The sequence below is a fragment of the Podarcis melisellensis genome (assembly GCF_964234715.1).
Source record: "Podarcis melisellensis genome assembly, chromosome: 12".
Taxonomy (NCBI): Eukaryota; Metazoa; Chordata; class Lepidosauria; order Squamata; family Lacertidae; genus Podarcis; species Podarcis melisellensis.
Genome location: NC_138544.1, coordinates 21,439,741 through 21,511,829, shown reverse-complemented (window position 1 = coordinate 21,511,829; position 72,089 = coordinate 21,439,741). Strand labels below are relative to the sequence as shown.

Below are 72,089 nucleotides of genomic sequence, written 5' to 3'. Positions count from 1 at the left end.
CCCATTTCAAAGGGAGTTGTCTTTGGTCTTTTGTTTCCAGGCACAGTGGGAGAAAGACGTGCAAATGAGAAAACAGCTCCAGCCTGATGAAGGCTGTAAGAAGAGAAAGAGAGAGACTTTTGATTCTAGGTCTGTTTGGAATTATATTATATTCCTAAGAAGATGCTGAAGCTTTGCTTGGGAAAGTGTATGTCTGAGAGAACTGTTTGGATGTATCATTGATTGCTTTTGTACCTGTTTTGAAGGAGTTCTGGTTAGTAAAGCTTTGAATCATATTTATGAGTCTGGACAATCTTTATTCCAAAAGGAGTCCATTATTCGGCATCCTTCCAGCTGCACAATATTATTATCTGCAATACCCACAGTGCCAGCTCACCTGCCTTTGAAATTCCGCTCACTTCTGAAGGAGGTTTAACACGCAGGAAACTGACACAGCAGTTAAAAAAACAACCCACATCCAAATACCCCTTAGGTGCATGGAACTAGTCATGTGCTTCTATAGATTCAGGATACAATGGGGCTGTTCAGGTGTTCTGCCCATGCACACACCATAAATACAGGAAAAGTGAGACCACAACCACTGACCATGCCTTGGTAGAACATGTATGATTTGTGTGTGTGTGTGTGTGTGTGTGTCCATCCCATTAACCTATACTCCCATCATATACCTTAAAAATGACCACTTCCTAAACTTCACCTCATTATAGCAACGTGGTAAATACAGTATAGACATGAAACAGACCCAAAAGTGAAACAAACTTTAAACAAGAACCAAAGGAATCTTGCAGGATAATATATTGATGTAAGTTAAAATGTTCCCATTTCAGATGTTATGCATGGAACTTGGTATAATACTAAGCAATATAGGGGTCATTTTCACCTAGTTCCCATTTAAATCATGGGTTCAGTTCCGCTCGTTTCCTTTCCACCTCAGTCAGGAGAATAAGGTTGGTTTCTGGACTGAAGTATTCTCTCAGAGAGCCAGTGTGGTGTAGTGGTTAAGAGCCGTAGTCTCGTAATCTGGGGAACCGGGTTCGCGTCTCTGCTCCTCCACATGCAGCTGCTGGGTGACCTTGGGCTACTCACACTTCTTTGAAATCTCTCAGCCCCACTCACCTCACAGAGTGTTTGTTATGGGGGAGGAAGGGAAAGGAGAATGTTAGCTGCTTTGAGACTCCTTCGGGTAGTGATAAAGCGGGACATCAAATCCAAACTCCTCCTCCTTCTCCTCCTCCTCTTCTTCTTCTCCTCAGGTCCAGCTGTTGTCATTCTGCTCCTTATTGACCTGATAGAGGTTCACCCATGAGTGGGGAATTCTTTCTGTGCAATTCTGGAGTCAATGAAATAAAATTAAAGCTAGGATTTAAAACAAGAATGTGATGGTTCATACCAGCTGAGCAGCTTTTTAATTCTAAGAGAAATGCTTCAACCACTGAAGCTCAGAAGCACTTAGATTCTGAAAACTTCAATAATACTTGCTGGAAAGCATTCTGTATTAAGACTATTATTAATAAGAATACAGGACATTTTTAAGAAGGACAGTTTGACCTGGGAATCTAATAGCTATGAGGAATTCAGAGCCTCTCTCTATAACATTCTATTCCTGCATGGAACTCAGGGTCAAACAGAGTGTTGTGTCCTTAAAAGTAAAAAGCATCCTTATTTTATAGAGAAGAGAAATGATCTGGATAAAGTTAAAATGAAATGTGCAAAAGTGATTCAAATCCCGCTTTCAGAGTTGAAGATAGTTTTTTGTGTAAATGTGTTTATTTTACATCTATGTTCCTAAAATGCATTGTTAAGCATGAACTCACTATTTTAGTTTTGTGGTATCTTTATTTTGCAGAGGGTATGATGCCAAAGAATTATGAAAAGTTTCATTTAAAATATAAAGGTACAGGTAAGGTAACGGACCCCTGGACGGTTAGGTCCAATCAAAGGCATTCATCTAGCTTCTGGCCAAGGGAGCTGGTGTTTGTCCACAGACAGCTTTCTGGGTCATGTGGCCAGCATGACTAAACCGCTTCTGCCGCAACAGAACACCATGACGGAAACCAGAGTGCATGGAAAACCATTTACCTTCCCGCCACAGTGGTTCCTATTTATCTACTTGCACTGGCATGCTTTCAAACTGCTAGGTTGGCAGGAGCTGGGACAGAGCAGTGGGAGTTCACTCTGTTGTGGGGATTTGAACTACTGACTTTCTGATCGGCAAGCCCAAGAGGCTCAGTGGTTGAGACCACAGCGCCACCCGTGTCCCTATCTGTTTAAAATATACACTTTATGCAATTAAAGTTCAATCAGATCAGAACCACTAGATTCTAAATATTCATCCATTTCAAATTGACACCTTCTCCATCCCTAGTGTATATATATATATATATATATATTGCCTTCTTCTAAATCTAGAGCCATTTCCAAATCTGTACACTCTATGGGAAAAAAAGATGGTAGGTGGAAGTGTTAAAAATGTGCTATAGACAGAGCACTTCTGTTTCCAGGAAATGAATATCACAGAAAGGTTTGAGGAAATTGAATCCCACATGGCTATCAAACAATTTTAAAGCCAGATACAAGTTTGACAGCATGGCTATCGGACAATTTTAAAACCAGATATGAACTGCATTGCTGTCTTCCATGCATGTACATTAATACTAGGACAGGAAATCTCTGAAGCCCTTTCTGTGGTAAATGTGATATTGCTCATAATCGCAACTGACCATGGCTGAATTTCCCCCACTGCTGCATTTTGGTGTATTTATAGATTCCCATGCTGAAGTTCTTATTTAAAGCCTCTGTACACAGCCAGAGAAAATTCTTAAGATTTATTGCCAGGTACTTGTTTTAATGGTTCCTTTGCCTCATTATAGGTGGCTCAAATGGGAATGTGATGAGTTGGAGACAGAGGTAATAGCCAAATATACCTTCAGCTTGATATAATTTCCTCTCATAAAAATGAGAACATCTCCATCACTTTCAGGTTTTATCACTTCTGTAATGAGTGAGATTGTTTTAGTGGCCACTATAGCACACCTTGCCCCCCACCCCCCACCAATGAAGTTGTTCATGTTCAGAAATATGCCTGGTAATAGAATTGTTCCCGGAGAGGTTTTAGCCTTGCTTTAATAAAATGGGCTTGTGATAGTCTCATAAATCACAGCAGCGACAAGAGGGAACTAAATAACTTTCTGTGTTGCTTGTTCTGCCTCAGAAGAGATGCAAGCCAAGCAGGAAGGCTGAGATACGCTCTTCTTTAGTCAGCTTGAAGGTTGAGGTAAATTCTTTCCCACTCCATGGAGCTAAATCTGGTGCCTTTCCTTGTAACCATCTCCAGAGGGTAGGATTTGGGCAATGTTCTTTTGAAGGGTGAACACTGCTTATTGTGAAGAGAGAAATCCTAAATATTCTCTGTCAAGAGGGGGAAATGTTTTCTTCTTTTTCTTTTTTAGCCTGAGGGCCACATTCTGTTCTGCTCAAGCTTTCAGGGGCCGCATGGTGGTGGTGGGTGGGTTCACCAGCAAAAGCGGGCAGAGCAATTAATATAATGTTTGCCTTTGTACAGTAGGCTGGTTTCTACAAACAGTCACATATCCCTTTTATTCTCCTTCCAGGTAAGAAGCATTATCAGAATTCAAGGACACATTCACATTCCCTCCCACATTTCTCCAATGAAAATAGAGGCACCCTATTCAATTGTAGTAGTAGTAGTAGTAGTAGTAGTAGTAGTAGTAGTATTTATACCCTGCCCATCTGACTGGGGGGGGGCTACCAAAATACATAAAACTTAATAAAACATTAAACGTTTAAAACCTTCAATATACAGGGGTGCCTTCAGATGTCTTATAAAGGCTGGATAGAAGCTTGGCTTGGGGGTCAGATAACTCCATACCCTCCAACATTTCTCCAATGAAAATAAGGACATCCTAAGTAAAAGCAAGGGACGCGAGTGCCGCTGTGGGTTAAACCACAGAGCCTAGGACTTGCCAATTGGAAGGTCGGCGGTTCGAATCCCCGCGACAGGGTGAGCTCCCATTACTCGGTCCCTGCTCCTGCCAACCTAGCAGTTTGAAAGCATGTCAAACTGCAAGTAGATAAATAGGTACCGCTCCGGCGGGAAGGTAAACGGCGTTTCCATGCACTGCTCTGGTTCGCCAGAAGTGGCTTAGTCATGCTAGCCACATGACCCGGAAGCTGTACGCCGGCTCCATTGGCCAATAAAGCAAGATGAGCGCTGCAACCCCAGAGTTGTCTGCGACTGGACCTAATGGTCAGGGGTCTCTTTACCTTTACCTTTAAGGAAAAGCAGCACATTCCGGGATCAAAACAGAAATCGGGATGGTTTCTGTAAATCCAGGACTGTCCCTGTAAAATAGGGACACTTGTTGGCAACACTTGAAGAGGGGCAGGCAGCAGGGACCCCCCAATGTCACTCCGGGCTCTTTGGGGAGAGGAGGAGGAGAGACAATCTAGTATTCAAAAACTGAAGCTGCATATCATTTTTGAGAAATACAGATTTTAAGTGTGGCTTCTCTTCTAGAACCATTTGTTCTCTGGGCATATCATTGACTCTCACTGGATTTATCACTGAACCTCTCCTCAGTTCATTCATCTAGCTAGCTTTGCTTGCATTTTGGCCTGTCATCTACAATTTCAAAGACTGACCCATTAAGCTCTGTTGAAGGCCTCAGAGTAGGGATGTAAATATGTCGGACTAAAGCACAGCAGGCTTTTCTCTCTCATTGTACCTCAACGAACTCTGTAACTGATTAAGCTAGAGAACTCTGCTTTGCTCAGGCATTTTTACAACCCTGCTTCACAGAGGCAGGGCTAAGTTGTGTTTTAAATATACTAATTTTGGTGACTTATTAAGATGAATTAAACAGCATACCCTCCAACATTTCCCCAATGTCAATAGGGATGTTCTGTTTGATGATGGTGATGGTGATGACGATGATTTAATTTTTTATACCCAGCCCAGGGTTTTTTTGAGCCGGAACTCGCCAGAACTCAGTTTCGGCTAAGGTGGGCACCATTTCCATTATAAGAGAACAAGGGAGGGGTGCGTAGTAAGTTCTGGCACCTCTTTTTCTAGACAAATAGAACGGGGTGTGACTTATATGTTACAGCAGCCTTCTTATGGTACAGTTAGGATTGCTCAGGAAATCTCTCTACCTTTTTTTTAAAAAGTGAATATTGTTATTGTTACTTTCCAGGTGCTTGTTAGACCTACCTAGCCATAATGGAATTGGTGGTTTTTGATTTAGTTTGACCTCATGAGCTGAGACAGAATTCATCGCACACAGACATTCCTTAAAAAAATTAGCTCGTGCAAGTAGAAGAAAAGGACAACCCATTATTGTCTAGACTGTAGTTGACTGATGACTGTAGTTGGCTGGTCTTCTAAGCCCTGATGACCAGATGGTACCTTCAAGATCAGAGGCAACTGCCCTTACATCTATCGGCAGGCATCCCATTGCCATCTGGTTGGCCTCTGTAGGAAGAGGACATGGGACTTAATTTGCCTTTGGGTCTCACCCAGCAGGGCTCTGATGGCTCCTTATGTATCCTTTTATCTAGCATATGCTTCATGAAGCCAAATGAGGGTGATGCCAGGTTTGGGGATTCCTTGCCCCCAGGAGATTCATCTAGCTTTGTCCTTGAAGTATTTCTGTCATATTCTGTGAGGCAGTGGCGTAGCGTGGGGGGTGCAGGGGGGCCGGCCGCACCGGGCGCAACATTTGGGGGTTAGGGTTAGGGGGCGCAAATCCACGGGTTAGGGGGCACAAATCCACAGGTTAGGGGGCACAAATGACTTGCCTTGCCCTGGGTGCTGACAACCCACGCTACGCCACTGCTGTGAGGCATTTTTATCCCAGCAGGTAAATATCCCTGATTTATGTTCATGAAGAAGAAGAAGAAGAGTTTGGATTTGATATCCCACCTTTTACTCCCTTTAAGGAGTCTCAAAGCGGCTAACATTCTCCTTTCCCTTCCTCCCCCACAACAAACACTCTGTGAGGTGAGTGGGGCTGAGAGACTTCAGAGAAGTGTGACTGGCCCAAGGTCACCCAGCAGCTGCATGTGGAGGAGCGGGGAAGCGAACCCGGTTCACCAGATTACGAGACTACCACTCTTAACCACTACACCACATTGGCTCTCCACCCTGCCTGTTTTCAATATTACGTAAGTTGTTGTTTTTTAAGTTGCTTTACAGTGGTACCTTGGGTTACAGACGCTTCAGGTTACAGACTCTACTAACCCAGAAATAGTACTCTGGGTTAAGAACTTTGCTTCAGGATGAGAACAGAAATCATGCTCTGGCGGCGTGGCAGCAGCGGGAGGCCCCATTAGCTAAAGTGGTACTAAGAGCCACCCTCTTCCCATTTTTAATATGAGATAATAATGATTGTCTGTGTGTGCACATACAAATAAATATAAATAAATACAATGGTACCTCAGGTTAAGTACTTAATTTGTTCTGCAGGTCTGTTCTTAACCTGAAGCACCACTTTAGCTAATGGGGCCTCCCGCTGCTGCTGGGCTGCTGGAGCACGATTTCTGTTCTCATCCTGAAGCAAAGTTCTTAACCTGAAGCACTATTTCTGGGTTAGCGGAGTCTGTAACCTGAAGTGTACGTAACCTGAAGCGTATGTAACCTGAGGTAAATAAACCCAGCCAGATGGGTGGGGTAGAAATAATATATGATTACTATCATATTTTGCCATTTCTTTGGCTGCCGTATAATTGAGGCCTCCACGGAATGGATTTCTCTGTTGGCTTCCGTGGGAAAGCCCAGCAAAAACGTGAACCCAGCAGCCCTTTCTTAGGTTGCCATCTTATATGCTTACTGACCTGGGAGTTCAGCCCTGCTGAACTCAAGGCGACTTACTCCCGAGTAGGAAAAACAGACTGCTGGTGCTGCAGGCTTTGGATGGCGTGCACGAGCCCTCCTCTCCTCCTCACCGTCCCCCACCCCTGGCACGGAAGCTACAGCCCTGCTAGGGCGATGGCATAGGTGGCATAGGCATGACATAGGTTCGCCACCACTGTGCTATGCTATTAGGAGTCATTTTGGATGTTTGAGAGAGAAACTATCCAGAAAAGAACCCATCGATGCACTCAAAAAAACACAGGAGTGGTACCTTCGTGCTTATTAGTTTCATGCATGATTACAGATGGAGCCGAGAGAAAGCACAAGCAAGGCTGATAATGCTAACTTGGTTTCGAATGCACTGAAAGGGAAAAAGCCTGGAGCAGAAAATTATGTAACCTTGCGCACAAAAGTTTTGCAGTGATTTGGAAACTCTTTTCAAAGCTAATGTTGATTTTTGTCCTCACGGCTCCGTCATGACAACTCTGCAAAGTACATGACTATTCTCATTGTATAATTTGACGGGGAGCTTGCCCTCCCCCCAAGGCCACCCAGCGAGCTTACATCTTATCCGTAGCCAAGCTAATGTTCGTAGTTTTACATTCCAGATCGTCTCCCTTTCCTGCTGGACATGGGTTCTGGTTTTACCACTGGGTATGGTCATGGTGGGTATAGTTTTGATGTGATTATATCTTTTTTAAAAAAATGTTGTTAGCTCCCCAGAGCTTCTTCTGGAGAAAGGGTGAGAATTTTTTTAAATAATAAATAGATATTTGAGTATGCAGCTTACAGTACATGCCTATACATGTCTACTCTGGTAGGCAGACTCCTAGGTAAAGTGGGTATTAGGAGGACAACTTTAGTATATGTAATATAATGTTGAAACTTGGCAGAATGTGTCAAGTCTTGTATGCAAAGTTGCTCCCAGATTTGCTTACTTTGTATAATTTATTTAGGTCACATGATTCAGTTCTATTGGCATGCACAATTTCTTGGTTCACAGGAAATAATTGTATACTTTTGTGCCCACTCTCAATTCCCTCCCCTCCTAGATTTCCATATCAGATTATTCTCTGCAAGCTTTCCTTGAGAGGCAGGGAGGTTCTTATTTATCTCACTGTGACAGAGTACGAAAATAACTGTACAGGGTTTCTTCTTCTCCTCCTCCTCTTTTTTTAACATTGCATTCGAATCCGAAATGGTTGAAGAAAACGCTGCCCTACTTACTCTGACAACTTCTGGATTGTGAAAACCATCTAATGAGGGAAGAGCTGTCAAAAGTATGGCCACTTTTATCGAGATCAGAGGTGAACATGTAAAGATACATGTCTTGTCAATAGAAAGGGTCACGGTGGCTTTGATCATCTTTGAAAATCTGAGATGAGTGTTTGTGAATGTGTGTTTTTTACCACAGTGCAGGCTATGTCAAAAACAAGAAAAGAAGAGTAAAGTGAGGCTATTTTATTTACAGTTGATTAATGCTTTTTCCTAACAACATCAATGCAAATCTGGAAAAGCACCTCATTTGAGACCCAAAAAGTTAACCAGGAAAGCAAGTATTGTGTCTGTGTTAATCTAGTTCTTTACAGTATGCATTTGTCAATGTATACTTTACCCTTCCCAAACCATCTTGTTTTAAATCTTATTCCACATTGGAATATTGTATAATGAGCATGTCTTCTTGATTGGCTGTGCCAGCATGTGCTACCATTGGCTGATACACATTATACAAGCTGTAAAGAGGAACCAATTGTGCAGTGTGATTGCTAATTGGCTTCCTGCTGTAACGGACTTTGGTTACATGCCCTCCCAGCCTTAATCATTCATTTGTTCCCTCGAGATTTCTCATCCAATATTCTGTGTCTGTCCTTTGCCTTCAGCCCAGCCCTTCTATATATATTTCTGTCATTTTATTTAGCAAGAATCATCCCTGCCTTCTTTCAGGTGCCATCTAAAAACTCTTATTCAGACGGGACTTTGCGATGTCCATTTCTTTTTACCAACCAGTATTCATTCATTGATTGGTTTCTTTACTGATGCTTTCACTCATCTTATTGTAATTTTGTAGGCTGTGGACTGCCTTACTGTATTTTTATACAAGCGCAAGCTATAAATGTTTCAGTAAATAAATAAACATTTGGAGAACATCTGTAGTTCTTCAGCTCTGAGTATAATTTTGCTCACAACACTGCTGTATGTTGCAGATCAGACAAGCTTACCTGTGACCATTAGATCGGCGTAATTTTGGTAATATGGTTTTTAAAATTCTCACTGTGATCACTTTAGATGAGGCCATCTCATTTCAAGCAAACACTCCAATAAGGCTAATGTGCTTAAAATAACATTCAAAGAAATTACTGCAGATCTGGCAGAACTTTCCATTACAGCAATAAACATCAAGTTCTCTCAAAATGTAACTTCTGTCCATTAGACAAATATAATATTTTCTACACAGACACCCCACCCCTGCTACTGAATGTGAACTATAATCCAAAATGCAGCAAAGGGAATGTCCACGTCTCCTAATTTTTGTGTGTAAATTGGTCCAGAAGTATTCCAGGTGAGGGATTGGTAACAATATTGGTACCTGAAGGAGCATCTCCACTGCCATCACTTAGTCTGGACACTGAGGTCCTCCTCCAAGGGTCTTCTGCTGGTTTCCTCAGCTGCAAGAAGCGAAGTTACAGGGAACCAGACAGAGGGTCATCTCGGTAGTGGCTCCCTCCCTGTGGAACACCCTCCTTTCAGATGTCAAGGAAAGAAAGAACTACACAACTGAAGACCATTAGAAGACATCTAAACGCAGCCGTGTATTGGGAAGTTTTTAATGTTTCATGCTTTTTTATGTTTTATATATTTTGTAAGCCACCCAGAGTGCCTGGGGAAACCCAGCCAGATGGGCGTGGTATTATTATTATTTACAATACAATACAATATGGTGTATATCAAGTACTCTAAACACTTCTCAGTGTTTCCCAAACTTGGGTCTCCAGCTGTTGTTGGACTACAATTCCCATCATCCCTGACCACTGGTCCTGCTAGCTAAGAATGATGGGAGTTGTAGTCCAAAAACAGCTGGAGACCCACGTTTGGGAAACACTGTATTGTGTCCAGTAGCTTTTGTGAGCAGTATTCTTAGTCCAGAGCCTATATTGCGGAGAGGGAGCATGAAGACCAAAACCATGGTTTATTCTTAAGATCACCTAGTGAGACCAATACCTGAAGTAAGATTTGAAGGAGATTTTAGTTTATAGCTCACAATCTCAATTACTAGGATGGGCACCAGCACGGGGCATCCTTGGGCAGCTGGGCAGCACCCCAGATCTCTTGCAGGTCCCATTGCTGATGCCTCCTTAGCCCACCCCCACTTCTCTGTCTCAGAAGCTGAGCTCTCTCAAACACTACAGGCATTCCATGGCACTCAAAGGAATCCTCAGATTTGAGAAGATAAAGCAAGGTTGGGAAAGACACGTGTCTGAGCACAGGATTTTGTTCCTGCTGTTTGCTTCAACAAAGTGAACCTAATTTCAGCAGTCAGCGTCAGACATTTTTAGAACATATGCTATAGACTTGGGTTTTTTTAAGGACATCCTGATTGTTTCAGTTGACATTCAAATCACAGAAGATGGAAGTTTCATCAATTGTGCTGTGGGATATTGGCTCTAAACTTGCTGAGTTTTGAAGGGAACATTTGGAAGAAATTCCTTTTTACAATTGCAAAGATGAAAAATGTCCCATTGAAGTTCTCCTGATCTGTTTTAATCCATTTTCAATAGTTCTTTTTCCTCTGTCAAAGTGCTGTGGGCAAGTGCTGAAGGTTTGCAGCTCTGCACTGGTAGATCGTGACAGTACAGCGCTGTGAAAACCTTCAGATTTAAAAATAAATGCCTTCGACGTGATGCTTTCACTTAAAATGAAAAGAGGGAGAATGCCATCTGGAATCCTGGAGGAAGGGATGCATAAAGTCATACTAATGAGCATAAACAAACAAACAAAAGACCAAGTGCTAAGAGTCCATAGAAATGACACACAATCCTTATTAAGAAATATAAGCAACTGAATAAAACAATAATCTTAAAAAGGACTAAAAGGACCACAACTTATGACTCAGGAGCTGGAGTCAAGTGTAGGTCAGCGATAGAAATACCGTGTCAGTGTAGTTAATATTTTATTCAAAGCAACCATAACAGCGCAGTCCTAGTCATCCCAACAACTCTTCCCAGTAGGTCTTGTACCAACGAGACAATTGAGAGGAGTGAAGATCCTTCCCACAGCTGCCTAAGTTCCCTCCTCTTCAGGGGCAGATCAACACTTGTGGTTTATCACGTTAAAAAGATGTTATTAAAATGTGACAACAGAGAGCATTGCAGAGCAGCGACCCACTGGCAAAGAGAAAATGCATGTTAAACGCTATAGAGTGCTATATCTAATATCGTTCTAATAACGTTTAAAATATCAGTGTAGGTCCAGCCCAGGGTTTTTCCCAAGCAGTCGTAGACTATGTCTGTACTCAAGCAATCTCTGCTCCGCTTTTTTCATTTCTCTACATGTTCTGGGAGACCAGTGGGGAGGGGAGCTGGTCTCAGCAGGAGGGGGAGACCCTGGATTTTTCAGCAGCCCGACTCAACTCTTCCTCTTGGCCCCTCTCCTCTCCAATCTCTTCTTCCCCCAAGCCCGTACTGCGCTCTGCCCCTGTCTCTTCTTGCTCACTAAACCCTGCTGCCCCTCCAGCTTCCAACACCTCCTCCTCCCAGTCTTCTCCCTCTGACCACTCACTGTTGTCCCACCACCAATCCCGTGTTTCTGAGCTTTCTTCCCTGGGGGTTCCCTTGGGGGGTTCCCTAGCTGGTGCCTCCCACCACTCTTCTGCACCACTCCAAGTCCATGACATCTAGATTGTCCCCCTGAGCTAGACCTCAAGGATCTGACTCTGATCTCCTCTGATCCTGGTGTGGGAAAGCTCTGGCCCTCTAGATGCTGATGAACTGCAACTCACCTTGGCCATTGGAGCTGATGGGAGCTGTAGTTTGGCAAAATCATATTTTGCTGAACTACAACCCCCATCAGCCCAAACAAGCACGGGCAGGTAGGTAGATATATGATTGTAGCCTCAGGCCACAATCCTGTGCACAGTTTCCTGGAAATAAGTCCTGCTGAACTCAATGAGGCATACTTCTGACTAGACTTGTATAACGTTGCACTGTTAATCTTTGGATCAGAACTGCTCTCCTTTCCCTCCTTCCTTCCCAGTCCCAGTGCCCTCCTCATTTTCCTTTGGGCATCTGCATTTTCAAGATTATAAGGCTCCAGGCAGGATTCTTATTCTTAATTACAGTGGTACTGTGCCTCTAATTTAGGGGGCTTTCTAAATCAGATGACAGACATCTGCTATTCAGTGTGCATTTCAAAACATTCATTAAACTCCTCCACACTGTGTACATGCTCTCTCTTTTTAAAACATTGTGTGAGCAGCAGTGGCAAGCCAATATAAAAAACATCATGAAAACATTTGAAAGAGAGTAATGAGTCTGAAAACATGAAACCTCTTTCCACTGCTGTCATTCCCAATATGTCGGTCATAAAAATCGTGACTGTTTTGTCCCCTCCCCTTAAAGATCTGGTTGCACGGCCAACATGTATCTGCTAATGAAACAATCTGAAAATCATATAGAGCCCTCAGGGTTGTAACCCAGTGGGGTGTACAGAAATCATCGTATGCAATGATTATGATGGCTTTGATACAGTACTTCCTGAAATTGTATCATAGCTCAGGGTTCCTAACAAGTGGCGATCATTTTCTTAAAATATTCTCAATCAGAGCAAGCAGAAAATGTTCCTTGAAAAAAAGAAATGAAATGAAATGATGAGTCTTATGGGGCCTTTAGTTGTTAATTCTCTTATTTTTAAAAATCTGAACAGGACCCATAACTGATGTCTATTTTGCATATATTCATAAAAAACGTATGCAAAAAGGGCAAAACATTGCCTTTTCTATTATCATTATGACCAGATTCTTATTTTATATCAAAAATAGTGAGAAATAATCTCTTGGATTTGTATAAATTACAGGCAACCCCCCCCCCCCATTTACGCACATTCAATATGCACATGACCTTACATATGTACCTGGAAGTGACTCAAAAACATTACAAAAAGACGTGGAATGGGGCAGAATGGGGTATTTTCAATGGCGTTCCAAATAGATGTGATTTCGCTGGCGTGCGAGGTGCCTCTGAACTTAACTCCCATGTAAATGGGAGTTGCCTGTATAGCATTTTTACTTAAGTCAGGGAAAGAGAATTAAACTAACTTCAAAATTGTTGCAACGAATTTTTCTCTTTTGTACTTATATGGCGTGTTAATTTAGCCTAATTTAAATTTTGCTGGGTCACTTCCTCCATTCTTTCAGTTGATTACTATTGTTGTAAAATTTGACTGGGGTGACAGTCCTTGCTCCCATCTAACACACACACACACATTTGCGCATAGCCAGGGTTTTTGTGGGGTGGGGGCAGGCCTTTTGTTGGTGTGTGTGTGTGCAGAACCTCAGTTAGCTATTGTCATTGATTGTTATTGATTGGGGGGGCAGCTGCCCCTCCTTGCCCCCCTTGGCTACACCCACGCACATACAGAGACTCTTACTTGAAAGTAAAGGAGAGATCTTTATTCAGGCAAGTAATCCCATATATATGGGGTGTAATGGGGTGTTAAGGAAAGGGTAGTACCTCTGGTGGGGGAACACATCATGCTCCTTCTGGGGTAGTTTGTCCACCTTTGCTCCCCACCCTCCACTCAGCTCTCACCTGTGGCTCCTAGCTGTCAGCATGCAACAGCAGCCACACCCTGAGAAACTGTTTCAACTGGCCAGCTAAACTAGGTGAGGGGAGCCAATGGGTCACAAGCCCTCAGTGTGAAGACAGACTCTGGCAGATTGAGACCAATAGTGAGTCCAACGGTCAAGAAGGCGGTTTCTGCATGCGCTGATGATGGAAATGAGGGGCAGATGGGGCTCACCAACCTGGGTAGGTAGCTCACCTAGGAGAGTGGAAACTCTGATCCTTGCGGGATATCTATGGGAGAAGAAAAAGGCTAAGGAGTAAACCCTACACACAAATCCCTAAGACGGTTGGGTGGCACCTTCCAGCAACTCCTGCAGCCAAGCTGGTGCCAAACGTATTGCTCTGCTTTCCTTTGGACCGCATTAGCGAGGTTGTTGTCTGGGCATCCCAGGGCCTCCATGCCCAGTGCCCAGGCTTGCACCCCAGCAAGGTCACTTTGGTGCTACAAATGCAGCAGTTTGACTTCATCCCGGGGGGGCACACTCCATTGTCTTTTGAGATGAACGGGTGGCGTGTGTGTGTGTGTGTGTGTGTGTAGGTCTTGGAAATGCCACACTTTCCCTAGGCAGCATTTTTTGGCAACCTTTCTTAGGAAAACATTTCTTCTGCTATTCTTGGTGCATTTCTTCTGCTTTAATTTAAGCATATGCTCTATCCTTCAGTAGTGGGGTTGAGCAATTCTTCTTTCTGTCTCCCGCACCAATATAGCAGACTTTATGGCAGAGGCCCACATTAAGAGCTCTGAGACAAATTTATTTCTATAACCTGTCCTGAAAATGTGAATTGATTTGAAGCACTACCAGCCTTATTAAATAATGTGAAGCACTATTAGCCTTAGAAAGCACAGCGTGTCCATTGCAAACTAATCAGTGTGTGTGTGTGTGTGTGTGTGTGTGTACAGAAATCAAGGCTTTTTCATTATATTAAAGAATTAGGAGTATTATTGCCCAGGTAGCTTCGACTGACATTGGGTTATGTTGATCCAGATGCTGGAGCTTTATAATAAAACTTGATTATTCTCAGAAGGCTCATGCAGCTACAAGGCCACAAACACTCAAGTCCCAGTAATGAGAAACACAAGGTATGCTTCCATTAATCAATATATGGAGTTGGCCTATGTAGATTCCCTTCGAAACCCACAGAACAGGAAATTAAAGTAATTAAAAGAAAGCTTGATGGTGAGTAATGAAATACCCTAAAGGAAGGCTCGGTCTATAGTGCCTCCGGAGCTTTTCCTTAATCAGACATTAAATCCTATACTCAGCAGTATACATCTATGGCTAGACAACACCTGGAGCTTAATAATTGGCCAGTTCATTTATTGATGCTTCCGCTTTCACCAAGTTCCTTCTTGGTCTTCTCTGCCCTGTTTGGGTTGCCATGAGGCAATGCTGCAGCGACAGTAGAATCCATATTGAGATTAGTAATATCGAGCATGTGGGAGACACTGGATGAACTAAAAGTGACACTTCTGTTGAAATAAAAAATTCTCCTGTCCAAAACTATGGTTCAAAAGCTGTACTTGCAGAATTTAAATTCAAAACAACTCAAAACAATAAAAAATTACATTCACTTGAACAACCCTTGCACTGGTCCCAACAAAAAGGCGTAATAACTTAGATTTCAAATATCTTGCATTCTGAGCTAAAATCAAAGCTCCATCTCTTATCCATTACAGCCTCTTTTAGCCTCGGGCTGTTTTGCTGGAGACAGATATTCACGCATCCATTCTCTTCAGTGGCTTAGAACAAAGGCACCACACCCAACATAGATGCATACCAGATTAGCATGTGCAGAGACCTGAAATACCATCAGTTCCATGTGACTCTTAGCAGATCACCCTATGACTGAACCACAGAGATACAGCCCCATGATACACCTGGTCAGCTCTTCTCTAACTTCATACAATTTCCAGCCATGCTTCACAATATATAATAAAGAGATACTATAGATCTCCCATTTCAATGTACATGAAACAATTCTACTTAACAATCCACGACTGACAGAAATTCCCTTCCGTGCAACTCAAACACTCTGGCAGCCAGTACGCCTGGGTTCCTGATCACATGAAGAGGTCCCTCTTCACTTAAGATCTTTACAATGCCCCTCACTCTTGTGTTAATTTAGGGAAGGGTTGCAGCTCTCTGGTAGAGCATCCGCTTTGCATGCAGAAGGTCTCAGGTCCAACTAAGTTAGATGGACCAATGGTTTGACTCAGTACTAGGCAACTTCCTTTGTTGTAAGTACATTAAATTTCTCCATAGGCCCATCGGTTCCTGTTTCAGTCCCCTTATGTGCTCAAAGTTCCTTGCAGCACACCCACCATCTACTCAGGGCTCTGATGTCTTAGTCCTATGTGTACACAGACAGAATGTAACTGAAATCAATTATTTATTGATTCATAAAGCTCAACGGAAATGCAACATGGAAATGGCATAAAATATAGAATTGTGAATGGTATAGAAATGTATAAAGAAAACAGAAAATTGAATAAATATAGGAATTAATATAAAATACAGTGGTACCTCAGGTTAAGTACTTAATTCGTTCCAGAGGTCTGTTCTTAACCTGAAACGGTTCTTAACCTGAAGCACCACTTTAGCTAATGGGGCCTCTTGCTGCTGCCGTGCCACCAGAGCCTGATTTCTGTTCTTATCCTGAAGCAAAGTTCTTAACCTGAAGCACTATTTCTGGGTTAGCGGAGTGTGTAACCTGAAGCGTATGTAACCAGAAGCGTATGTAACCCGAGGTACCACTGTAAGGTAAAACGTGATTAAATGATTTGCAGTTGGATATGATTTGCATATGGGTTTATAAGTAGCAAACATTGACAAAGCAATCAAGGTGCATCACATAACTCCTATCTCCCTGCAGCCCATCTAGTTGTGACATAATTCTAAGTTCCTAGCATATTACAATCATAGAATTTGTACAGTTGGAAGGCGCCATCAGGGTAATCAAGTTCAACTCCCTGCAATGCAGGAATATTTTGCCTAACATGGGGCCCAAACCCAGGACCCTGAGATTAAGAGTCTGATGCTCTACTGTCAGGGAACTGACATCTAAAGCGCCGCAGGTGCAAAGGCTCCCTGAGGTTGAGAGAGCAGTAGCAGCGGAAGAGGGAACCAGTAGAGGGCGAGCAAGAACTCCAAGGGAAAGTGAGTCGGAGGGATGGCTCAGAGACGCTTCAAGCGAAACCAGTGGGGAGGTCTCAGGACCTCCTATAGGGACACCCACACCTCGACGGAAACTGTCACGCCGAGAGGCCAGACGACGTGTTTCCGTTAAGGAGCTTTTATGTTGGAAACGTTTCCGAAAGCAGCCACTTTCGGATTCTACTAGTGATTGACGCAGCCATGCTGGAGGGGCTCCGTCACAGGCAGAGGTTTGAAAACCTGATCAAACTCTGAGGGACTTGCATTTTACGCACAAGCAGCTCATCGTCCCATCACAGCAATCCGAAAGTCACCGAAAGCCAGCTTGTGCAGAGAGAAGCATCATGAGCAACCCAGCCGGAACCGGGGGTGCAGGAGCAGCTGGAGGGGGTCCAAGCCTGGAAGAAAGGTACAGAGCGTTGGAGATCCAGTTGGCGCTGCAAACGGCGAGGCTTGAGGAGAGGAGGGCTCAGGATGCAGAAAAGGGAAAGGAGAAAACCACCCCGCTCGCCAGAAAGGTACCAGGATTGGTGCAGAAATTCGGGGGGGATCCCAGGAACTATCATGCCTTTAGAACAGAGATGCAATACGCTCTAAACTTGCAGTTTGATGACTTCCCCGACGAGGAATCGCGAGTGGCGTATGTGATTGGCCATCTCGAATCCGGGGCGAAAGATTGGGTTAGACCCCTGATGGCAGCGAATAATGAGATCTTAAAGGACACGAGGAAGTTTTTTCGTGCCATGGACCTGATGTTTTCCAGCGATATTGAGCAGGGGGTGGTGCGAAGGCAGTTAATGGCTTGCCAGCAAGGAAGCAGATCTGTCCGTGAGTACTGGACTGAATTTACTATGCTGATTCATAAATTGGGGTGGGACCTATCGGCGGAGCCCATCCAAATGCTTTTCGAAGAGGGGCTTTCTTCAACCGTCAAAGATGAGCTTTCCCGGGGGCCCAGGGCGGAGTCTATGGACCAATTAACCAAATCTGCGCTGGCCATAGGAGCGCGCCAGGAGGCGAGGGCTTTGGAAAGGCGGGAAGGGAAAGGAGACCGTTGGAGGGAGTTCCGCATTCCAGACATTCCAGAGCCATCTTTCCCGCCGGCAGAGCCGATGGAAGTTGGAACAGCGCGGGCGCGCGCAGTTTCAAATCCCAGTGAAGGGCGGAAGAAGGAGGGAAAGAGCGCCAAGAGATGTTATCTTTGCCAACAGCCAGGGCACTTTGCCAGAGCCTGCCCACAAAGAAAGGAATGGCAAGGGATGGCAGGAGCTGTTGGGGGAAAGGAAGAGGAAAGCAAGGAGCAAGTAAAAGCCAACGCCTGGCTGCCACCGTCGGGGCACAGCAGCCAGGCCAAAGAGCAATGAAAGTGCCCATGCCAGAACCTCCCAGACCTGCTTTAGTGATAGAGGTGTTACTAGAACTGCCAAACGGACACCCACTAAAGGTCAAGGCGCTTTTGGATTCAGGCAGCTCCTGTAATTTCATGAGTAAGGAGTTTGCAGCTGAGCACCAGATACAGACCATCCCTTTAAGTAACCCCTTGCAGGTGACTACGATTGACGGCAGAGAGCTGTTGGGGGGAGAAGTTAGCCAACAGACTGTCCCGATGGTAATGAGAGTGGCAAGGCACACCGAACAGATAGCGTTTAATGTGGCCATCCTGGGAGGAGCGCCCATCATTTTGGGGATGAGCTGGCTGGCGCTACACGATCCGCTAGTGGGCTGGCATCAGAGGGTGGTCTCCTTTGGGTCAGCGCATTGCCTAGAACACTGCAAGGAGGGGAAGGTCTCGGGAGGAGACAGAGTCACCCTAGCGGGGATGGAAGTGATGGGCAAAGGGAAGGTGCCCCCGCAATACGCAGATCTGAGCAACGTATTCAGCGAAAGGGAAGCAGACAAACTGCCACCGCATAGACCCTTTGACTGTCAAATCAACCTACTCCCAGGGGCCCAACTCCCAGTAGGCAAGCTGTACGCCATGTCAGACAGGGAGATGCAGGAGCTGAGGGAGTTCATTGACAAAAACTTGAAGCGAGGTTTCATCAGAGAGTCCCGAGCGGTGGGGGGCAGCCCAGTGTTTTTTGTGGACAAAAAGAACACAGACAAACCGAGACTGGTGTGTGACTTCAGGGGCCTCAATGCAGTGTCGGAGCCCCTGGCTTTCCCTATGCCCCGAATTGACGACATTTTGACCAGAGTAAGGAAGGGAAAGATTTTTACAAAACTGGACCTGCGGGGGGCGTACAATCTGATACGCATAAGGAAGGGAGATGAATGGAAGACCACCATGTTTACCCCTTTGGGAGCCTTTGAATACCTCGTTATGCCCTTCGGTCTACAAGGGGGCTCCGCCTGTTTTCAAGCTTTTATAAACCACGTTCTGGGACCTTTGCTCTACAAGAACTGTGTGGCCTTTTTAGACGACGTGTTGGTGTATTCGGAAGATGAGGAACAGCATGTGAGGGACGTTCGAGAAGTGTTGGGCAGGCTGCAAGCCAACCAGCTGTGGGTGAAACTGGAGAAGTGCCAGTTTCATACCAAGGAGGTGGAATTCCTGGGGTACCGCTTGTCAGACAAGGGATTGGCCATGGATCCAGGCAAGGTTCAAGCGGTACTGGAATGGAAGACACCGAAGACCAAGAAGGACGTGCAAAGATTCTTGGGGTTTGGGAACTTTTATCGGAAGTTCATCAAGAACTTTGCCCACTTGACGGCGCCCATCACCGACTGCCTCAGCAGCAAGAAGAAATTTGTTTGGACGGTGGAGGCGGATCGAGCCTTTGAAGAACTGAAAAGGGCTTTCGCCTCGGAAGAACAACTTCTGCATGTGGATTTACAAAAACCCATGAGAGTGGAAACAGATGCATCCGACCGGGCTATAGGGGCGGTCCTTCTTCAACCGGGGAGGAGTGCGTCGGAGTGGAGACCGTGTGCATTCTTCTCGCGGAAACTGAATAAGTCCGAGAGGAATTACACGGTGTATGACAGGGAACTACTTGCCATTCACGAAGCATTCCGGAGGTGGAGACATTTATTAATTGGGGCACAACACAAGGTGCAAGTGTGCACCGACCACAAAAATTTAGAGTATTGGAGAACAGCTCGAGTGCTCAACCAACGACAAGTGAGATGGGCACAGGAATTCTCCAAATTTAACTTTGAGATTTGTTATGTGCCAGGCCCAGAAAACGTCAGGGCGGATGCGCTCTCACGCAAACCAGAATATTGGGAAGGGGAGGAGGTGATCGAAGAGAGACATGTCATCCCGGAGGACCGCTGGGTGTGTGGGGCGGCGCTGGTGGGGCAACGGGAACTGGTGGAGGAAACGGAAAATGATGAATATGCCCAGGATAAGCTCAGAGGTCTCAGGGGGGAGGGCGAGAGCCCCGGAGGTTTTGAGGAAAGAAATGGGGCATTGTATTACAAAGGGGCACTGTATATACCCGAAGGTGACTTGAGGGGGAGAGTACTCAAGCAGTTGCATGATAGCCCCACGGCGGGACATTTTGGGCAACACAAAACCATGTGGTTGGTTACCAGGGAATTTTGGTGGCCTAAGGTGAAGGAAGATGTAAGGGAGTATGTAAGAGGGTGTGACCAATGTCAGCGAGCCAAAGGGGAAAGAAGGGCGCCGGCAGGGTTATTAGAACCTTTACCCACACCAGAACGGCCTTGGGAAGCGATATCAATAGATTTTATGACGGATCTGCCAAGGTCCAAGGGGAAAACAGCCATCATGGTAGTAGTAGACCTGTTAACTAAGATGTGCCATTTTGTAGCATGCTCACATGCAGTCACAGCGGAAGAAACGGCGAAGTTGTTTGTGGAACATATCTTTAGGTTGCACGGGGCTCCCTCGAGGGTGATCTCAGATCGAGGCAAACAATTTACTTCCAGGTTCTGGAGGAAGCTCATGAGCTTGCTACACGTGGAAGTTAATTTTTCAACTGCCCGGCACCCTGAAACCAACGGGCAGGCGGAAAGGGCAAATGGCATTCTTCAACAATATCTTAGGTGTTATGTCAATGACAGAGAGAACGATTGGGTCGAAAAGTTGGCGTTGGCAGAATTTGCCTACAATAATGCGGAGAATGTGTCCACAGGGATGAGTCCCTTTTTGGCTAATTACGGGTGTCACCCCAGGGCATTTCCAGGGGAAGGAGGGGAGAGATGGAGCGTTCCAGCGGCTGAACATTTTGTAGAAGAGATGGAAGCCATCCATCAGCAGCTCCAGCTCAACTTAGAAAGGGCCAAGGCACAATATAAGAAGCAGGCAGACAAGAACAGAAGGGAAGGTGAAACCATAAGGGTGGGGGATCAAGTGTGGTTGTCAACCCAAGGGTTGCCGTTCAAAGGGGGTTGTAAGAAACTGAGGCCCAGAAGATTGGGACCCTTTGAGGTGATTCAGCAGGTCAACCCGGTAGCTTTCAAACTCCGATTACCCAACCACATGAAATTGCACCCAGTGTTCCACAGGTCGTTACTGTCACCATACAGGGGGGGACGTGAAGGGGAGCACGTCAGGGGACCAGCCTTGGAAGAGAGGGAACGCCGCAACCATGTAGCGGAAATCCTCGATTCCAGGTGGAAGGGTAATCAGGTGGAGTATTTGGTGGCGTGGGAAGGGGAACCGGAGTCAGAAAACACCTGGGTAAGTGCAGAGGAAGTCAATGACGAGGTTTTAACAGAAACGTTCCACCAAAGGTTCCCGAGGAAACCTCAGCCTATAGCAAGGTTTAGGAGGGAGTATTTCGGCACCACCGATGAGGAAGAGGAAATGGAAGGGTTCGCGGAGTCGGAGTTGGAAGATGGAGTGGACTCTGATGACGAAGAGTACCTAGAGAGTAGGAACAGCAACAAGTGGAAGGAAATGTTCGCGACGTCGGAAGATGAGGGAGGTTCTTTCAGGGGTTTTACCTCCTCACCGCCAGTAGGAGAGGAGACGGGAGGGGGTGAAGGGGGCCCTGGAGGGGAGGTGGATGTCAGGGAACTGACATCTAAAGCGCCGCAGGTGCAAAGGCTCCCTGAGGTTGAGAGAGCAGTAGCAGCGGAAGAGGGAACCAGTAGAGGGCGAGCAAGAACTCCAAGGGAAAGTGAGTCGGAGGGATGGCTCAGAGACGCTTCAAGCGAAACCAGTGGGGAGGTCTCAGGACCTCCTATAGGGACACCCACACCTCGACGGAAACTGTCACGCCGAGAGGCCAGACGACGTGTTTCCGTTAAGGAGCTTTTATGTTGGAAACGTTTCCGAAAGCAGCCACTTTCGGATTCTACTAGTGATTGACGCAGCCATGCTGGAGGGGCTCCGTCACAGGCAGAGGTTTGAAAACCTGATCAAACTCTGAGGGACTTGCATTTTACGCACAAGCAGCTCATCGTCCCATCACATCTACCCACTGAGCTATATTAGAGCAAGAAAAATTCATAGTTAACAAATTTAGGGCTGCAGACCAGGTCCTTGGTGTAAGCAAAGCACACTGAGAGGCACAAAGCAGCAGGAAAGGAAAAATGCAGCCATACTGCAACACCCCCCTCCCCGAATAAAGAATGTAGAACAACCTTGGCGGGGGACGAGGATGACCGAGTATGCCTCTGATGTTGACAGGACCTCTCAATTTAAAAAATCCTTCAATCTTATTGTTCATTTATGTGGACTATGAATTACCATACTCCTTCTCAGAGAGGAGGGGAAATAAGCAACTGGGACCCTATTGTTCCTCACACAAGGACCTTTGAGACATTTCCAGCATTGGTTTGCGAAAACATTTTATTCTCCCACTTGGTTTTGTGCTTTTCTGCCACTCTGTTTTTCTGATTTTCTGCCAAGAATGCCAAGTTCTCCATGAACCTTTACTGAAAGCAGCAAAAATGCACACTCAGGTCCAAGCAGCTTCCACAGAAAGGACCCAGACATAGAATATCCATTCATCATGGCTGCTCTGTTGCGTGCATAAAGCATACCGTAGCTGCTGTGATGTTGATGATGATGAAGAAGAAGAAGAGGAGGAGGAGTTTGGATTTGATATCCCACCTTTCATTCCCCTTAAGGAGTCTCAAAGTGGCTAACAATCTCCTTTCCCTTCCTTCCCCACAACAAACACTCTGTGAGGTGAAACAAAATTTTAAAAATCCTTCCAGTGCAACTCCTGGCAGAACAATCACCATCATTCCAGTCGATGGAACACATCCTTATAAAACAGCCCAGAGAAACAAATAAAATTATGGGCTAAGTGCATTATCTATTTTAAAAAAAACCAACCACAACAACAACTTTTGAGCCCTGGTGTTTCCCTTTTGGCTACCAAGTGCAAGGACTGTCTGATCTAGCATCCCCTTAAAGGACATAAATAAAGATGCTTGTTTTCAGCTGTGTCTCGGTTCCCTGCTGATTATATTTGGAATCAAAGCCTTTCCCTCTCAGTATGCTTCCTCTGTGTCTGCCGTCCCCAGCTGTCTTGCCAGGATGTCCATCAAGCTGGTTCTTCTATATGGCAGCTGGGAGCTACTTTCCATCCAAGCTCCAGCTGAGTTGTGCTCTACCTTCACCCAGCCTTCTGCTTGCCGTGTTTGGTTGGCCAGTCAACACACCAGCAACTGATCATGTTTCCAAACCACCATGGGTCTTAAAGAGGCAAGCCCACAAGGACAGACAGTTCATTGGTGTGTGCCAATACGAAGGCTGTAAGTTTACTCGCTGGCATGATATGGTCCAAAATCTACAGTTCTTGATGATTCGAGAGCCTTACTTAGAAACAGTTAATGTTGTGGGAGCAGGGAAGGATGAAATGCAACTTGGCAGTGGCCAGGCAGCAGTCTGTCAGAGCCTCCATCAATCCAGCCATGCCCAAATCCTGCTCCTTGAGCCAATCAGCTGCACTTTTTGATCTCCTAAACATGGGCTTAGGATCAGACCAGAGGGAGAACCTCTTGCCTCTGATCTGGCCCTCCACTAATCAGATATACGAGGCCAGAAATGGTTTACTTCCTAGCATGATTGCCTGTTCAATTGTGTTTCTTCTCAAATGGCGTTAAATCAGATGAACGCTGCCGGTATTTCTTCATTTTGCATGACAGATTCCTTATATTTATGATACCTGCTCATGCTTTAGACAATCCAGCTTTTCATAGCAGCTCTACAGCATGAAGAACCGATGGTGCAGTATCATAATCAGGCTTGCATGTCACCTATACTTCATCTCAAAAACTGTCTAACAAACATGTGTTTCCCAAAATGCATAGCACTGTGCAGAAGTCGAAAAATGAGAGATGAGTTAATACCTTGGAAATTAATTGCTGGCAAGCCTCAATATCTCTCTGTGCAATCAGAGCCAGAAACATCAATATCTAGCATCACAGGGATACATACATTCTGAGCGGAGAACATAAATGCAAATCATACAGATTTGGGGAGGATGGATAGATAATCTATCCACATCTGCATAACTACTTTAATATGCATTTGGGGAAAATGTTTATGTTTTGCAATGAGCTGGGAGAGGATGAATAGTTAGCAAGAAGTAAGTGCATAAAGGGGAAACACTGCATGCCACAGTTTCTTTGTTTTTCCTGGTTTCTAGGCAGTGGTGTAGCATGAGTTGCCAGTGCCCAGGGCCACGTGATGGACAGGGTACGCATGCATATTCAACCGCCTAACAGCGTCCGCATCATCGAGGAGATCACAACCACCAGGATACGAAGAGTTGTTCCCTTGTCTGGAAAGGCCACTTCCTGGTTCCCATGGAGAAGTTGTTTTCAAGCCAAGCAACGGAAGTGTGCAGCTGTATTGAGGCAGCACCAGGTGTTGAAATTTTGAGCCCTTAACAAATTTGCACCCGGGGCTACTGTCACTGTGGGTCCTCCCCTCCCGCTACGCCACTGCTTCTAGGTACTGAACAGTCTTAAAAGTACACTGTTGATTTTTATATTTACCTTTCGTTGCCTATTGATACAAACATCAGTTAAGAAGAGGATAGGGAGAGGTTGCAGAAGTCCAAACATACTTGCTTAATTTTCTGCATAGCTGGAAATGGCAAAAAAAAACCTCACACAGAGTTCTTAAATTTCCTCTGGGCCTCCGACAATCTATTGATAAGAAAAAGTGAACAGTGCATTACAATCCAAGATATCTACTTAGTATTCCTGATCTGTAGCATTTTAATTACAACTCGACTCAAGTGCTTCCGAGGTTCCCCAAGCTGTTTTGTATTTACAAGTATTTCCACCATAAAACTTTTATCCATGTTACGCAGGCTCTCTTGAGAGTAATTTCAGGTTTGCACGGCGAGCATTCATCTTATCACCATTACCAGAACAAAATGTATGAACGCTCAAATAATGTGATTATAGTGACCAGATTCTTACCACCAAAGCAAGCAAAAGGAGCTTGTTAAATCCAAATCTGTTCTAGTGTTGGAAGCCTTTCTGATCAGCTGAAACACTCTTCAGTTATCTTTCAAGGCTAGGGATGAAGAAATGGATCAGGCCAGATTCCTAATTCTCCCACCCCCTGCAAGCCATCTTCGGCAGGTGGGCAGGACCACACAGCTGTCCATCACCTGGCATCATGACACCGGCTTGACAACTTTCGAAGTTCAAAGGCAGTTGCTGCAACTGCCAATCAGAGTTGATCAGCGGTTATAGCAAGCTTCTTGGAAAATGTTATTTTAGCACCAATCAATTGACTGACACTGTGAACATACATTCCACTTCTCTGTTCTTGGGAAACAACCACAAATCTGGAGAAAACATCAGAGGACTCCAGGTACTCAAAGAAAAGAAAGATTCATCTCAGGCCTGACATATTTTGGAGAGATCCTTCTTCAAGAACAGATGTGCTAGCTGGGATATCTCTTTTTCTAGCTGGCTGATCAGTTGCATCGCAGTTTCAAGTTCAGGTATACTCTTAGGTAAGCACCTCAAAGGAGCCTGAGAACAATCGTTTGCCAGCCGGCTGATCTGTCTAGGACTGTATGTGTCTAGCGGGAAAGGCCTCCATTTCAAGTTGTTAGTGAGACCTTCTGTACCCATAGATTAGCCCCTGACAACCAGATTAAACAGAAGGTTCCTGAAAGTAAAATATAAAGGAAAATGAGATTGCTTGTTCAAAATAGAATATAAATTAACAATTGAAGCTAGAACATCCAAGCACCTGTTTCATTGGATGAAAGTAAAGTAATTCTCAAGATACAAGCAGCCAACAGTGTGAAGGACAAAAATAAAAAATAAAAGTGTCTTGATTGTTACTGCGTCGTGATTTGATATAAAAATAATGTGATTAGTAGGCAGATACAGGATGAATGGGAAAGAACATGTCATAACTTAATAGTAAAGTGGCATCAAAGTTGTTGTACATTGTGATGGGACGATGAGCTGCTTGTGCGTAAAATGCAAGTCCCTCAGAGTTTGATCAGGCTTTCAAACCTCTGCCTGTGACAGAGCCCCTCCAGCATGGCTGCGTCAATCACTAGTAGAATCCGAAAGTGGCTGCTTTCGGAAACGTTTCCAACATAAAAGCTCCTTAACGGAAACACGTCGTCTGGCCTCTCGGCGTGACAGTTTCCGTCGAGGTGTGGGTGTCCCTATAGGAGGTCCTGAGACCTCCCCACTGGTTTCGCTTGAAGCGTCTCTGAGCCATCCCTCCGACTCACTTTCCCTTGGAGTTCTTGCTCGCCCTCTACTGGTTCCCTCTTCCGCTGCTACTGCTCTCTCACCCTCAGTGAGCCTTTGCGCCTCCGGCGCTTTAGATGTCAGTTCCCTGACATCCACCTCCCCTCCAGGGCCCCCTTCACCCCCTCCCGTCTCCTCTCCTACTGGCGGTGAGGAGGTAAAACCCTTGAAAGAACCTCCCTCATCTTCCGACGTCGCGAACACTTCCTTCCACTTGTTGCTGTTCCTACTCTCTAGGTACTCTTCGTCATCAGAGTCCACTCCCTCTTCCAACTCCGACTCCGCGAACCCTTCCATTTCCTCTTCCTCATCGGTGGTGCCGAAATACTCCCTCCTAAACCTTGCTATCGGCTGAGGTTTCCTCGGGAACCTTTGATGGAACGTTTCTGTTAAAACCTCGTCATTGACTTCCTGCGCACTTACCCAGGTGTTTTCTGACTCCGGTTCCCCTTCCCACGCCACTAAATACTCCACCTGATTTCCCTTCCACCTGGAATCGAGGATTTCCGCTACATGGTTGCGGCGTTCCCTCTCTTCCAAGGCTGGTCCCCTGACGTGCTCCCCTTCACCTCCTCCCCTGTATGGTGACAGTAACGACCTGTGGAACACTGGGTGCAATTTCATGTGATTGGGTAATCGGAGTTTGAAAGCTACCGGGTTGACCTGCTGAATCACCTCAAAGGGTCCCAATCTTCTGGGCCTCAGTTTCTTACAACCCCCTTTGAACGGCAACCCTTGGGTTGACAACCACACTTGATCCCCCACCCTTATGGTTTCACCTTCCCTTCTGTTCTTGTCTGCCTGCTTCTTATATTGTGCCTTAGCCCTTTCTAAGTTGAGCTGGAGCTGCTGATGGATGGCTTCCATCTCTTCTACAAAATGTTCAGCCGCTGGGACGCTCCATCTCTCCCCTCCTTCCCCTGGAAATGCCCTGGGGTGACACCCGTAATTAGCCAAAAAGGGACTCATCCCTGTGGACACATTCTCCGCATTATTGTAGGCAAATTCTGCCAACGCCAACTTTTCGACCCAATCGTTCTCTCTGTCATTGACATAACACCTAAGATATTGTTGAAGAATGCCATTTGCCCTTTCCGCCTGCCCGTTGGTTTCAGGGTGCCGGGCAGTTGAAAAATTGACTTCCACGTGTAACAAGCTCATGAGCTTCCTCCAGAACCTGGAAGTAAATTGTTTGCCTCGATCTGAGATCACCCTCGAAGGAGCCCCGTGCAACCTAAAGATATGTTCCACAAACAACTTCGCCGTTTCTTCCGCTGTGACTGCATGTGAGCATGCTACAAAGTGGCACATCTTAGTTAACAGGTCTACTACTACCATGATGGCTGTTTTCCCCTTGGACCTTGGCAGATCCGTCATAAAATCTATTGATATCGCTTCCCAAGGCCGTTCTGGTGTGGGTAAAGGTTCTAATAACCCTGCCGGCGCCCTTCTTTCCCCTTTGGCTCGCTGACATTGGTCACACCCTCTTACATACTCCCTTACATCTTCCCTCACCTTAGGCCACCAAAATTCCCTGGTAACCAACCACATGGTCTTGTGTTGCCCAAAATGTCCCGCCGTGGGGCTATCATGCAACTGCTTGAGTACTCTCCCCCTCAATTCACCTTCGGGTATATACAGTGCCCCTTTGTAATACAATGCCCCATTTCTTTCCTCAAAACCTCCGGGGCTCTCGCCCTCCCCCCTGAGACCTCTGAGCTTATCCTGGGCATATTCATCATTTTCCGTTTCCTCCACCAGTTCTCGTTGCCCCACCATCGCCGCCCCACACACCCAGCGGTCCTCCGGGATGACATGTCTCTCTTCGATCACCCCCTCCCCTTCCCAATATTCTGGTTTGCGTGAGAGCGCGTCCGCCCTGACGTTTTCTGGGCCTGGCACATAACAAATCTCAAAGTTAAATTTGGAGAATTCCTGTGCCCATCTCACTTGTCGTTGGTTGAGCACTCGAGCTGTTCTCCAATACTCTAAATTTTTGTGGTCGGTGCACACTTGCACCTTGTGTTGTGCCCCAATTAATAAATGTCTCCACCTCCGGAATGCTTCGTGAATGGCAAGTAGTTCCCTGTCATACACCGTGTAATTCCTCTCGGACTTATTCAGCTTCCGCGAGAAGAAGGCACACGGTCTCCACTCCGACGCACTCCTCCCCGGTTGAAGAAGGACCGCCCCTACCGCCCGGTCGGATGCATCTGTTTCCACTCTCATGGGTTTTCGTAAATCCACATGCAGAAGTTGTTCTTCCGAGGCGAAAGCCCTTTTCAGTTCTTCAAAGGCTCGATCCGCCTCTGCCGTCCAAACAAATTTCTTCTTGCTGCTGAGACAGTCGGTGATGGGCGCCGTCAAGTGGGCAAAGTTCTTGATGAACTTCCGATAAAAGTTCCCAAATCCCAAGAATCTTTGCACGTCCTTCTTGGTCTTCGGTGTCTTCCATTCCAGTACCGCTTGGACCTTGCCTGGATCCATGGCCAATCCCTTGTCTGACAAGCGGTACCCCAGGAATTCCACCTCCTTGGTATGAAACTGGCATTTCTCCAGTTTCACCCACAGCTGGTTGGCTTGCAGCCTGCCCAACACTTCTCGAACGTCCCTCACATGCTGTTCCTCATTTTCCGAATACACCAACACGTCGTCTAAAAAGGCCACACAATTCTTGTAGAGCAAAGGTCCCAGAACGTGGTTTATAAAAGCTTGAAAACACGCGGAGCCCCCTTGTAGACCGAAGGGCATAACGAGGTATTCAAAGGCTCCCAACGGGGTAAACATGGTGGTCTTCCATTCATCTCCCTTCCTTATGCGTATCAGATTGTACGCCCCCCGCAGGTCCAGTTTTGTAAAAATCTTTCCCTTCCTTACTCTGGTCAAAATGTCATCAATTCGGGGCATAGGGAAAGCCAGGGGCTCCGACACTGCATTGAGGGCCCTGAAGTCACACACCAGTCTCGGTTTGTCTGTGTTCTTTTTGTCCACAAAAAACACTGGGCTGCCCCCCACCGCTCGGGACTCTCTGATGAAACCTCGCTTCAAGTTTTTGTCAATGAACTCCCTCAGCTCCTGCATCTCCCTGTCTGACATGGCGTACAGCTTGCCTACTGGGAGTTGGGCCCCTGGGAGTAGGTTGATTTGACAGTCAAAGGGTCTATGCGGTGGCAGTTTGTCTGCTTCCCTTTCGCTGAATACGTTGCTCAGATCTGCGTATTGCGGGGGCACCTTCCCTTTGTCCATCACTTCCATCCCCGCTAGGGTGACTCTGTCTCCTCCCGAAACCTTCCCCTCCTTGCAGTGTTCTAGGCAATGCGCTGACCCAAAGGAGACCACCCTCTGATGCCAGCCCACTAGCGGATCGTGTAGCGCCAGCCAGCTCATCCCCAAAATGATGGGCGCTCCTCCCAGGATGGCCACATTAAACGCTATCTGTTCGGTGTGCCTTGCCACTCTCATTATCATCGGGACAGTCTGTTGGCTAACTTCTCCCCCCAACAGCTCTCTGCCGTCAATCGTAGTCACCTGCAAGGGGTTACTTAAAGGGATAGTCTGTATCTGGTGCTCAGCTGCAAACTCCTTACTCATGAAATTACAGGAGCTGCCTGAATCCAAAAGCGCCTTGACCTTTAGTGGGTGTCCGTTTGGCAGTTCTAGTAACACCTCTATCACTAAGGCGGGTCTGGGGGGTTCTGGCATGGGCACTTTCATTGCTCTTTGGCCTGGCTGCTGTGCCCCAACGGTGGCAGCCAGGCGTTGGCTTTTACTTGCTCCTTGCCTTCCTCTTCCTTTCCCCCAACAGCTCCTGCCATCCCTTGCCATTCCTTTCTTTGTGGGCAAACTCTGGCAAAGTGCCCTGGCTGTTGGCAGAGATAACATCTCTTGGCGCTCTTTCCCTCCTTTTTCCGCCCTTCACTGGGATTTGAAACTGCGCGCGCCCGCGCTGTTCCAACTTCCATCGGCTCTGCCGGCGGGAAAGGTGGCTCTGGAATGTCTGGAATGCGGAACTCCCTCCAACGGTCTCCTTTCCCTTCCCGCTTTTCCATAGCCCTCGCCTCCTGGCGCGCTCCTATGGCCAGCGCAGATTTGGTTAACTGGTCCATAGACTCCGCCCTGGGGCCCCGGGAAAGCTCATCTTTGACGGTTGAAGAAAGCCCCTCTTCGAAAAGCATTTGGATGGGCTCCGCCGATAGGTCCCACCCCAATTTATGAATCAGCATAGTAAATTCAGTCCAGTACTCACGGACAGATCTGCTTCCTTGCTGGCAAGCCATTAACTGCCTTCGCACCACCCCCTGCTCAATATCGCTGGAAAACATCAGGTCCATGGCACGAAAAAACTTCCTCTTGTCCTTTAAGATCTCATTATTCGCTGCCATCAGGGGTCTAACCCAATCTTTCGCCCCGGATTCGAGATGGCCAATCACATACGCCACTCGCGATTCCTCATCGGGGAAGTCATCAAACTGCAAGTTTAGAGCGTATTGCATCTCTGTTCTAAAGGCATGATAGTTCCTGGGATCCCCCCCGAATTTCTGCACCAATTTCTGAATGCATTATTTGGCTGGAACACTGTGTTGCAAGATTTGGATTAAGTGCAAGTTTTGAAGGATATCTATCTTTCAGTTCTCTTATCATTTCAGAAAAATGTGAATTAGGTATGTTCACCTTCAAATGAAAGGCAAATCAAAATTCTCCCCTATCTCTAGTAAGGACTGCCTTGTATTTTACAGGAGAGCCATCAAACAGATAACTATAAAAACTCAGCTGGGATGCTAAGAAATAAAGAACAAGTTGTCTCTGACTGCATGCTCAGCCCAGGAATTTGTGATCAGTGACAGAAGCCAAGTCCTTTCACATACAAATCTGCTTCAGACTTTTCCCAAACTCAGTCTCTGTCAGCTATACAGTTGCAAATAAAACGCTTTAAGTGTGTTGTAAAGTGCATTACACAAATGTGACACAAGATGGCGATGATGAGCTATGGCAAATTCAATATATTTTCCAAACCTTTTTTTAAAAGCATTTTCACAGCGTTTTTTATATGTGTCTAGATTCCACCTCTCTCTCTTTCAGTCTCACTCTCTCACACACACACATACACACACACACACACAAATTGGAGGTAGCTTCTCAGCTGCTGTTAACTGTTAGAAGTCAGAAACGCTTGCTGATTGGCTGCAGTTCACCAGACATCTCCTCAGAAAATTCAGATCTACCTTCTTCACACCCCTGACCATGAGTTTCCCAGAGAACTATGTGCAATGATCAAAAGAGGGGGAGAGGAGAACAACTAACCTAAAATATCATTACTTAGAAACAGGTTACCTTCTAGATTTCAGAATACAAAACCACATCGCTCTAGTTTCAATAGGCAGAATTGCTATTAAATTTTAGTAAGTTAGGAACTGCCTACCTAAACTTGTGATTGCCCAACTAAACTTATGATATTTGAGGAGAATCTTTGCAGCACAGAAAATCATGTCAGAAAAATCCATCCGTCATGTCTTCCTTTTCCCACTTCACTTTCCAAAGGGTTATAGACACATATTCTCCAAAGCACACCCACTGTGCCTGCAAATAAGCATTTTACCACCTCCATTCAGAAAGAATTAAATGGCCTTCTCACAGGAGAAGTTAAGAAGTAAACTCTTGGTTGGTAGATTACACTGAAAAGATGTCAGATACGGACATTGAGCTCTGGTGCATTGCAAAATTACAAGGAAAATAGGGGAGATGGGGCAGAAAGCTGTTTGGCTGAATATGAGACATTCTTCTTTTTAATCTCGGTTTAACCTTTGTGATACTAACTGTGCAATTCTATACTTGTCCACTCAGAAGTAAGGCCCATTGAGTTCAAGGGTGGAGACTTCCCTTTCTAGCACCAACCCAGTAGGGTAGGCCACAAGCCATAGATTTTCCATCACATTTCTCTTGCCACTACCTGCTTATTTGGCACCAGGGCTACAGGATTACCACTACCTTGCCATGGCCTCCTTGGGTGTAAGAAAATCATCACCTAAAATTCAAGGCCGTGTACAACAACACTTAATCTAGAATCCATGGAACCTGGATATTTGGGGTTGCTTTTTTCCTGTGTAGTCAACACACAATCTTTAGTGTACAGTGGTACCTCGGGTTACAGACGCTTCAGGTTGCAAACTCCACTAACCCAGAAATAGTACCTCGGGTTAAGAACTTTGCTTCAGGATGAGAACAGAAATCGTGCAATGGTGGCAGCGGGAGGCCCCATTAGCTAAACTGGTGCCTCAGGTTAAGAACAGTTTCAGGTTAAGAGTGGACCTCCAGAACAAATTAAGTTCTTAACCCAAGGTACCACTGTATTGCATATTTTTTGCACTTGAGAAGTGCTTCTTGAAAAACTGGTTTCATTCTGAAAATAAAAGCTCGTAGCATATTGGTTCTGCATTACCCCACAGAGTGTTCATTTGAAAATAGATGAAGGCGGTACTGGCAATGGGTGTTTGTCCGCAGGTGTTTCTACACCTGATGCAGCGCTTGGCATATTGCACCAGGATTGCAATACCACTATGGGGTTGCGGCGCTCATCTGGCTTTCAGGCCGAGGACGCCAGTGTTTGTCCACGGACAGCTTTCCAGGTCATGTGGCCAGCATGACTAAACCACTTCTGGAACAACAGAACACCATGACAGAAACCAGAGCGCACGGAAACACTGTTTACCTTCCCGCGGTGGTACCTATTTATCTACTTGCACTGGCGTGCTTTCGAACTGCTAGTTTGGCAGGAGCTGGGACAGAGCAACGGGAGCTCACTCCGTTGCAGGGATTCGAAACACTGACCTTTTTATTGGTAAGCCCAAGAGGCTCGGTGGTTTCGGTGGAGGCAGTAGGGCAGGCAGGGCACCCTGGGGGCACCACCTTGTGGTGTCATGACGCTGTCATGCAAGGAACGTCAGGCATAAAGAATTAACACTTTATTGCCAAGTGAAGTTAGGAAAAGGCATGTCCATCAGTCCTATGTCTCTCAGCTACTGCTGGATGTACACCTAATGATGCAGTTGCCGCAACAGAAAGGCCCTCAACCTGAGACACGCTGCATGCAATGCATGAGGTGTACTACTGAATTACAGGCCTTCCTGAAGTGTAATATACTGAAATATACATTTGCCTCTTTTTAGGAAACAGCCATGTTAAGTAAACTCCCTCCTTCAGTCAAGATACTATTTCTGCTTAGAAGTCTTCCTGTGCTGGATCTTGCTTCTGTGCCTTCTACCTTGTATGGTAGAGATTTAACTGCTTTTTTTGTGCAAAATGTAGAAATGCTAGACTGCCCTCTACTGTTCTGATAAAGGCAGAGAGCTTTCATCTGCTGCTATGAAACGGGGGGGAAATGCATGGACGCAGATAAAACTGCAAAAAGGCTTTCTCACTGGAAACAGATCGAAAAAGATATATACAGTATATAAAAGCAACCCAGTACAATATTTGGACTGGAACTGAACTCAATGTAAAGATTGCCCCGGAGAAGCATTAGAACGGAGAGTTGCATTTCTGGACAATTCCAAGTGCATTCTGAGACAAAAGGTATCATTCTAATTCCCTTGTCAAACAAGCAGTCATGCTTGCCTCTGGTTTTTTTAGATTAGTGGAAGAGTACACATTGTAAATAAAGTTTTTCTCCTCATAAGCTGTAAACCACACACACACCCACCCCCAAAGACCTAGGGTTGGGCAAATATTTGCATCTGACAAATGCATTATGTGCCTATAATGTGAAATTTCTCTGCAGAGAAGCAACAAGGAGGTTTAGCAGGCAATTGGGAGAAAAGAAGGAGGGGATTGGCAGGCAAATTTCAGACTCATCAGGGAATGTCCAGGGGATTAGACCCAGTCATGCCAGTGATGACATCATTGATGGGAGAGAGCTTGGGAGGGATTGTTGCACCTGGAATGACTGGAACTATTTTCCATTTACTTAGGGGTCAGCAAACTTTTCAGCAGGGGGCCAGTCCACTGTCTCTCAGACCTTGTGGGAGGCCGGACTATATATTTTTTGCTGGGGGGGGGGGGGATGAACGAATTCCTATGCCCCACAAATAACCCAGAGATGCATTTTAAATAAAAGGACACATTCTGCTCATGTAAAAACACGCTGATTCCCGGACCGTCCTTGGGCCAGATACAGAAGACAATTGGCCCCCGGGCCTTATTTGCCTACCCATGAGCCTTAGACAATTCTTAGCCTAATCTCAGGAGTTTACCCAATTACAGTGCTACCTCTGGTTACATACGCTTCAGGTTACACACTCCGCTAACCAACAAATAGTACCTCGGGTTAAGAACTTTGCTTCAGGATGAGAACAGAAATCGTACTCTGGCGATACAGCAGCAGCAGGAGGCCCCATTAGCTAAAGTGGTGCTTCAGGTTAAGAACAGTTTCAGGTTAAGAACGGACCTCCAGAACGAATTAAGTACTTAACCCGAGGTACCACTGTACTAGTTATTGTTTCTTAACAGTTGAATTCCTGACAACTTGAAGCACGATTGTTCTTCTGTCTAGGATCACATGGCCTCCAGTCAAGTGATGGGACTGCAGGGAAATGCTTAACCCACTTAGCTGGTTCTTTGAGACGCTGGTGAGGACTTAACTGGGAGTAGCCACCGAGACCATATAACACCGGTCCTGAAAGACCTACATTGGTTCCCAGTACGTTTCTGAGCATAATTCAGAGTGTTGGTGCTGACCTTTAAAGCCCAGAGGGCCTCGGCCCAGTATACCTGAAGGAGCGTCTCCACCCCCATAATTCTGCCCGGACACTGAGGTCCAGCGCCGAGGGCCTTCTGGTGGTACCCTCACTGCAAGAAGTGAGGTTACAGGGAACCAGGCAGAGGGCCTTCTCAGTAGTGGCACCTGCCCTGTAGAATGTCCTCCCATCAGATGTCAAGGAAATAATCAACTATCTGACTTTTAGAAGACATCTGTTTAGGGAAGTTTTTAATGTTTGATGTTTTATCATGTTTTTAATATTCTATTGGGAGCCACCCAGAGTGGCTGGGGAAACCCAGCCTATTGGGCGGAGTATAAATAATAATAAATTATTCTAAATTATTATTAACTGGCCAACGAAAGCCATTACCTTGACAAAAGGACTAGTTTGGCAGGTTCCAGAGCTGCTTCTACTGAATTCTAAACCTCACCGGATACAGGATCACAGGCTTGGAAGGGATCCAAGGATATAATCCAGACAGACTGCCTACCCCCCACCCCCAAATCACTTGTGTGGCTACTCTGTGCTTCAGATAAAGCAACCAACGTCAGCCGCCTTGAAATTAACACGAGCTGGCTCCTGGTTTTTTATTTTTCTGTGTTATAAAAATCATGTAAGAAGCTTTTTACTTAGCTTTTGATAACTGGCATTTGGATAATGATGATTCTAAGGTATACCTGTCCTAAAGTGATTGTCTGTGACAGTGGAATACCTGAAGGAATACACAGATGCATCTCCATGACTCTGAATACAACAAATGACGCCCCTTAGGCAACTGAGACATTGTTGTGTTGGAAAAAGCTGACAGGCGGTAAGGAGAAAGCCAAATGGCAAAGTGGCGGCAGGATGACAGCCTGCTTACAATACTGCCATTGTGCCTGCCAAATCGAACATCTTTTGCACGTCACTCAGGGAGGAAGAACCTCTCAAAATCTCAAGAGCGCCAAAGCTTCTAATCTCGCTGATATCAGCAGGAGGTCCCCAGCCCACAGACGTTATTTGGATGACCCCAGAAGCTCAAGCTAGGCCTTGAGTGCTCCCTTGGTTTGAGGTATACAATTAAGCAGAATTTAACTTTCCGGTCTAATAAGTTCCACTATGAAAATATTCAGAGGCGTGGCAGAGAAGGGGAGGCATTGTCCATTATTTGCTTGAGGTGGGTGTGTCCCGTTCCACACATACACACAAATACACACACACAGAGCACCTGCTTCAAATTTAAAGAAATACGAATGCAGTGTTTACTATGACTCTCTGAAAGAACAGGAAAGTACTGCAGTGGTACCTCGGGTTACATATGCTTCAGGTTACATACGCTTCAGGTTACAGACTCCACTAACCCAGAAATAGTACCTCGGGTTAAGAACTTTGCTTCAGGATGAGAACAGAAATCGTGCACCAGCAGGAGGCCCCATTAGCTAAAGTGGTCTTCAGGTTAAGAACAGTTTCAGGTTACGAATGGACCTCTGGAACAAATTGAGTACTTAACCCGAGGTACCACTGTAATGACAATCTGTGGCTGCAATCCTACACACACACACAGTGGAAGCTGGTGCTCATTGGGACCAGTAGGGCAGAAGATGGAGCCAGAGGAAGGGACCAGCAAAGCCAGATCCAATATTAGGCACAGCCAACAAATTCCGGCTTTGTTCCAGTTGTCCTTTCTGTTCATTCCTGCAAAGGCAAACAGAGACTGGGGAGAAGGAGCCTGACAGCCAGTGTCCCTCCCTGAACAGATTGTCAGTAGAGAGGTGGGCAGTCAGTGGCTGCCTGAGGGCGGATGGAGCTCAGTGGGGCATTGCTGCAGTTCTCAGACTGGTTTCCCTCTTTGTATAAAACTATGGGTGTTGGAGCTCAGCAAGGGAATAGGGGACTCTGCTCCATTAATAAGTGTCTTGAATGCGTTATAAACATACAACAACAGATGGCGCTAGAGAGCAAAAAAGAAATCTATGCAGTTTTCCATAGCATTTTTCTTTCTTTCGTTATAATTATTTAATTTCTGACTTGTTTTTTCCCCTGCATATAGATCCACTCAGGGTTCTCCTAACACCTCTCGGTTCATTTAACAAACTGCAGTTCCCATTATTCCTTGAGGGAATTTGTGACGTTAAGGGTGGCATAATAGCAATTTGAAAGTATGGTGCAGATGTGGCCTAAGTGAGGCTTACTCCAGAGCAGCAGCGTAGCCTGGGTTGCTGGCAACGAGGGCAGGGCAAGTGTTGCACACATACAAACCCCGGCAGTGAACTGGACAGCTGGGTTGGCGGCACGGATGAATGGAGCCCGCCTCCAACAGGCTCCTCGCCCACTGCCTCCATCCACTTGACCAATAGACCAACCTGCCTGCCACTGCACCTCAGCTGCCAGGGCTCTGTGCCTGTCTGGTTGCAACCCCTCAAAATTGTGCAACCGGGGCCATGGCCTCCCTGCCTGACCCCCACGCTCCAGAATAAACAGGTCTGTGATTGCATGCTGTAAAGCGCATTTCAAGTAGGAAGCTCAGCCCTTCAATTTCTTCTTTCTTTTACTAACCACTTGTTAAGTTGTGGGTGAACATATCAGATGACACAGCGGTTCTTCAAACAGCTCTTGTTTATTCACAGGCCAGAACAGAACTGAACTGAAGGGTTCAGCCAGCCTGCTTATATAGAGCTCCAGTACAACGCAACTGTAACAACTTTCTGTAACTATCCAATCACTGAACGTCACTTTCAACCCCTTATTTGCATATGTGGACGTGAGTGAAAACTATCTACAGTATCCCCCTGCTGGCCCAGGGTGAGAACTGACAGCAAACAATTCAACTGCCACAGGTCAAGTGATCTAAAATCATGGATCTCGGGATGCTTTGCAGGGAGTAGTGTATCAGCCACTGGGTCTTCTGTTTTGAGTTGTGTAGGCTAGAGTCCTGTTCCTTCTCCAAGTGAATTGTTTGGAGAGAATTTTCTTTTAGCTCTTGACTTTCTTTTTAGTTTCTGACAGAAGCAAGAATGTGACAGGGAAGATTAGCAATGATATTCCATTGGAGGCAGCTTTAAAACAAAAACCAAGGAACCAACTCTGGCGGAGAACATTTGCTTTGACCTTCAGGAAAGAGTTTTGGCATTTGAAGGTGGAATTAGCCCTCCCCGCAGGATGGTTTTCAGGTTCCAAATGTTACCAATGTAAACCTCCTTATTGTTGTTTATTTCATTTACGAATTGCTTCCCATAAGGATTAAATAATAATCCCAAAACGATTTTCAATGTAATAAAAACAGATAGAAAACACTAAGGTAAAGGTAAAGGGACCCCTGACCATTAGGTCCAGTTGTGGCCGACTCTGGGGTTGCGGCGCTCATCTCGCTTTATTGGCCGAGGGAGCCGGCGTACAGCTTGTGGCCAGCATGACTAAGCTGCTTCTGGCGAACCAGAGCAGCGCACAGAAACACCGTTTACCTTCCTGCTGGAGCGGTACCTATTTATCTACTTGCACTTTGACGTGCTTTCAAACTGCTAGGTTGGCAGGAGCAGGGACCGAGCAACGGGAGCTCACCCCGTTGTGGGGATTCGAACCGCCGACCTAGGCTCCTTCCTAGGCTCTGTGGTTTAACCCACAGCGCGACCCGCATCCCTAGAAAACACTTACTGGTACCTATGTTTAAAAACTGCTAAACGCAATTGCTTATATAAAAGCAGAAGTTTAAAACAACAGCAGCACATACGTAGAATCAATACCAATTGGTGTTTTCATTGGAAGATTATACCTGATCCTCTAAATTAGAGCCATGCAGATGTGCCATTGTGAGGCTACAAAGATATCGCTTCATCGGTGATCGGTTGCCCATCACTGATTCAGAGTGAAGCATCAAGGAAGGTGGAACAAATTGCCCATGCTTCTTTTGTAGAATCCAGCAAGAAAGCCAAAACATTGCTTCAATAGCCTGAAATGTTTACCCTGTTTTTCGTCAAAGAAAATGTTTTTTTAAAAAAAAAAAAGTTTAAAGATTTTCTTCATGAGGAGCCTAGATACCAGTTTCCTGGCAGTCGGTGGCATTCCCATCTGTTAAGAGATTGTTGTGCCCACTGTGTAAGTTGATGAAGAGAGATAGGCAGATGATGCTTTGCCAACCATAAGGCAAGTGTGAAATGTGCACATCACAGCTTTCTGGCAAACACTACGGTTCTACGGTCACGTGATCCATCTCACACATCCGTCATAATGACAGATTAAAATCCAAACAGATCACTTCATACTTAGCTTTCTCAACAAGCATTTTCATAAACACGAAAGCAAAACGGTGCCCATTTTGGCCTAAAGGGACACAACTGCCTCGGTCGATAGTAGTCATGGGGAAAACCAGTGCATGATGGGATGTCATGACAGGGCCAGCCATATTATTAGGTAGAGTGGAGTTTGGGATGTCATGAAAGAGGGGACTAAATTATAAATTATTTAATAAAACAGTATTGCATTTTCGTTCTACAACCAGGGCAGGGGAGAGGTGCAAAATAAAAGCAAGAAGAAGTGGACTTAGCTAAGGTTATCCTACAACGTCCAATATCAGAGGTGGAATGGCGCCACTGGATATCACTTTCTGGAGAACACAAGTGGGAGAGTGCTATTGGCCTCATGCCCTGTTTATGGGTTTCCCAGAGACAACTTGTTGGCCACATTGGGAACAGAATGATGAATCAGTATCAGAAGAATCTATTATTTGCATTAGCCATAGCAATAAAATAAAATGTGATGTACTGAAGACAGAGGTAAAAACTTAACTATACAAAATACACTCTAGAGGTTTACAGAATTATGAACTGAACAGGCCTTTGGTTTTGCTACCAGTCAGCAGAGATACATTATACAGTGGAACCTTGGTTTTCGAGCATCTTGGAAGCTGAACGTTTTGGAACCCAAACACTGAAAATCCAGAAGTAATTGCTTCCATTTTTGAACATGTCTTGGAAGCCGAACAGCTTCCACAGCGTTCCCCCATTGCTGACAGCCCTTTGTGCCTCAGTTGTGGGCCTTCCAGATGTTGCTGAACCAAACTCCCATCATCCCTGACTATTGCTCCTGTTGGCTGGGGGTGATGGGATTTGGGAGACCAACAACATCTGGATAGAGCACAGATTACCCATCTCTGATTTAAAAGGCAACATAGAATTGTCATATGTCCGGAATTTATTGGACATAAACTTAATACTGCAGTCGGAAGCAGTGTCCAGGTGAAAATTGCCAAAATGCCCAGGAATATCTGGATGTATGGCAATGTTGGCAGTGCTGTTTTTGCCAATTTCCCTTTAAAAAATAGTTCCAAAACGTGGTATTTTGCCATCTTTTTTTGAAATATGGCAACCCTAAGTCCACATAATATCTTGGTCCAGTTGTGGCAAGAGTTAGCTTTCAGCATGCACCAAAGAGTAGTTTTCCTTGCACTACCCAGTAAGAGCCAGTGTGGTGTAGTGGTTAAGAGTGATATACTCACAATCTGGGGAACCAGGTTCAATTCCCCACTCCTCCACATGCAGCTGCTGGGTGACCTTGGGCCAGTCACACTTCTCTGAAGTCTCTCAGCCTCACTCACCTCACAGAGTGTTTTTTGTGGGGGAGGAAGGGAAAGGAGAATGTTAGCCGCTTTGAGGCTCCTTAGGGTAGTGATAAAGCGGGATATCAAATCCAAACTCTTCTACCCAACATGTTCAGAACCAGACTCTTGTGTGCAGAAACAGATGCATGTGACCGTATTGGATAGGAGACATTGTATCCGGCCTTTCTGAGTGCTTTTCTAGCACAGGCATGTGAATAGGCCTTGAGAAACGAGTCTGGCCATTTGGTGAGAAATAGCCTAGCAACGGATTCAGGTCAGCTTTCCTGATGCTGCCTGCAGCTCCCCAAGCAGCACTGAAACAGCAGGACTGAAATCAATATCCTTCGCTGTTCAGTAACAAGAGGGAATGGGGGCAATCATGTAACACAATGGGTGCTTCCTGCATCCCCCTAGAATGAGTTGCTTAAGGAGTTGGAGTTGAATCCTCTGTAGATATCTCAAACTCGAAAGTGGAGAATACTGTCTCAGAATGTCCCCAAATTGTTCAAGTAGCCTCAGGGGGAAAGTACAAAATTGGAAGCTTTCTGAAGCTACACACAATTGCAATGGTTGTTGATGCGCCTAATGAACCTTGTTCTATTAGTTCCTTTAGCATTTGCTCTGTGCCTGGAGTTTTTATTCCTCTCTGGTCTACTTTCCAAACCCAATATAGTAGAGGTTGCTATTGTAGCACTGCATATTCATAACATGTTTCACCTGAAACTTTGTAGAGCAATCATATAAATATGAACTTCATGCCTTTTTATGGTGCACAGACTCCTGGTATTTTAACACATCTACGCCTTCCTTGCTTAAGCCTGAATTATTATTACTTTACTACTGTATTGGCCCGAATATAAGTCGCAACTGACTAGAAGCTGCACCCTTAAAATTCAAGGGGGGGGGAGACGATTCCCGAATATAATCCGCTCCCTTAAAATTCCGCGTTCTGTTTTGCCGCATGTCTGTTTCAGCAGAGATATTGTAAAAACCCATTATTGTAAGGTCGCAAATTTAAGCCGCATTTTAACTTTTCATGGTTGGAATTGGGGTGTGTGGCTTATATTCAGGCCAATACGGTATCTTTCCACCCCTGGTTGTGATTTGTTGGCATTGGGGTCACCCCAGGAACAGAGGCCTTGCCCCCCACTCACCTGCAAGTGTGCCCATCAGCACCTTCTATAGCACCCATGAAAAGACACATTGGGTCATATTTTGGGGTGGAAGGAGTGTGAGTGTCCAATCTTGACATCCAAAGAAACGTGGGCATGCCTGAGGGAGTCACCTTTTCAGTTGCTCGGGAAAATCCAACTCATACATCATGTTTTTAAGCAATTTTTAGAAGCCTGAGCCACAGGACACATTTTCAGTCATTTTTTGGAAACCTGGCCCATGGATTAAGTTTTCATATTTTTTCAGAATCCTGACCAGTGGGTCACTTTTTTGTGTTTTTGTGAATTCTGACCTGCAGATCACTTTGTCTTGTGATTTTTTAAATATATATTTTTAAAACAAATCCTGACCAGCAGGTCACCTTTTTGGTGCAATCCTGAGCCATGAGTCATGTTTTCAGGCAACTTTTAGAAGCCTAAGCCATGAATTTCATTTTGGGGCCTGAAAAACAACCCAGGGATCTAATTTCCATCCTACTTTATAAGCCTATTCCTCTTACTGCAATGAGGAATAGGAATCTGAGCAGTGTTCACAATTCCAGAATAGGAGTGATCATTCAGGTGACTTAATTATCTATCCCGCCAAGTTCCCAGCAACAAATGTGTACCTGCAATGCTCAGCAGTCACAGTTTTGAGGAAAGGCTATCTTGCTATCCCTCTGGAATGAGCTTTAAGAAGATGACGATATTTGCTATTTTGTAGAAGACAACAAATTGGATTTTGAATCATTTTTTAAAAATACACGGTTTAAAAGGGCTGTTTTTATTGTTTTCAGTAAATAAACGTTCATATGTACAGACTTATTTCTTTTTTGCAAGCCAAATAATAATGGGATAATCCACTCCATACACGGAAAGAATACTGCCTGGGACCTCCAGCGAAATAGATATAGAACCACAGAACCTAGAGAACCACCGCTATCTGCTCTTGATGTGTGCTGCCTGCATCTCGTCCAGCACATTCCTGATGGATTCTACACAAACTTCTCCTCTGTGATCTTTCTGGCTGGCTTGCCTCCATACTTCATTAAAACTTTCATCTGAAAGGCTCACGCCAATGTTTCGCAAGATGCGTGCAATCTACAAAAGAATATACAGTATAGTTATAATCTCCAGTTGAAATAGAAGGAATAAACACATGTGCAGATCATAGAATTGATACTGAGAAATAATTATTTACTGCAGGTTAGTGAGGCTTTAGACAACACACTAAATGTGCCACTAAAGATGGGGATTTTAACTAAATGTGGACTAAGCCAGTCTTCCTGAACCTGGTGCCCTTCAGATGTTTTCCATAGTTTGGCTTCCATCAGCCCCAGCCAGCAAGATGGGGGTTGTCATTCGTCTAGAGGGCACCAGATTGGGAATGACTGGAGTAATCCAATCAGGTTTGACCACAGATCTTCTAACAAGGCAGCATCACAGTCCCTGCTCAATATAGCAGCCAACTGCTAGGGGCCGTGGTCCCTTTGGCTCCCCCAATAAAATATTTGAGGGAGCCAGGCCCTTCCCTAGTTGATGGACCTTGCCATTCAAATGGTGTGCATGTGCCGCATCGTGTGATTATGTAGGGTGGGGCTTACCTGCCCTCCCCAAATATTTTATTGAAGTTGGCACATGTGCTGCATAAGCTTTAACCTCTCCTGCTAATTTCTTTACCCAACTTCAAATTTATCTGCAGGTAGCTGTGTGGTTGTACAATGTGCATTTATTAAGGAAAATAATTAGGCCCACCATTCTGGGAATTAGAAACAAGTACGATGAGAAAAGTGCAAAGCTCGGTGTCAGGACAAGGTGGAGGCGTAAAATGTAAGATACTAATCTGGAAACCAAGTTTCGTATCATATATAATGGAATTCATGAATACAGTAAAATTAGAGAAAGAAAATATGTTGGATCTTTTTTAAAAAAAAACTAATTCCATGATGTGAGAATACGCAGATCTTAGACAAAGCAAATTATGTAATCTCTTGTGGATGCTTCAGTATTCAAGAAAACTGGCGAGGATGAAATCTGCGAACCCCTGGCTTAGACTCATAGAATTGTAGAGCTGATATGAATGAACTCTCAAAAAATGTCCTGTACCTCGTCCTTTGATCTTGTCTTGAAGAAGTCTGTCTCGTACACTCCTTTATTGCTATAGATCGAGGGGTATAACAACCCATAAACAGTGGCTTGATCACCATAATTAGTGTTGTCACTGATGCGGCGAAATCGAGGAGCTGGAATGTCTGATCGAATGGTTGGGACACCGAGGAGTGGGTAATCTGTAGGAAAAGAGGTGGCAAAAAGAGAAAGGGAAGAAAGCCGTGTGTTAAAGGAAGTTGTTCAAAAAAAAGAACCAGATCATACAATATACTCGAAATGAACATATTCTGTTAAAGAGCTGAGTTTCCAACCCAAAGTTTTCTTTTCAAAATTCAGTGTTCCCTTAATTTTTGTACACATCTGGGTTTTATGTTATCACATGAAGCTGAAACTGGGGACATGAATACAAGAGATGCAAGAAAAGGAGATGTTCTCACTGTGGGCTAACTCCAGCCCAAAGGAAGCAAGTTTCATTGATTTCTGTGGGAGAAAACAAGACTTAAAAACACTTAACTTTGGCTGGATCATGAGCTACATTTACAACCAAACTGAAAACCACACTTACGCTAGTAGCATTTATATTCCTGGTTATTTATATTTGATTCAGGTATCCAAAAATGAACTAAGGGTTCTTGATCATGAGGCACTGAAGTACAAAAATGCAGTTTTGGCACATCTGACCCTTACAGGGAACATGCAGGGAGGTTCAACTTCCATGGAAATGACCCTGGGCTATTATTCTTGCTATTTTTATTTTTATTTCTTACCTGTCCTTCAACCAGAAGGTCTCAGCTCACAGCAGTTTAAATATTCAACATTAAAGTGGGTTAAACAAATTGCAGTCATTGGAATAGAGTGGGTCCTGAAAATGTGTATCTCTCGTGAAAGGCCAGGGTAAAGAAGTGAAAACTATATGCAAGATCATGCCCTCCAACATGAAAACAGGGACCTCAGCAGCATGAACCTCTCCTCCTCGCCCGCACTCCAGCAGCTGCTACAAGCTGTGACTGCTGCCTCCACCGCTCAGGGCAAGCGCTAGCTCATCCTCCCCTCCCCCCATCTTTCCAGGATCAAATCAGAAGTTGGAATGGAGTTTTCAGTTCTGGGACTGTCCCTGGAAAATGGGGGCACTTGGAGGGTATGCAAGATATGTAAGTTGCTTAATGGTTTGAACATGGGGGTAGCGCAAGGAGAAGAGCCTTTACCGGAGGTGTCATAGGCTTTGAAGACGCTCAAACTCAGGACGAAAGGGAGAAACACGCTAAGAGGAAGGCACGCTTGGCAAACCCTCACTATGATCATCTCCCGCCCAGAAACCTATCTCCCCACTGTGGAAGGATGTGCGGATCCAGAACTGGCCTCCACAGTCACTTATGGACTCACTGTTAAGGAAAGACTTGTGTTACGGACTCATGTTTATGGAAGACAATCTTACTTGACTATGAGTGATCCCCAAAGAAGAGAAGAGAAAAGAAGAGAAGAGAAGAGAAGAGAAGAGAAGAGAAGAGAAGAAGAAGAAGAAGAAGAAGAAGAAGAAGAAGAAGAAGAAGAAGGAGAAGGAGAAGGAGAAGAAGGAGAAGAAGAAGAAGGAGAAGAAGAAGAAGTGCAAGGGTCTCTGTGTGTATGTGTGTTTATATGGCACTTTCCACACTCCCCATTGCAAACCACAATGCCCCAACTGGAAGCAAAAGCAACTGCCGTCTGGAGTACCCTTAGTGACAACATGGTTAATTATTACATTTGCCAGTGGCATCTGCAAACATTTTAAATAACTTGGGAATGAAAAGGACGTCTTGTGCATACATGATGACGGAATGCCTCCTACAACTGCATTATACTGAGAAGAGGTTGTGCGGTAGTCAGAAAACACCCGGTCTGTCGGTCTCGAAAGTGTTCTGGGTGTTTTCTCTTCACTTCCCGGTTCCTTTAGTACTATGTCTTCCTTCTTCAGCACAGCATCCTGATCTGCTTCTTGTGGAATGAGGTCAAAGGCCGCTGGTCTTCTGCCTGTGAAAAATAAATGATACCGAAATGGCAAAAATATTTGTTACTGTCACGAAAAGTTGCAACGCCACTGCAGCGCCCTCCATATATGTTGTTGGACTACAACTCCCATTAGCCTCAGCCGGCATGGCTAAAAGGCAAACCCAGCCCATCATACTGATACTTGAGAAAATGGACTTCATCATGCATAAAACTATTCAAACTATTTGTAGTTCATTACATCTAACACTGCTTATGTAACAATACGTTTTTAAAATACGTGTTTATAACTCACGGAGCAATATCTTGCAATAAGATGGTTGGTATTCTTACATTCCCATAAACAAAACTATGTATAACTTTGTGAGTACTATAAATATTCCACTTTAAGAGGCATGCTAGATACATTTTTGCTTGGATGCCTCAAGTAATGGTTATAAAACAGGCAAGCGTGAAGTTAAAATGCACAAAACCAAAAGCGGCTGAAAAGGTAAGGTTCAAAATTCACCTGAGAATAAAACAATGGGTCACCATACCAAATAAGTTTGGACTTGTGGTACACCGTAACAGAAAGGTTGGGAACCACTGCTTTAGGGAATACTCATGGAATCAAATATGTGGGTGTGTTTGTATGTATATATGCATGTATACAGTGCTTTTTTCTGGGGGGACGCAGGGGGTGCATACCCCTAAAGATTTTGTGAATCTTTGTACTTTTGTCCATTTACTGTATTTATTTTTCCCAAATTCCCAACTATAAATTGGTGATTTTCTTGAGTCAAAAAGAGAGTACACCTAAACATTATTTTTTTTGAAAAAAAAGCCCTGCATTAGAACCACATCTGTGGTTTAAAACCGTATTTCCCACATACCTTTCGTGATTATTTTTTCTTCATACTCTTTGATAGACGTTTTGTCTTTCCAGTTAAGGAAGTTCGCAAACTCCAGATAGTCTATAAACCCGTCTTGATCCAAATCGCAGTAATTGAATAAAGCGTCCAGGAGCTCTTGATCCAAGTCCAGATTAAGCTGGAAGCAGGCCTTCTTCAAGTCATCTCTGCTGATTTTCCGATCACCATCCTAGTTAAACAGCATAATGTGTGTAATAAAAATGCAGGTAAAAGGTAAAGGTAAAGGGACCCCTGACCTTTAGGTCCAGTCGTGGCCAACTCTGGGGTTGCGGTGCTCATCACGCTTTATTGGCTGAGGGAGCCGGCGTACAGCTTCCGGGTCATGTGGCCAGCATGACTAAGCCGCTTCTGGCAAACCAGAACAGCACACGGAAACACCATTTACCTTTCCGCCAGAGCAGTACCTATTTATCTACTTGCACTTTGACATGCTTTCGAACTGCTAGGTTGGCAGGAGCTAGGACCAAGCAACAGGAGCTCACCCCATCACGGGGATTCAAACCGCCGACCTTCTGATCGGCAAGCCTTAGGCTCTGTGGTTTAACCCACAGCGCCACCTGCATCCCAAAAATGCAGGTAGCCCATTTTAACTGAACTACGATCCTTGCACCCAAGGCCGGCCCTATGACTCAGCGAGGGGGGGGGAGTTTCTGGTAGGCCACAGCAGAAGTTCCTTAGCAGGTCATCCAGAGCCCTATAGCCATTCCCTTCTGTTGGGAAGGGTCCCAGACCTCAAGCCTACTGCCTCAGTTGCAATGGAAGATGCTATCCCATTGCTAGTGCTGAAACAAAAGGCAGCTCACACTCTGGTTGACTTCTGTTCTTCAAATGGGGTGGGGGGTACCATCTTTGGAGTGGGATCAAAATGCTTTGGGTTGTCCTTGCTTGTACAGTGGTACCTCAGGTTACATACGCTACAGGTTACACATTCCGCTAACCCAGAAATAGTGCTTCAGGTTAAGAACTTTGCTTCCGGATAAGAACAGAAATCAGGCTCCAGCAGCGCGGCAGCAGCAGGAGGCCCCATTAGCTAAAGTGGTGCTTCAGGTTAAGAACAGTTTCAGATTAAGAACAGACCTCAGGAATGAATTAAATACTTAACCTGAGGTACTTAGGAATGGGTGAATCTGTGACATTCAGTTTCTAATTTTCTCACTCTTAGGTTTAAAGGTAAAGGGACCCCTGACAATTAAGTTCAGTCGCGAACGACTCTAGGGTTGTGGCACTCATCTTGCTTTACTGGCCGAGGGAGCCGGTGTTTGCCCGCTCCGCAGACAATTTTTCCAGGTCATGTGACCAGCATGACTAAGCCGCTTCTGGTGCAATGGAACACCGACACCAGAGCAGCGCACAGAAACGCCTTTTACTTTCCCGCTGGAGTGGTACCTATTTATCTGCTTGCACTTTGATGTGCTTTCAAACTGCTAGGTTGGCAGGAGCAAGGACCAAGCAACGGGAGCTCAACCCATCGTGGGGATTCGAACAGCCAACCTTTTGATCGGCAAGCCCAAGGCTCAGTGGTTTAGACCTCAGCACCACCCGTGTCCCTTACTCTTGGGTTTAGTTCTCCACATTTCCACACATTATTTATTTATTTAAAAGGTATTAATGAAAATCCATCCATTTTTTTTTGTGAATTTCTCTTAACAGACATGTTTGCAGGCAATTCTGCCTAATTTCTTTCAAGCAATTTCCCCTAATATAATACGTTTTGGTATGCTACTTTCACTATTTAAAAACTTAAAATTGCAAAAATTGCAATCGCGAAAAATAGGGTAGGCCCTGAACATATACATCTCATGGCTCAAAGGCCAGGGTACAGTGTCAGATTAAAGGCAGTACAAGTGCTGGTAACTATTTACTGCGGCAGTATTTGTATTATTCCAAGTACAACGCTAACAGCAAGAATATAGGCATTTCCTGCAGCATTTGCTTGTCATGAGCTTGACATCTTGAGACAAGGCTCACCTTATCATAATGCCTGAAGGCTTGCAATAACGTGTCGAAGTTGTGGTAATTGGCTTTCTTCAGATTCTGTCGAATTGCAGCAAAGACAGCCCTTTCTCTGTCTTTTCCACGAAGGAATTCACTAGGAAGCCTTTGGTGAAGAAGGTCTCCAACACCTATAGAAAAAACACAGTCAAAGACAACTGTGGCTTGACCACGTTTCAGCTGTTGTGTGATACTTCAGCAATCCCTTTCTCAATCCCGACTGCACCATATCCCCGTAGGGAACAGAGGCAGGGGGGGGCTCCTACTGCTAGGGGTAGCCATATTTTATTTCATTATTCTAAGCATTTATACCCTGTGCAGAAAGAACATCAGACTAGGTGTAAGGCAAGCTTCCAGGGCAGGGCCACTCAGAGAGGACAGGGCAGGCGGGCCATTTAGCCTAGGTCTCCAGCTCAACTTGTTTTCACACACTTCAGACCAAATGTGACACACTCCCTCATCCTACAGCTGCAATTCTTTTTTAAAAAATGGTTTTATTTATTTTTCATGGTACAGAAGATAATTTTTGAGAAAACAATTGTTACAACAGTAAACAACAAATAACTTGTCCTGATGAAATTACAGGCTTTTATCGTGCGGTGCGTGCCATATGTTATAAAAGGAATGTAGATTGTTGAAGCAAATCAGAAATGCGATTTGTTAAAAGACGTATGCTTTGTGTTACGTAATAATAGATTTTGTCATATTAAAGAGTGTGAAATATTCACCAATATTAATGAAAATATATTTGTTCTGACGGCAGAAGATAAGACCATTATGAATGTGTCCTCTCAGATCATCAGCTGATTATATAAACCAGGGGTATGCAAACTAAGGCCCGGGGGCTGGATCCGGCCCAATTGCCTTCTAAATCTGGCCCGCAGATGGTCTGGGAATCAGCATGTTTTTAATGAGTAGAATGTGTCCTTTATTTAAAATGCATCTCTGGGTTATTTGTGGGGCATAGGAATTTGTTCATCCCCCCCCAAAAAAAAAAATATAGTCCAGACCCCCACAAGGTCTGAGGGACAGTAGATCGGCCACCTGCTAAAAAAGTTTGCTAACCCCTGATATAAACCAAGCACTCTTTCTTCTTTTTGGGTGCCTTTGTTAACATGTCATTTTTATTTTTATGTTGAATGTAGCCTAGGCCTTTCTGAACCTCTGAGAGGGCCTGCTCCCAGGGGATATCGCTACTCAAAGGGCCTTCTCCCTGACTGCACCCTGCCTTAGCTCTAAAGAGCTTCCATAAAAAGAGCCTTCAAATGATGATCTGAAGATGAGAGGAAGTCCAAAGGGGGGTTTGTGTTCCTTCGAGAAACACCCAGGGTTTTACAGGTAAGCACTTGCTGGTGAGATATCTTTCCATGTTATCCTTCCATCTACTACTCCCCATTAGCAATCTTGCAGGAGTGCTATGGGACAGCCTGAGTTTCCAAACAATTTCCCAAGACATCCTTGTGTATAAGCAGGGAGGCCGTGTATATACTTGCCATATTCTTCAGGACAAACAAGCACTCCAAATGTATGGTCCGGAGGAACGTTGAGTGTGTCTGCTATACTAAAAAATGAAAAGAATCTGTTAGATAAAGGCTTGATTTTTTTCACCCCAGCGTAATCTTTGCTTTAGACATGAAAGATAGATCTTGTGCCGTAAGCGAAGATGAAAAACTGATGAAGACATTTGGTAAGAGTTCACCTGAAATGTCTTCACTTGGGCTTTCCTACATGAATCAAAGCCACTCACAACTGAGAATCCTTTTCTTTTACACATTCTTTCCTTTTAGCACATAGTAATAACTGTCAGAAATATTTGCACAGCAGGCGATAAATGTCTTTGATCGTGATGCTTACATTTCTTTAGAGAGCAAAAGAGACCCCGCAGCCTAAATAAGCTGTTTTCTTATTTAACAGATATCGATGTGCATATAGAGTCTTTTTCATGTATCTGTCAGAAAAGAAAAAGGGGTTTTTAAAGCACGCTAAGCACACATGGCAGCTTAGCAGAATCGGATATAGAAAAAGTTGGAGCTGCAATACTCAGTAAAAAGGTTTTCAGATCATGGTTTTGTTTGAGCAACTTGGCTAAACCCATGTCTTCATTTCTACAATCACCGGGAGAAGAGAAACAATTTTTGGGGATTCATTTATTTTTTAATGTTGCTTGTAAGGCATTAAACTCTTTGGGGACTAACTGAAGAATACTATGGTGTCCAATTCCATGCTCCTACACTCAACTTCCTTTGACATTCTCCAACATGGGCAGACCACCATCACTGCTCAAGTTGGCAGGCAGACACTGTAGCAGTGGTGGAATGCATTCTTAGGACAAACTTGTATACTGTATTAATCACACAGAAGCCATGGAGGAAATCTGAAATTGTTGGATTGCTCGCCTTGTGGTAAAGCTTCACAGAGTTTTCTGCCAGTTAACTCTCACCTCAGCCCCTTCTGGCCTGAGAGAACATCTCAAAATGTGAGCCAAGATGATATGAGGCTATGAGGCTCTCTAAATGATTGCGTCTGCTAGTAATCTGTATTATGTCACTGTATTATGTCACTCACAGACCCCAGAAAGGAAGATGCAGAAAAGGAACGGGACACACACACATACACACATGCCAATTACACACAACCAACTAATTTCTCATGGAGGGTGCATTGTGAAGACTCCCTCTTAATTCACTTACGGATCAAGGACTTTTCCAAGCTGAGGCTGAAATTTTTCCTTGAAATCATCACTTATCTTAGACACTAAATGTGCTGATTTCTTCCTAAAAAAAAAAAAAGATAACCGCAAAATAGTTGAATTCCAACAGATTATCATCATCATCAGTTAGAACCCCGGAGTGGTTTACAACATATAACATTAAAACCATAATTAAAAAGTAAATCAGATGGACCTCATCCATTACAAGAGGCTCCATGATATCAATGTCTATTCTAACCTGAGAAAACTAAAACGCTTTCATAAAACTAAATTCTAAAAAGGCAGGTAAGGATCAGGTAATGTAGTGTTTGGTTAACTGTGTGTGTCGTAAAGTTAATAAGGAAAATTGTTTAAAGTTCATTTTCCGGCTCTTTACCCTTTGAGTCATGCCACACCCAGTAGAGATAAACAGAAGCGTTCTAAAATATCATTGGCAGGATACTCTTAAAGGACAGGCCTAAAAGCCTGAGTTGATAAACCATCAACAACACGGGAAACCTTGATGAACCATTGTGTTTAGTAAATTGGAGAATAGTGCCCCACTCATAATCTGACACGGGAACTTATTAGCATAAAATATGTCTTAATTTTCAATGCATTGGGCTTTATAATTCACTGCCAGCCCAAATACTATGATCCTCCATTCATCATCACAAGACCTTAGTGCTATTCAGGCACTAAGCAAATCCTGAAATACAATATGTAAGTGGGGAGACTGGAATTGAGAATCGTAGCTCTGATCCCTCTCATCTTCCATGACCTGGAGGGCAACTGGCCAATTTTTAAATCCTAGAATGTGACCTTGTCCAGTTTGTTCCCTTTCTTGCCTCAAGCTCTCTGGGAGGATGGAGCCACTGTGAGTTGATCCACAATAGGGAGCCTGCTTCTATCTATGCAGGTTCCTTGAACTCAGCTACATTAGTCAAAATGTTATAACACCGTGACACAAGGTGGCGCTGTGGAGCTGTAATTGCAAGTCAATTATATTTTCAATGGTGAACTTTATTTCTTTATTTTTGCAGACCGTTTTCATAGTGTTTTTTTAATATCTCTGTAGATCTAGCCCTTGTGCAGAGGTGTAGCTAGGGGGTGGGGTGCACTGCATGCCCCACTGTGGGAGGGGCAGCACTTACCGTGGGGCCTGCCGTGCGCCTGAGCCATGCATCTCTCCTAGCTACGCCGCTGCCCATGTTTGATGTTGAGCCCTGATCTTTATCTTATGAAGAACAGCAAGGGTCAGCAATAGGGAAGCAGAGCCAGTGTGGTCATCCCCACTTTCATTTTGTATTTCTAGTTTTGTATAACGCCTAAGTAAGGCTATGCAAGCAATCAAATATGCAGAGGAAAATTTAAAATAAGGATAGCCTGCCCTCAGCAGGAGGATGGTTAGATGATGTGCCGCTCTCAAAACTGGAGCCTTGAGAGTTAGTAATAATATATAATAATAATTTATTATTTATACCCCGCCTATTTGGCTGAGTTTCCTCAGCCACTCTGGGCGGCTCCCAGTCAAGTGTTAAAAACAGTTCAGCATTAAATATTAAAAACTTCCCTGAACAGGGCTGCCTTCAGATGTCTTTTAAAGATAGGATAGCTACTTATTTCCTTCACATCTGAAGGAAGGGTGTTCCACAGGGTGGGCGCCACTACCGAGAAGGCCCTCTGCCTGGTTCCCTGTAACTTGGCTTCTCGCAGCGAGGGAACCACCAGAAGGCCCTCGGCGCTGGATCTCATTGTCCGGGCAGAACGATGGGAGTGGAGATGCTCCTTCAGGTATACTGGACCGAGGCCGTTTAGGGCTTTAAAGGTCAGCACCAATACTTTGAGTTGTGCTCGGAAACCTACTGGGAGCCAATGCAGATCTCTCAGGACGAGTGTTATGCGGTCCCGGCTGCATCTTACACAGTGTGCCACCAAGGGAGCAGGTCAGAGGGCACTAAGAGATCTTCAACACTGCAGGCAAAATCATCCGGCTAGGAAATTCTAGCCAGGGAATCAGGTGGTCAAGAGGGATCAATCAGCAGACATGAATCACACCGCTTCCCAACATCTCTAGCTCTTGGAGAACACATCAACATAAAAGGGGTGAAAAGGAGATGAGGCAAAACTAGATTCCAAATATCTCCCCAGAGCAGTAGGATCCTCAAATCTTGAAATGTTCTTGAAATGCACGACTTTGTGCATTCAACATGCTGACACTTTATGTCTAATGAGGCAACATCATTGAGGATAACTGATGCCAGAAAAGGTATAAAGAGTAATCTGCTATTTATTCAAAACGTGTGTCACCAGGAAGCTGTAACAGAGGCAAGCCAAGCATCATTAACTGATATAATTCAACTTACATCTGCAGATCAGGGAACCAGCGTAAAGTTCTAGCTACATTTCGTCCATCGTTGAAGTGGGGGGTTTCCTTTCCATATAGATTGAATCTATTGAACGTAGATGGGTTATATTTTCTATTAACCGACTCCCCTGTGGGGGGAAAAAGGGGGGATATTTATTTATTATGTACACCATAAATGAACAAAAAACCAACCCAGGTGCTTAGGAAGTTGAGGTGGTGTTAATCTGCTTAGCATTTTAACTTTTATATGTTTTAAAATATGGTTGTGAATTTTTTTCCTCAGTTTTATCTTTTTGTAAAGCACGTTGAGGTGTTTTGGGGTTTTTGTTTTTAACAATCAAGCAATGTATCCGTTTTATGAAATAAATAAATAACAAAAGAAAAACAAACCTCAGCATTTTGGCTACAAGCCGCTGTGCATTATGAGAAATGTCTAGGATCATAACAAAGTGATGTGGAAAGAGAGTGACTTGTTGCCAGGATACAACCTATGACATTTGTTGAATATGCTATATTAGTAACATAATACAATTGCCATTCCAGTACAGAGCTTACATGAAAAGTGTCATGAGATTACTGCATTTTTTAGCAACTCTTTAGAAAGAATTTCTTACTGGTGTCAAGTTTTTTTTTTATGTATGCAAAATGACAATACTTTAATAAAAAAAAAATCTATGTATGACTTTTCCTTTTCCTTCTTACTCACCAACATAATAATCATTGTGTGTTACAACATACAAATCATGTCCTTCTTCTGCTTCCCTCTGGACTTCATCAAATGTCTTTGGTGGATTTATAACGTCTCCACTAGGACCCTCTGAAAGTGAACCGTTACATGTAATGAAATAACCTGATCTAAACAACATCTTAAAACTCTTGACAAATAACAGACTACATGTATTTAAGGATCATTCACGTACTTTATTCTAGAAACAGTTGCAATGCAGGGTTTAGAGACCATAGGGTACATCAGAGTCAAGGTAAAATGGTAAAGGTAAAGAACCTCTGGACAGTCAAGTCCAATCAAAGGCAACTATGGGGTTGTGGCACTCATCTCGCTTTCAGGCCGAGGGAGCCAGCGTTTGTCCACAGACAGCTTTCCGGGTCAAGTGGCCAGCATGACTAAACCGATACTGGCACATGAAGGACCATGACGAGTGCCAGAGCGCATGGAAACACTGTTTACCTTCCTGCTGGGGTGGTACCTATTTATCTACTTGCACTTTGATGTGCTTTCGAACTGCTAGGTTGGCAGGAGCTGGGAGAGAGCAATGGGAGCTCACCCCATCGTGGGGATTCGAACCACCGACCTTCTGATCAGCAAGCCCAAGAGGCTCAGTGGTTTAGACTAAGGTTACTAGGTGTCCCCGTTTCCCGGGGACAGTCCCCGGATTTACAAGTCAGTCCCCATTCAAAATCAATTGAAGTTGAAAAGTGTCCCTGGATTCATTGAAAAAAATCTGGTAACCGGACTTCCGGGATAGCGCGATCCGGTAATGGCGGATTCCCTCCGAGCTCCGGAGGGAATCGGCTCCGCAGAGGACGGGTCTTGCCGTGCCGGCGACACGGGGACCCTCAAAAACCGCAGGCGCTGAAGCCTGCGGACTTGGTGACTCGGTGGGCACCTTAAACGCCCTCCCCGACCCGCGAAGAGCCTTTTTAAAGGCTGCGGAGTGGACTGGGGTGCGGCGCGGTGCTGAGAGTCCATCGCTACCTCGGCGGAGCGAAGCCGCGAGCCATGGCTGGAGAGCGCTGTCTTCCTTCCTGAAATTTGGACTGAAACAAAGAACCCGTGAGTAAAATGAAAATTCGACACTAAAATTTTACCTTTGATTGGAGTACGACCGGGGGATGTGCTAAAAGGAAGTCCACACTCCCCCCCCCAAAAAAAAGATTCAAGCAAGGAGAGGAGCACTAAGGTGGAAAGACTTTTGTGTTTAGAAAAACAACTTGCACGAAATGGATTAAAAGTTATTGTGCTGGAGAGGAAAGAGGAATATTAGAAGCTTTTGTGTAATCCCCCCCCCCATTCTGGACCCGGGAGTGTCCTGCGTGTGAGCCTGAGGAAAAAAAGAGAAAGTTTGACAGCTGTCAAAAGAGCTGTTAAACGGACGATTAGAGGCTGGAACTGTGATATTTAGAAATTTCTCTTTGGATTAAAGGTGACATATTGTATCTGAACTGATTGGAAACAAAGTATTTTGAACAACAAAGTAACGAATTGCTGGAAAAGAACTATTAGACTGGCAATCCCCCTGGAGGGAACAAAGGATACTGCAATGGCTGCAGAAGGAAAATTATGGGCAGAGATAGAAAGGATGTTTTTTCTCGTGGGAACTTTACAAGAGCAGACTGCAGATATGAGCAAACAACTTGTGACCTTGAATCTGAAATTGAGCAACTCTGCTGACGATACAAAGTTGGAAAAAAACCTGGCAGCCGGAAAAGAAGAGACAGCTTTGGAAATGGGGGGAAAAGAAGAAGAAGAAGAAGGAGAGGATGTTCAGATGGAAAGCACCAACCAAAAGTCTGCAGCTTTAGGAAACAAAGGAACTGAAGAAGAGGACCAGTGGACCGTAAATCTGCAAAAGGAGAGAAGGACAAAGGAAGAAGCCCCTGGAATATCTGGAATACTGAAATACAAAAAAACAAATAAACATGATTGGGACTTCTTCCTTAAGTTCGAATATGGGAGACTGGCAGATCCATGGCAGCAATTGCTATTGACTGATTCGGTGGAAGGAAAGAACAAGCATGATTGGGACCTTTTCGTTAAGATTGAACATGGGAGATTGGCAGATCCTTGGCAGCAATTGCTACTGACTTTGGTGGAAGGAAAGAAGATGGAACTTGGGACACAACTCCTTCGAGAACTGAAGGCCAATAAGCAACAAAACAGATGGAGAAAGACTAACTGGGGCTTGAGAGCCTCGGATGTGAGAAATCCGGGCTGAGACTGTTCTTTTAGAATAGTGATATGGGAAGGGACAGAAACCGGGCCAGGGAGGGAGGGGGAGAGTAGAATAGTAAAAATTTATGATTTTTGTTCTTTTTAATTTTGATACGGATTGTTTAATAAAAAGGGAGGATTTCGTGGGAGAGAGGGTAGGACGACCTTAGAGAAAGGAGCTAATGTGTAAAAACAGGATAAGTAAACTTGAGCCCAACAAGAGATGTTAAATATTAAGAACAGAGGACAAAAATATAATAGAGAGAAGAGGAAATAACTTGCTGAATTAACTATTGAAATTGGAATGGGGGAAGGAGAGATGTGGGGAAGTCAAGGAAAGAGGGTAATGAACATTATATATGTTTTGTTTTGTGTTTTGTGTTTGTGTGTGTGTATGTCTATAAAATGTGAAAACTCAATAAAAAATATTTTTTAAAAAAAAGAAGAAAAAAATCTGGTAACCTTAGTTTAGACCACAGTGCCACCCGCGTCCCCAAATATACATTATACCTGCATGTTGTTATAAGATAGTAGCAGGATTGAATGTGCCTTATTCCAAACATAGGATGAGATCCAACACAGCATGTATGGACTTCTGGCCACACAGTGGGGCCTCTCCTTCACCTTATGGCCCTTGTGTGTCCTCATTGGGTTGAAGGACCTTCTAGGGCAGGTTTTCGTTTTTATTTTTTTGTGGGAAGGGAGGTGCTAGAGGTGGCAGAAGAGAAACAGAAAGTCCAATTGCCCAAGTATGTTCTTATTGCACAAGTGGGTGGACATCACTGAATGTTGCCCATAATAGTTGAAAAATTATGAAACAGTGTATGCCTTTGAGTGTATGCATAAAAGAAGACCCTATGAGCTTGCAATGGAATTGCCAGCCATTCATCAATGATTTGTTTTAGTACTAATTTTTCTACCTCTGATCACTTTTCCTCCGAACAGAGTATTAGTCACATCCATGCCTTTGGGTAAGTGTAACGACTGATCATGGGATCTCCCAAGAGGTGCTTCGCGAACGCTTGCGTAAACAGATTCTTTCTTCTCTTGAAGTTTTTGCTCAAAGCATGTTTTTGGAGGTGGATTTGCCAGCGATGCCACCTGAAGAGATTTCACACCACATCAAGTACATCAGTTCTGCACTTCTGCACTATCTCATATTACATTCGTTTATTAGCTTTCTGGTGCACGCTGCAAAATGCACAAAAAAGTATGTGTTTCCTATACAAGGGACACACAACTTACATTCCCGTGCATTCTAAATCTATCAAATGCCACAATCCTACTAATTTCATGTAAAAAACAAACAATGCTAAAGCTCATTTAGCACCTTTCTGTAACGTAGCATTGCAAATATACATTCTTAATTGTTATTTCTAAAAAGGCATCATTCAGAATGCACAGCAGCAGACGTTTGTATGTATTAGTATGTATAAGTCAACCACCGAGCGATGTCACTAATCGAAACGTCTTTGGCATACTATTGCTGCAATGCTTCTAGTGAAAGCAATAATACTAGCATTTCAATTCTTTAAACAAAAAACAGATCACAGTTGAGTGACTACAACTTCACCCCACATCCCATCCTTTTAAGAAAACGGTATGGGTAAAGTACAGGTCCCCAAACTGCCCAAAGGAATGTTACCAGAGGCAGAGGATACAATCTAATGGATTTATATCTGGTTTCCAGAATTGCTCTACTTACAGGGGGCAAAAGAATAAAAAAACTCATGCTGTCCATTGATGGAGGACAGGCTGAGCTGGATTCATGTGGAAACAAGTGGTGAGTGATGAGTAAGGGAGTAGCTGTGAAGGAAAGAGATGACCCAGCCCAGCTGACCCACTGACTCTGTCTCTCCTACACTGATGCCATCATGGTATGCCCACCAGGCAGCCATTTTGTGTTATGCCACACCCTCACAGCAGCCATTTTGTGGCTGGTGCCCATAGCATTTTCTTAAAAACCCCAAAGTGCCCACTGCCACCCAAGGTTCCATGTTTAGACTTAGGTCAACAGAGATACAGTGGTACCTCAGGTTACATATGCTTCAGGTTACAGACTCCGCTAACCCAGAAATAGTGCTTCAGGTTAAGAACTTTGCTTCAGGATGAGAACAGAAATTGTGCTCCGGCAGCGCGGCGGCAGCAGGAAGCCGCATTAGCTAAAGTGGTGCTTCAGGTTAAGAACAGTTTCAGGTTAAGAACGGACCTTCGGAACGAATTAAGTACTTAACCCGAGGTACCACTGTATATTAGAAATGGTAATCTTATAGGGGACAAGCATATCCCAGTTTATGTCCATCAAATGCCCCTGGCACAGGGCCAATCAAGTTTGTGTTTCCCAACCATGAGTCAAAAGGATATTATTTTAAAATTCTTACAGAGATTGACTTGACGGACTTTATGCCATGTGTCAAATGTGATGCAATATCAGGATCGTTTGCTCGGCCATAAAATATTCTCTCTGCACCAGGAGAAGGGTTGCTGGTGTTTCGAAACTTTTTTACAACAGGTGGAGTAACTGGCTATAAAACAAGAAGAAAAGAGTTTAAGAATATTCCTGCAAATACTGTAGATAGTTGAGTTGGTCCGTTGGGCGAGGCAGGGCAAGGAAATCCCCCAAAAAAGAAATTAACAGCTTCATTTGGACCAATCAGAATGTCACAAATTAATGGACAAGTGTCTGGGTTCTCCATAATTCTTCATCAGGCTGAGTGTTGAGGAAAACTGAGAGGGTAGCTAAGAAAAGCAGTTGTTGCTCCCAAGATTGCAATTCATAACTGTCTTAAGACGTTGTGCAGGAAAATGTAGGCAGACATAATTAGGTTAGCCTCACAGGACACCAAACAGATTTTAAAAGGCATCCAGGCTACTGGGACAAAAAGAAAAAGAAAACAAAATTTATATCCTCCCATTTTCTGAAAATACAAAATCTACTAGTGACCTGGTTCTGTCTTTAGTATTAACTGGGACACATGGATTTAACTTCCTAAAAAACAAAAAACACCAACAAGCATAGTGGGCTTTATATGAGCAAAAACAGAATCAACAGAAACTACTTTGTAGTCAACACAATCCAATTACTTGTAAGCCATTTTAAACACCTGCACAGTTAGGTGGGAATATCAGGTTTCCTTTTATAGTCAGCCCTCAAGCTTCTAGAAGTAAGTTGTTGTGTTTTGTTTTTTAAAAGTCACAGCAGTGTGTTTGACAACCTCAGAAAAGAAAAGACAAATAATGGAAGCTTCACATTTTGTGTATTTTCAATTGTAATGTTTTGTAGGGTTACTCATCTGATTTTAATTTTTCAAAATTGCTTTTATTGTACAGTGTATATATATGTATGTTGGTTCTAAATGGCTTTGATGTTTTTATGTTTAGTGGTATACAAAGAGTTTTCTAAATAAATCTGAAAAATTATTTGTACATTTGTGATTGACTACATTGAGGCTTTTGAAACTTATGAATGTTTGCTTGGAAGGAAGGAAGTTGCCCCATGTTCCGTGGGGCTCATTCCCTAGTAAATGTGTTTAAAATTGCAGCCCTAAGCAAGTTCAAGTACTGAATACTGAGAAAACTGCTGACATTCAGGATCCACTACAGTCAATACCAGGTGTTGTTTTGTTTTGTTTTGTTTTGACCCCAAATAGGACACTACAGTCCCTTTGAGCTTCTCTTGTACAATATGTGTAATATGCTGTTAAAGTAAAATAGTAAGTCTATAATGGTTTGGAGGGAGAATAGTTAGAAAATAATAACCCACAGTGGTCTGTACATAGGACAATCGATAGTCAAATAGGGTGCTTACAAAGACGTCAGTGAGACAATGGCCAGCTGTTTCTCCAATGGACATCAGCTTTCCAGCCTGAAAAAAGCAAGCAAAGGCAAACAACATAGACAAGAGATCGTAATAACAAAAACGCTCACAACACTGAGATGTTTGTAAAGGTATATGTCTGAATAAAATTCATTTCACATTTGTGTATATCTTTTCACTCTATAGCAAAAAAATAAATAATTTCCATGATCTATGGGTTCATCGTTTATGGACATACAGTCCCCAGCAACCCTTAACAAACTACAGTGCCCAGAGTTCTTTGAGGGAAAGATTGTGCTTTCAATGTGCTTTAACAGCCTTATACATACCAGGTCAGACTGCTGATTCATTTTGCCTGGTGTTATCAAGTCTGGGCTGGATCCAGGCTTAGGCTGCAATCCTAACCCCACTTCCCTCACAGTAAACTCCATGGAACTCAGTTGGACTTACTTCTAAGTAGACATGTTAGGAGTGCACTGTTAGCCATGCTCTGAGCCATTGAAATCAACAGGACTTAACCTTTTTTTCTTTTCTTTTTTTTTTTACTATGGCAGACCAACATGGCTACCTATCTGTAACAGGATTTTTTTTTTGTTAGGACTTAAGCTATTAACTTGGGCTGGTTTGTTAAGGGTGCTGGGAACTGCTGCTGTGCAAGGGGGGAAACTACAGTTCCCAGGATTCACCTGTGTGTCCCCAGATGTTGTTGGACTACAGCTCCCATCATCCCTGAACTCTGGCCTTGCTAGCTAGGGGTGATGGGAGTTGTAGTTCAACAACATCTGGGGACCCACAGGTTGAGAAAGGCTGCTTTGGACGGAAGCTCTGCGCTCTAAACGAGTGTTGAGTGTACTTTTTATGCATGGTGTGGATCTGCCTTTTAAGAGTGGATCCTGTTCTCTAACTAGCAATCGTCTGGTCTTTTGATACCAGAGGATGCACCTTCCACCTGCAAATTATGGCCATCTTATAGATCCCACTCTCTTGAAAGTGCCATCCTTCTCCAGGCTGCTCTCTGGAGCTGTTTTAAGGAGAGGCGTGACGTTAAACAGGAGCGGAAGGGATGAGCAAGTGTCAGTCAAACATCTTTATAAAGATGCGGGGGAGAAGAGAAAGGGAGAGGGGAGGAGGAGAGCAGAGGCGAAGGGCAGAGAAAACTCACTGTGGGGAGCTCGGGAAAGCGGTCGAAAAACCTCCCCGGATACGCTGGCCTGGGGACTCCCTTGGCTGGGATCCCTCCCACCATCCTGGCGGGAGGGATCCGCTTGGCGAAGGAAGAAAGCCGAGAGCTCAGGAGCTGCAGGAAAGGGGATGTTTTCTCGCGTATCCTAGCAACGGGGAAGGAATGGTCCACTCTAGATTCCCGCCCCCTACAGGCCAAAGTTGGGAAACGCAGCTTCTTCTTCGCTCTTGTTTAGTTGTTTAGTCGTGTCCGACTCTTCGTGACCCCATGGACCAGAGCACGCCAGGCACTTCTGTCTTCCACTGCCTCCCGCAGTTTGGTCAAACTCATGCTGGTAGCTTTGAGAACACTGTCCAACCATCTCGTCCTCTCTCGTCCCCTTCTCCTTGTGCCCTCCATCTTTCCCAACATCAGGGTCTTTTCCAGGGAGTCTTCTTTTCTCATGAGGTGGCCAAAGTATTGGAGCCTCAGCTTCAGGATCTGTCCTTCCAGTGAGCACTCGGGGCTGATTTCCTTAAGAATGGAGAGGTTTGATCTTCTTGCAGTCCATGGGACTCTCAAGAGTCTCCTCCAGCACCATAATTCAAAAGCATCAATTCTTCGGCGATCAGCCTTCTTTATGGTCCACCTCTCACTTCCATACATCACTACTGGGAAAACCATAGCTTTACCTATATGGACCTTTGTTAGCAAGGTGATGACTCTGCCTTTTAAGATGCTGTCTAGGTTTGTCATCGCTTTTCTCATAAGAAGAAGGCGTCTTTTAATTTCGTGACTGCTGTCACCATCTGCAGTGATCATGTAACCTAAGAAAGTAAATCTCTCACTGCCTCAATTTCTTCCCCTTCTATTTGCCAGGAGGTGATGGGACTTACAGTTTGTCTATTCACTCCCTTTCAGGATTTCAGACGGCACGTGCTGACGATCAAGCACACTTTAAATCAGGGGTGGGGGGACCTGCGACCCTCCAGATGCTGCTGCAACAAATGTGTATGTTGGGGGGGGAGACGTTTGGTTCTCCAAATGTTGCAGAACTACTGGATGGATTCGATTTATAATAATACTACACCGCTTTTTGATCGCATGGATTGCAAAGCAGCTTACAAACAATAAATAACAGTAGCATTGTAGAACATCAGAAATGCAACATAAATTGCATAGAATAATTGACAAGCACATCAGTAAAATAATTACAAATCACCAGTAAAACATTATTCTCACAATGAGGGAACTGCCAGAAGGCCCTTGGCGCTGGATCTCAGTGTCCGGGCAGAACAATGGGGGTGGAGACGCTCCTTCAGGTATACAGGACCAAGACCGTTTAGGGCTTTAAAGGTCAGCACCAACACTTTGAATTGTGCTCGGAAACGTACTGGGAGCCAATGCAGATCTCTCAGGACCAGTGTTATGTGGTCCCGGCGGCCACTCCCAGTCACCAGTCTAGCTGCCGCATTCTGGATTAATTGCAGTTTCCAGGTCACCTTCAAAGGTAGCTCCACGTAGAGGACATTGTAGTAGTCCAAGCAGAAGATAACTAGAGCATGCACCACTCTGGCGAGACAGTCTGCGGGCAGGTAGGGTCTCAGCCTGTGTACCAGGTGGAGCTGGTAGACAGCCACCCTGGACACAGAATTAACCTGCGCCTCCATGGACAGCTGTAAGTCCAAAATGACTCCCAGGCTGCACACCTGGTCCTTCAGGGGCACAATTACCCCATTCAGGACCAGGGAATCCCCCACACCCACCTGCCTTTCAATCTGTGCTGTAATTTTGGGAATGCAACTTCCTTTCTGAAAGCTGGCATGATCAGCAGCCTTCATATTGTTCCTCTGATATGGACCAATTTTTTGTTTGTTTGTTCTGGATTCCTTAGAAAAACTACATTCCCTGGTTCCAGTTAACCATCAGTGTTGGTTAGAATTACACTGCACACATTAGCAGTCAGTTGCAGTTTATACATGTCAGACAGTAGCCATGACAAAGTCTGTACACCGAGTGTAGCAAATTTAACAGTTCCTAATTTTAAAAAATGTATTGCTCTGGTTCACAAGCCAGAGCATAAGATTTAACAAAATCTAGACAGAACTTGGTCAAAGGAAAGAAGCTACTTTTTGAATAAGTGCCCCTTTCCATAAACATGACTGTATGAAGCATTGCAGTATGTACCCTGCAGAGCAGGAACAGCCATGCAGGCAAAATGGTCAAGGTAAAGGACCCCTGGACAGTTAAGTCCTGTCAAAGTCCAGTTCACTTTTCAGGCCAAAGGAGCCTGCGTTTGTCCACAGACAGCTTTCTGGGTCATGTGGCCAGCATGACTAAACCGCTTCTGGCTCAAGGGGACACCGTGACGGAAACCAGAGCGCACGGAAGTGCCGTTTACATTCCTGCCACAGCAGTACCTATTTATCTACTTGCACTGGTGTGCTTTTGAACTGCTAGGTTGGCAGGAGCTAGGACAGAGCAACGGGAACTCACCCCGTCGTGGGGATTCGAACTGCCCAAGAAGCTCAGTGGTTTAGACCACAGCGCCACCCACTGAAAGGCGAGTATGGCAAAGGCTATCCTTCAAGGTAATTTATTTGTTTTGACCATGTTGTTCTGTGCAGTAATCCTGGTTCTATTCAATAATGCAGAAATAAACATGCACCAAAAGCGTCGTCTTACCTTTGTCCCCACTGTTTAATCACCCTAACTGCATTTTTTAAAGGGGAAGTAAGGTATGTTCAGGGATAGCTAATCTACATTAATGAAATTTAATTCTGCACCCTCACTATTCAAAGTGACATATGAAAGATGGTATACAGAACAGAGGAATTGCAGGAGATATCTGGACCATATGCATGTTTTTTTCCTATATGCACACCCAGAGAATAGTTGATATCTATTACAGATCTCCTCCTAAACACTTACACTCCACTATTGCTATGATCTCTCCAGCTCATGTTCATTTATATATATTGAACACCTGAAGTGTTCAATATAATAAACCATGCAAAGGTTATGGCTTATATTGGGGGGGGGGGGGATGTTGTAACATTCTTGATCTCATGCCAAAAATCTCATGATTGATCACCTGGGGAAGAAAGAAAGATGCAAAGACTTTCCATCTTCATTTATGAAATGGATCTCAAGAGAACTTAACCAAGCAACATCTGCTTTGTGAAGCATTTAAAGTTTCTTGTCTTATGCGTTAAAGTCACAAGGGGGGCTTTCATTTGGAGAAGGGCTGGAGTTCAATGGTAAAGCACAAGCTTTGCATTCAAATGCTTCCAAGTTTAATCTCCAGTTAGGGCTGGGACTGCCTTCTCCTATATGAAGCTGCCCCTTTGGGAAGGACAATAGCTCAGTGGTAGAACAGCTGCTTTGCATGCAGAAAGCCTCAGGTTCAATCCCTTGAATATCAAGGTAGGGATGGGAATGTTCTGGCTGAAACCCTGGAGAGCCATTGTCAACAGATCCAAATACTGAGCAAGACGGGTCAATGGTCAGACTCAGAATTAAAGCAGCTTCCTACATTTCCCGATAACTTGCTTCCCACACTGTTGTGTCTCCTTCTTTGGCGATCACTCGTAGCCAAGTAAGATTGTCTTCCATAAACACGGTTTTAACAGTGGGCCCGTAAGTGACTGTGGAGGCCAATTCTGGATCCACACGTCCTTCCACAGCGGGCACATTGGTTTCCAGGCAGGAGTTGATCACGGTGAGGGTTTGCCAAGCGTTCCTTCCTCTTAGCACGCTTCTCCCTTTCATCCTGAGTTCGAGTGTCTTAAAAGCCCATGACACGTTTGGTAAAGAAGTTTACTTATTATTATTATTATTATTATTATTATTATTATTATTATTATTATCACCTTTCATTTGAAGAACATAGGGCAGTTCATAAAAAATACAAAATGAGAACACAAAATACCTCATAACAAATACAAAAACAAACCAATAACCCCCCCAAATATTTAAAAGGCCACAGATTGTTTACTTAGCCAAAGGCCAGGGAGAAGAGGACATGCCCTCCAACGTTTCTCTGATGAAAATAGAGACATCCTATTCCATAATAATATGTGGGACATTCTGGGATCAAATCAGAAACTGGGATGGCTTCTATAAATCCGGGACTGTCCCTGGAAAATAGGGACACTTAGAGGATCCCTCATTGGAGCTGGCTGCAATTTGAGCTCCTGGCCTTCCACCAAATGGGCATCAGCCACCACTGCCTAGGACCAGCCTGATTTCAGAAACTGCCTGCAAGTGATCAGTTCAGACCTCTGACCAGAATGATCTGTCCTTCCCCTGAAAAGTGGGAAGGAGAGAGGAGGTTGCATAAAAAGACAGAAGAGGGCAGAACAAGATTGACAGAAAAAGGAAATAACTGTGTCCACTTTTTACTTTAGCCCTGCCCACCTCTGGCTGTCCTGACACACAATTGGCACGTGGCCCTTGGCAGAATACCCCTGAGGGAATATGGCCCTCAGTAGGTCCACCAGGTGTTTCCCACCCATGCTTTAACGCCCTTGCGGCCAACTTAGTAACTGTTTGAATAGCATCATTCTATCTTTAGTCATTTAGTTGTACGGGGCGGAGTCAGGAATTTCCTGTTGTTCTTGTTCTTCTAAGAGAGAGACAATACAAGGTTCCTGAATGCTGTGTCTTAAGCCATTCAGGATAGTAATAGCTGACTCATCTCATTGATAATGGGGCTAACATGTGAACAAATCCCTCTAGATTCAGAACAATGTGTTTCCACGCATCCTTTTCTGTTTGGGCACAGAGTAGCAAAGGTGGGGAACATGTTTTTACACAATTCAGTGGTGTATCCATGGCTGGGCATGCACTATACCTTTAAGGCACATTCTTTCCTCAAAGAATTCTGGGCCCTGTAGTTCACCTCTCATAGAGTTACGGTTCCCAGCAACCCTTAACAAACTACAGTACCCAGAATTCTTTGAGGGAAGGCATGAAAGTATAGTGGTTAGGCAGCCCATACAAAACTCCTTTCTTTTCGCCATAGGAGTAAAACTATCTATCATTCACACACAGATGAGACTAGATTCAGGTAGGTAGCCGTGTTTGTCTGACACAGTCAAAAAAATAAATAATAATAATAATAAAAATGTCAAGTAGCACCTTATAGACCAGCTAAGTTTGTTCTGGTATAAGCTTTCGTATGCATGCACACTTCTTCAGATACATGAGAAATAAACATGGAAATAATGAGAGTTATTTAAAAGGAATATGCTCAGAAACACAGCTGAGGTAACTAAATGTACTAGACATAAAAGCAGGACGGGGAATCTGTGGCCTTCCAGATGTTGTTGGACTAAAGCTCTGACCACTGGGCCTGCTGGCTGAGTCTGATGGGAGCAACTACACCTGGTGGACCACAGTTTCCCCATCCCTGGTCTAAATTGTGACTGCAGTCTCTCATTTAGAGGTCTGGAACCAAGTCTGGAATTTCTAGGTCAGGACTGCTATTTTAGCTCTTATTCTTCCCACTAGATGTCCTCCTTTTCTGCAGACCTATCAAGCGGAAATAAACACTGGAAATAAACAGAAATAAATCAAAAGTGTTGAAAGTAAGGTTCTGATTGGGGCTGTGGAGAATAAACTGGACAAGACAGTTATGCTTGAAGGTGCTTCTGATTTATTTCTTTTTAGAATGGAATTTAAAAGGCATCAACTTGCATGTCATAGTAGCACAAAAAATGTGATTACATGTCCTGTTCAGTTGTGCATGGCTCTTACTCTGCAACAGCCTATCTTCCACACATTGCCCTAAAAACATAAAAAGTTCTTTCAACAGGGAATCTGGAGATATGGGAAGATGGAGGTACTATTGATGGATATTTCAACACAACACCTTCTATCAGTCAACTCAGTTGATGTGGGACCAGAAAGGCTTTTATCAGAGAGAGCTGTCCGTGTCCTTGCCACATCTGTCCCTGCTGAAGCTCATTGGCAGAGCATCTGCTTTGCATGCAGGTTGTTGTTGTTGTTGTTGTTTAGTCATTTAGTCGTGCCCGACTCTTCGTGACCCCATGGACCAGAGCACGCCAGGCGCTCCTGTCTTCCACTGCCTCCCGCAGTTTGGTCAAACTGATGTTGGTAGCTTCGAGAACACTGTCCAACCATCTCGTCCTCTGTCGTCCCCTTCTCCTTGTGCCCTCCATCTTTCCCAACATCAGGGTCTTTTCCAGGGAGTCTTCTCTTCTCATGAGGTGGCCAAAATAGTGGAGCCTCAGCTTCAGGATCTGTCCTTCCAGTGAGCACTCAGGGCTGATTTCCTTCAGAATGGATAGGTTTGATCTTCTTGCAGTCCATGGGACTCTCAAGAGTCTCCTCCAGCACCATCATTCAAAAGCATCAATCAAATGCAGATGGTACAAGGTTCAATTCTCAGCATCTCCAGGTAAGGTTGGGAATGTACTGTCTGAAACCCTGGAGATACACCGCCAGCCGGTCTTGACAGTACTGATCCAGGTGGGCCAATGGTTTGACTCAATGTGAGGCAGCTCCCTGTGTTCCCTTCCTTAGCATCCCAAACCGTTTCCTGCTTTGCCTTCAGAAGTAACGAAGTTCATGACCAAGAGATGGGGTCTTTTATGTAGTGATGCCTCGTTTGTGGCACACCTTCTCAGAAACAGTGGCGTAGCGTGGGTTGTCAGCACCCAGGGCAAGGCAAGTAATTTGCGCCCCCTAACCCATGGATTTGCGCCCCCTAACCCCAACCCCCAGATGTTGCGCCCGGTGCGGCCGGCCCCCCCTGCACCCCCCACGCTACACCACTGCTCAGAAATACCCATTGGTCACCAACTTTATTATTTTCGAGTGCTTTATAGTTTGTGCTAGTATTATTCTGGCTTTTTGCAGGGAGGAGAGGCAAAGTGTTTATATTTAAAAATGCCTTGTGTTTTCTAACTCATGCTGCTGCTGCAAGTTGCCTTGAATAGTGGAAGCCGCAAAATAGAAAACCGCACATTAAAAATGAACTCTACTCATTATACTCTGTTAGTGGAACAGTCTCCACCCATGTTGTCTTTACACTGGATCCCCTCCCATGCTCTGCCTGCATCTCAAGCTTCTAGTCTTTGCTTTTAAAGTTAGCTGCCTGCCTTTTTTCCCTTACCTGTGTCTCCATCGTCACCTTTGTTGTTTCTCTTTCAGACATCCTTATTTGCACACTTTCTCTCACCTCAGTTCCTTCTGTGGTCTCTATGCCTAAAATATCCTTTCTCTATTTGTCAAACGGATTCCTTCTCCCCTCTTAAGCTGGAAGTTTAGCAGAACCATACTTCTCAAATCAGATCCACATCCTTTGCCAGCTCTCTTATTCATCCAGTACTTACCACTCAGTGCTAAACCTCTCTCAATGTCTTGTCCTTGGCACTGGGATCATGACAGCCCTGGGTACCGAGTCTGGTATATTTTATTTATTGTAAATATCCCATTTTACAGCTCTGAGAGGCTCTCGAAACAGTTTACAAAAGATTATCCTGATAAAAATCATGATAAAATAAATTACATGGTGTCAACACATTCTTATCAGTTGCTAGGAATCACAAGGAGTAATTTTGAATCTCCGATTTTGCCCCAATGGACCAGGATGGAAAATTCCCACTTCGGCTGACATTCACGGGAAGAGAAATGCTAGAGTGCAGGAGTGGCAGTGGCTTGGTCCACATCCTAGGAACAAGAGATCCACACAATTGCAAGGTCATTCTGGAACTGATGTCACCACCTGGTTATAGTGGTGTCATGATGGAATTTGTGCTATTAGGATAATCAGAGTACAGTGGTACCTCGGGTTTACTTAATTCGTTCCAGAGGTCCGTTCTTAACCTGAAACTGTTCTTAACCTGAAGCACCACTAACTAATGGGGCCTCCTGCTGCCCCACGCTGCCGGAGCACAGTTCTTAACCCGAGGTAATATTTCTGGGTTAGCAGAGTCTGTAACCTGAAGCGTATGTAATCTGAGGTACCACTGTATATTGATACATTGGCCCCATATTTTGTGGATCTTCATCTGGGTTCTCTGAAGGGAAGGGAGGAAATCTACATATATTACACTCATGACCTGTTTGCAACCTTCTCATAGGCATCTCGTTGGCCAATGTGAGAACAGGATGCTGTAGATAAGCCTTTTGTCTGATCCAACAGGACGCTTCTTATGTTCTAATCGTGTCAAGATTATTTGGGTGACATTTCTTGCCCTCATCCTATAATTTCCCAGGTGTTGTCCTTCCACCTCTGCCCAGTAATCAGCAGTTCCTGCCTACTAATACTCTCTGATGCCAGCAGTTGGAATTTGCTCATGATGGAGGCAAGTGCTATTGGTACCAAATAAATATTAAATAAGAATAATATATTATCCCGAAGTACCAAAGTTTATGGACATCATTGTCCCATCAAGTAACTGTGGTGCCAATTTGGTCATAGCATTCTTTATGTGCGAAGACATCCGATTCTTCCTGTTTGTTTCTTCTCTGTATTGTTTCCATTCATATTAAAGTGCTTAAAATGTCACTGTACGTCAAGCTGGTTGCTCCCGTTTCCCTACTCCCACAACCTTTCCCGGTTTCTGGTCCATTGTTCAAGCCATTATCTCTTGTGCTTGTTAACTTTTCCTTCCATCTGTCTTCTTGATGTGTCTGAATTAATGCATGTGCATTCACCTCGGTTATAGAAAGGCTGTCACTGTGGCAATATTAACTGCTTACAGGAAGTATTTAATTGTGTAACTTGTTGACTACGTTTGTCTCATTTCTTCATCTCCTCCGAAGCCAGTTTTGTATGTTCATTATTGTGACTTGAACTAAACATTACAGAAATCCAGCATGCTGGCTGAACATTTAAAATCAAGAATTCATTTGTTATCTGAGATACTATGGGTATATTTTGTGAGGCACAATTCAGATATCTTTTCCTGGGAAATGATGCTTTTAGAGAGAATTTGCACTCAAGATATTAGACTGGATGCAAGACTGCATTTTGGAGGGAAATTATTTTCCATAGAAATTCCACTGAATTGAACAATTCTTTTTTCTCTCCGGGAAATCTAAAACCATCTTCTTTCAAGAGTTATTTACACGTGTTTTGCTTCCAAGTATGAAAAGATGATGGGACTTTCCAAAAGCAAAGGAAAGTTAGCTTTACAAAAGTCAGAGTAAGGGCATGCTCTCCATAATCAGATTCAACAATGTTTAGAATCAGTATGCATTGATACCACATGGTACCAATATTCTATTAACTGTATTTTTTTGTCTTTACTGATGGGGAATACAGAAAGCATATAATTTGTGTGAGTGCTATACAATATGACTTGATATTTAAATCTTCCATGGATTTATCTAATCTTTTTCTAAACACAATATGGCTGTTATGACATTGTGTTGGAGATTTCCACTAGTCAAGAAAGTACTTTTCCTAGTTTGTTTTAAACCTGTTCTCTTGTTCAAACTCTATTGAAACATGTAATCTCTCTTGCCCTTTTCCACTCAGATAATGGTTTTATTTATGTGATATCAGCTTAGTAGTCCTTCGAGCAGTTTCTTTCTAACTTTTTCATGTTAGACCAAATCCACTGAAATCGTGGCCACAATATTTTAGCCCCGTCCATTAATTCTCTCCTTGTGTGAAAGGTTTACTGTGTATGCTTGATCATTTCCCCCCTTGCTCGCATGCGTTCTGTTCTAAAATATGGGATGTCTAGAACTTTTCACAGGGCTGAGCCTGACAATGTACACTGTAATCCTCTTCATGTGTTCACAAATGTATTACTGAGTTCTGTGTGATTTACTTCCATGTATACACAGGATTAACATCATGTCTGTCTATATGCTCTGACCTTTCCTGGGACTTGATAGTGCAGAAAGAGGGTACTAAATACGTTTCATGCGCCTATGGTAGAAAGAAGATACAGTTTTTTAATTTAGTTTATTATGTTTCGGGGGGTAATTACATTTTAATTCTTTTTTCTTGTAAACCACCCTGGAGATGATTGAAGGATGGTGGAGGAGACTCTTGAGAGTCCCATGGACTGCAAAAAGATCAAACCTATCCATTCTGAAGGAAATCAGCCCTGAGTG

At 44.4% G+C, this 72,089-nt stretch overlaps 1 protein-coding gene across 1 annotated transcript; it reads right to left on the bottom strand.

The window, feature by feature from the left end:
- Positions 1-42,770: 42,770 nt before the first annotated feature.
- Positions 42,771-62,152, bottom strand: EFHB (EF-hand domain family member B). Its single transcript, XM_081883501.1, has 13 exons — positions 61,989-62,152; positions 60,818-60,874; positions 59,391-59,534; positions 57,930-58,110; positions 54,766-54,876; positions 54,058-54,187; positions 51,693-51,776; positions 50,496-50,563; positions 48,979-49,133; positions 46,972-47,179; positions 45,920-46,123; positions 44,114-44,295; positions 42,771-43,108 (listed from the first exon to the last, which is right to left on the bottom strand). Exons 1-13 carry the CDS (start codon positions 62,070-62,072, stop codon positions 42,947-42,949), a joined length of 1,770 nt encoding a protein of 589 aa, XP_081739627.1. The 5' UTR covers positions 62,073-62,152; the 3' UTR covers positions 42,771-42,946.
- Positions 62,153-72,089: the final 9,937 nt, after the last annotated feature.

Excerpts from the sequence above, each read along its gene's own strand:
- EFHB (XM_081883501.1), bottom strand. The coding sequence starts at position 62,072 with ATGGTGGGAGGGATCCCAGCCAAGGGAGTCCCCAGGCCAGCGTATCCG. Across the intron at positions 54,188-54,765 it reads ACACAATGATTATTATGTTG|GGGAGTCGGTTAATAGAAAA; the intron begins GTGAGTAAGAAG and ends TTCCCCCCACAG. Across the intron at positions 43,109-44,113 it reads AGACAAGATCAAAGGACGAG|ATTGCACGCATCTTGCGAAA; the intron begins GTACAGGACATT and ends ATTCTTTTGTAG.